This window comes from Anas platyrhynchos, chromosome 2, assembly GCF_047663525.1.
Source record: "Anas platyrhynchos isolate ZD024472 breed Pekin duck chromosome 2, IASCAAS_PekinDuck_T2T, whole genome shotgun sequence".
Lineage (NCBI taxonomy): Eukaryota > Metazoa > Chordata > Aves > Anseriformes > Anatidae > Anas > Anas platyrhynchos.
The window spans coordinates 9,817,877-9,889,965 of record NC_092588.1 but is presented as its reverse complement, the minus strand read 5'-3'; the positions used below and the strand labels follow the sequence as shown (position 1 = coordinate 9,889,965).

The 72,089-nt window shown below is 37.8% G+C and overlaps 2 long non-coding RNA genes across 2 annotated transcripts in view; both read right to left on the bottom strand.

Annotated features, from left to right (window-relative positions):
* Positions 1 to 24,700: 24,700 nt before the first annotated feature.
* Positions 24,701 to 50,923, bottom strand: LOC140001810 (uncharacterized). Its single transcript, XR_011807338.1, has 3 exons — positions 50,693 to 50,923; positions 33,044 to 33,207; positions 24,701 to 24,877 (listed from the first exon to the last, which is right to left on the bottom strand). It is a non-coding gene; the product is annotated as an uncharacterized lncRNA (long non-coding RNA).
* A 20,509-nt stretch (positions 50,924 to 71,432) lies between these two features.
* LOC106019000 (uncharacterized) overlaps positions 71,433 to 72,089 on the bottom strand; it is a 236,403-nt gene continuing 235,746 nt past the window's right edge. Inside the window, exon 9 of the long non-coding RNA XR_002404884.4 lies at positions 71,433 to 72,089. This exon is cut by the window's right edge and continues 1,414 nt beyond it. This is a non-coding gene — a long non-coding RNA (uncharacterized lncRNA).

Here is a 72,089-nt window from a genome sequence, read left to right as displayed (position 1 = left end):
ATGGAAACCATTTTCATGGTCCCCATCATAGCACATCTTGGTCTTACCTTTTCTGCATAGGCCAGAGCTGTGAGTTTCACTCACAATACAAAATTTTAACTCTTTTGAGCTCAGTTTGCAAATTTTCATATATGAGTGCCCTGGCAATATTTATGGGTTTCTGAGTTTGTAGCTGAACTCCCATGCAGCTCTATTTTAAATGTCCTAAGAAACAGACCGTGACTACAGAAATATTTTTTGTGTTTTGCCTCTAAGCCTCTTAAAACAAGATAAACATTTGATTGTGTAAGTGGGCACATAAGAATTTAAATTAAAAGATGATGCTTATACAAGAAAAATCTCTTGGTAAGACTGACAGAGAGTGTAAGATAAGTTCCTGGGAGAAAAATAAATAAATAAATAAATAAATAGTCCTGGTCCTTTGCTGACATTATCATACATTTGGCATTAATAGATGTATGCCTGGCCATGGCAGAAGTAGTGAGGGCATCGTTGCAGTACTGACTTGTCTCTGGTGCTGTCAGTGACTCTGTAGACTCTACACCTGAATGTGATAATTTGAACAGGGAAACACCACTGCAAATTCTCTTTTTCTTGATAACTTGATCTCTTTGTTATCAGGTGATTGGGCAAGGCACTGTGAGTGGATAGAAAGATTCAAAACTGGTTGAGAAGAATAAAATTGAAGTCTGTGATATATTGACCATGTCTAGAATTTATGGCTTTAATTACCCAAAATCGTGGCCATGTCACAGAAGAGGAGATGAAGGCATGAAATACAACTTCGGATGTAACCCTATCAGCTGGTCCCAGTTACATTCAGAAGGTTTCGTGGCCCCTTTTCATGATCACTCCAACTCAAACTGCTCTGCTTTTCCTAGCACAGTGGGAGCCAGAAAAGTCTATAAGTAAACGTGGCCATAACTGGAGGTGATTCAGAGTCCTTTAACATATCACTAGTTACTCTTGAAACTTCTAGTGCACATCACCTTTTTTTTTTCTTCTGCAAGGCGCCTGAAGCATATACACATAACTTAGCTGCTTCTGTGTTCCCCAGAAATGCCCTTCACATCAGGACTCATTGCCCAGCCAAAAAAAAAAAAAAAAAAAGAAAAGAAAAAATAGTTCATAGGTCTTCAAACATAACAACCCTCTTCCACATCCTTTTTTTTCACTGGAGGAATTTCAAGGAAAAGGAAATTTTACCAATGTTCCAACAGCTTCAGTGAGTGCTGCTTCTCCTCCAGAAGGGTTAAGGATGCATAGCCCTGACCACTTGTCAGATTTGGCATGCTACAGCCAACAGCTGGTGGAGGCAGTTAATTAGTCCTGCACCCTGCTCAAAGTTCAGCCTTTATTGGCAGGGAAAAGCAGGCTACACCAGCCCACTTCCCTCTTTCAATTAACAAAGGCCTGTGCCATCAGATTACCTTGGCAACATGCCACGGATCCATGTCATTTGCCTGCCTGAGCTTTGCCATGGTAACAGGAAAGCTAACCTTGCCAAAGCAGCATCTGGTCTATGGGTGGCAGATTACCTGCCAAACAGATTTACTAGCTGCGAAGTGCTGCCGACTATCCCAAGAAAAGAGAGGAGGAGGGAGAATCTTCTGACAAAAATATGGTTATCCATTTTAATATTTCTTTCTAAGCAAAGATTTCCAGATGTCCAGCTGCTGATGTGTGGATAGAGCTTGTCTTTATTCTTTCTGGGCATGAAAGTCATTAAACAAATTAGGCTTTATCTTAGTCTTGAGGTCCTCTGGGCATTACAGAAGTCTCTGTTGAGGACTAATTTTTATTACACAGTAAGCAGGCTGGTCTTGACAGAACACTGCTGTTTTTTCATTTCATCCTATCACATCCATTCTGTTGTGTTGACACTAGAGATATGTGTGATCCAAAACTCGTGGATCCAAGTGCTCATAAACTTCAGGGAAAATCAGATCTGAATGTCAACATCACATCTAGTTCTAATGGCCTATAAAACCCATAGACATATGGTAGCAGATTCATAAGCACTGTGAGACTTTTCCAGTGGACTGTTGGTGTTCAATAGACACTGAGGTTCTTGATTCAACAGAGGGCAGAAAAGTAGGCTTGTACCTGTACATCACATGATCATTGAAAGCAAACCATGTTGCAGAAAAAGACCATGAAACATCACCCAGTTGTTCTTTTTTCTCTTCTCTGAGAGACAGCTCCTTTCTGATTCCAACTTGTCAGTCTTTTAAACACTGAGCTGGCATGACAAAGACATACTAATCAGACTCTCAGGAAGTATTTCAATGCAAATGCAATATGATTACCAGTATGCAGCAAGGAGTGAAAGAACAAGGTTCCTTTTCAGCCACTCCTGGGTAGTTAGTACACTCCTGAAACATGAGATTTCTCTGAAGCAACAAATGTGAACAAAGAAAAAAAAAAAAGAGAGAGAAAAAAAAATCAAGTCTCATTTCAGCTCGTCTTACAAATGTAAGCATCTTCTCATAAACTTTAATTTCACGCTCCAGGATACCTCAATCCCTGGCTCTGTGGTCTTTCCACACTGAAGGATGTAGTGCAGTGAGTTGTAGTAGTACAGATGGAGAAAGCAGAGAATTAAGTTGTTGCAGCAAAAGCAAAGTTGGCTTCCTGTTGGAAAGCAAGGTTTGTCTCCAATGCTGGGCACTTATAGACTCAGCAAAAAGTGCCAGAAAATATTTTAAGGAATTCTTTGGTCTAGATGCTTGTCTTCACTGAGGCTTAGGTTCCTAAGGGGCGAAGTATATTTGGAAGCATGTGTATGCATATATCTCTCAGTGACATGCATAAATACACTATGCTGTGTGAGAAAAATCAATAGCTAAATGCAGACAAAATAAAGTGGTTAGCTAGCACATTCTTGAAAGACTTTTGGCAAGAGGCTGGCCACACAGATCAGAATATAAATAAATTGAGAGTTCACCTTTTTTTTTTATCTACATCAACAATGAATGTAACAAAAAAAAAAAAAATAAAAAAATAAAAAAAATTAAAGCAGTCTTGGTAGCTGAACATGGTAGAAGGCTTTACCACATGATGTTTCTACCCAGACCTTTCATGTTTTTGTAGTCTTGTAGCCTGGTGCAGAACATCACCTCCAGCACTCACACAGTTGCTACTGAATAACACTTCACACCATTTGGCATCTTTCCTTAATGTTGATGGCAGTATCACCACAAAAGGCGGCATCCTGTTTCACAGGGTAAGTGAAGGTACAGAGAAAAAAGTGACCTCCCCATATTCACAAAGAAGCTTTGCCATAGGGCATGCTGGCCCACATATTCCATCTCAGCATCCTAACTATTAATTCATATCCTATTTTATCCCTTCTGTTACTATATGTTCTCCTGGTAATGAACAAATAATATTGCAGTAGAAATTGGAGAACCAGAGGTCAAATCCTGCAGCCTCATTGTAGCTGACACAGATATTCCATATTGGCTTGCTGCCACACTTGCTGAGGTAAATGCTATAGTAGACAAGAGAGATGGGCCAAGGTTGGGGGAAGCAGAAGAAAGAAAAGGGTTTTGAATGTACCCGTGAGGAAACACAGCCACAGACTCCAAGGGACAGACTGTGCCCTGTGCAGGTAGGAAAGTACAGCTGCAACCATAGAGAACTTGGTCTGTCAGCCCAGAAGCTTCCAGGAGGAACCAGGCTAGTGCCTGAAAACTTCCAGAAGGAACTACCCTGGTGCCTGGAAGTTCCCAGGACGAACTGGCTTTGTGGCCTAGGGGCCATAGGGGAAGGCTATAAGCGGGCCAAGTGCTGCTGTGGGGTCTGTTTCACAGCATGCACTGAGGAGCTGCTGTGGGATAAGGATCCTCTACAAGGATCCTGACCTCCAGGGACCCTGTGGCATGGTCAGCTGAGTACCCAGCATGGCTACAAGTATGATTACGTTTCTGAGTGAGTGCTTTTGCCTAAATCCTGCACATTTTTTCCCTTCAATTTGTTCAGCTATTCTCAATACAAAGTAAACGGACTGTGGCTTGTATATGACCAGTTGCTCCAGTGGGTAATGAGCCTGATGGAAGTTTTGGCCTGTATCTGCTAAGGCAGTCACCACACAGACATATTACTCAACCAAACATCTTGTGATTTCCTTGCCCTCCCAGGATGAGGAAAGAAAAAAGTACCTCCAAAGAAAGAGTCCTGTCATTTTGTATCATTTGTGGTCAAAAGTCAGAGATCAGCCACACTAATGAAAAACCTTCTGTTTTCAGCCTCTGGTATGTTCACAACTCCTTTCCAGATCCCAGACAGTTGGGCTTTTTGTATGCAAAAATTATCTGAAGTTGGCTGAACATATCTGTTTTGTTTGTTTGTTTTCTTTTTTTTTATTTTCTTTTCTTTTTCTTTTTTTCCTATGTTTTCAGTACTGGAGAAAAATATAAATAAATAAACGAACAAACAAATAAATAAATAAACAGAGAGAAATTCAGTAAAGTCAAAAAAATTGGAAGAGTTTCTACCAGTCTTGGAAAGTTACCAAAATGTCTTGAAGATATCAGAGTGGTCTCACTGAGTTCTCCAGATTTTGTTTAAAGACACATTGATCCTGGGAGCTATGGGTGTTCCTTGCAAAGTGTGATGCCTGGGAGGCATGGTGGAAGGTACCAATACACACACATAACTCACTGGTTCTTATTTTGGAAAGAAGACACAAATGTTAGTGCCTAAATCAAAACTGAGTTGTTTCTGGATCAGCTACCTTCTGAGTCTAGACCAAAACAAAGGTTGTACTCAATAGGAAGAAAGTCCTACCGAATTCTGTAGCCCTTTGTTTGTGCCCTAATAGTCAGGTTCCATCTCTTACACATATATTTTTGTAAAATAATAATTAGTAGTTTATCATTTGAACACTTTCAGTTCAATGTCGGGTGTAAAATATAGCAGATCCATCTGTGTCATCTAGGTAAGTATATTGTTTTCCTGTATAATGGAAAACTTGTCAGTTTATCTTGAAGTGGTAGCTCTACTGCAAGGGAGAAAGAGAATTAGCAACCAGAATCTGCATTGCTATATTTTGTTTGCCTCTTTTTGTGGCCTAGCTCTACCCATAGCAATTGTGTGACAAAATGAGAAGGAAGCACACAGAATTCTGGTTTAGTCACCCATATATGATCAGAAGTATGTGCATTGCATATGGGTTTCAGAGGAATGGAATTGATCGGAAACTCTGTCACCTGAAATATACTGCTGGGCCATCCTAGGAAATCCTAATAAATCCTTCTGACTTAATTGTTAAGCTCTCCAGGTCATGGAGACATGGACAATAGCAGAATGCTAAATGGCTTTCTGGGTGTCAGAAAGCTAAAACCAAGTGCTCATTATCACTGAAGCATTTTTTTTTTGTTGGAGGATTGGATGCGTTATGCTTTATATGAAAGGCTTTATTAGGACACAGCAGTTGTTTCATTACTTACTGGCAGGGAGATTCACCACACTGGAGTTTATATGGAGTCACACAGGAAAATATCCAGCAGCCTGAGGAGTGTTTGTGTATGTGGGACTAAATCTTTTTACACTTTTGGAGAACACTATTTTACTTCAAACAATAATACTGTTTCTTTTATATTCATCAATCTGGAGCAATTTTGTTGAACCTGTTATTTCTGAATGCTGAGAACTATGCAACCCAATGCATTATCTCATTTTAGGATCTCAGATTAACAGTCCCACTCTATAACGCAGGCTATTGTTTGCTGCCAAGAATGTGTCCTGGACACCTTCCACTACTGTCAAAGTTTTAATCCAGAAGTAGGTCAAATCTAGCTGGTGTGTCATTAAACATTAATGTATTTTAATTATCAGACTATTTTTAGGAGGTTGAGCATTTTATAGTGCCAGGAAATGAAGTAGAGCAGAAAATAAAATCCAAGTGAGACACTTCACTCTTCTTGAGATAGGAATATGGGTAGTGCATCTTTAATGCAATTAATAAACAAATCATATCAGTTCTAGGTTTAAAAGCTGAATGTCAACACAAAGAGTCTACTTCAGCAACCAGCAGTTCTTGTATTTTTTTTATTTTTATTTTTTTACTAAAGTCATGTTTACTGAATTCCAACGTTATTGTCAAGTAAGAGAAGTCTTCACAGAATCATAGAATAGGTTGGAAGGGACTGTAAAAGTCATCTAATTCCAACCCCCCTGCCATGGGCAAAGACACCTCCCACTAGACCACATTGGTCAAAGCCCTATCCAACCTGGCCTTGAACAGGAATGGGGCACCCACAATTTCCTCTGAGCAACCTATTCTAGTGCCTCACCGCCCTCCAAGAATTTCTTCCTAATGGCTAATCTAAATCACTTCTCTTTTAGCTTAAAGCCATTACTGCTTGTCCTGTCACTACATTCCCTCACAATGAGTCCCTTCCCAGCTTTTCTGTAGGCCCCCTTTAGGTACTGGAAGACCACTATAAGGTCTCACCAAAACCTTAGAATCATAGAATCATTACAGTTGGAAAAGAAATTCAGGATCATCTAGCCCAAACATCACCCTATAAATGTCACCCACTAAACCATGTCCCTAAGCACCAGATCCAACCTTTCTTTAAACACCCCCAGGGACAGTGACTTTACCACTTCATTGAGCAACCTTTTCCAATGCCTGAATGCTCTTTCTGAGAAGAAATGTCTCCTAACTTCTATCCTAAACCTCCCCAGACACAACTTGAGACCATTCCCTCTAGTCTATCTAGTTGTATGTGAAGGGAGGCTGACCCCCAGATCCCACAACTTTCTTCTCCCTTCCCTTCTCCGGACTGAACAACCCCAACTCTACAAGTCTGTCTTCACAGAAGAGGTGCTCCATCCCCTTGACCATCTTTGTGACCCTCCTCTGGACTCTTTCCAATATGTCCATATCCTTCTTGTGCTGGGGACCACAGAGCTGAACTCAGTACTACAGGTGGGGTTTCACGAGAGCAGAGCAGAGAGGGAGAATCACTTCCCCCTTCCTGGCCAGCTGGCCACTCTTGAAATTCTGATGGTACATAGTTACACCAAAGCAGCAAGCATTAAACTATATTTGTATTGTAGTTGGCAACTGATAAATTATTCTGATAAGAATCAAGTTTGTGTTTGTGAATCCATGTGGTGGTTTTACTCAGGTGGGCAGCCAAGCTCTTCTTTTGATGCATCCCAGGATACAGTTGGCTTTCTGGGCTGCAAGAGCACATTGACAGCTCATGTTGAGCTTCTCATCAACCAACACCCCCAAGTCCTTCTCCTCAGAGCTGCTCTCAATGCTCTCTCCACTGAGCCTGTATTTGTGCTTGGGATTTCCCTAGTCCAGATGCAGGACCTTGCACTTGGTTTTCAATTAGTCCTTTAATGCTATTGGTTTTATATCCTCCTTCCTTCCATTAGTAGGACATTGAAAATAATTATTATCTTAATCTTCAGGAAGTTCTTAAGAATGTTTTCTTTGTGACTGAGCTTGTTTGAGTAGAATGTCATGAATGTTCCAGGACTATTATTCACTAGTAATACTTTTGGTGATAATGAACATCAACTCCTTCAGCCTCTACCTCAAACTATTACTCCATGTTACAAGGTCTAAGCAGAATGATCTAGAGTCTGACATTAGGCAGTAATTAATTTTGTGGTTGATGCCAAAATATTCAGTACATCAATATGTAGATATTTTTGAAAGTCTGGATCTATGGGCCTAGATTTACTGGTTATCAACTGCAACTACTAATTGCGGTTCATTTCTATCTCAGATATGTAGATCAGGCTCTACACAGGCTAGGTTCTAGGCTCTGTCATATATTTGTATATGAACTTTGGCAAGTTAACTGCATTCCCTATCCACCATGTGTAGCATAAGAAAAACAAAACCTTATATCCCTCTTCTGATATTTTTATGTGAAGTGTCTGGCTATAAAGTTTTATTACTTTCACACCTCTCAATGTAATTACCAAGAATACAGATTTTTCTCCCCTGAAAAGAAAAAACAAAACAAAACAAAACAAAACAAAAAAAAACCACCAACATGTAATATATAGAAATAGATAAATTAATAAAAAAGAATTCCATTTCTTCTTCTCAGCGTGCTTCCTGTGAAGCTAGACAAAGCACACTCATTGTTGATTTTTTTTCCATGTAAGTGGCAACCTCAGTTCAAATGATTTCTTTATTCTTTTTTTATTATCAAGTGAGAAGTGTAGTGGGGGTTAACATAAATTGAATACAATGCAAACAGAAGAACAGACTGTAATGAATAATCCAGCCATCCCAGGTATTCTGTCCTCTGTTTCCATCTAGACCCTGGCATAATTGCAAAGGTTTGCATAGGCTGGAAAAATGCTCATGTTGCAGTTGCAAGCCCATCGTGTTGGATTTCAGTTTTATTTTTAGTCAAGTGGATTTGCTGTCTCTTGTCAGCTTATTGTGTATTGTTAGCAGAGATATTTGAACAGAACAGAGTTTTGTAGGAGCATCAGAGGGCTCTTGCATATAAAATAAAAGTTCCCTTGCTTACTTCATGTTCTCATTCATTCATTCAGTGTCTCAGAGCCTGCCAAGTCTGTGGGCATGCAGCCAGTTTTGCATTTACTACTGGGTTTTGTGCTGTCTGCCAGTCACAACGGATGGTGATAAATGGATTCAGCAGCACCTATTAGGATTAACTGAAGGCTTAAATTCATTTTGAACCCTCTTACTGCCAAAATTAATTATGTTTAAATTAATTATGCTATGTTATCCATTGAAGAACAGGCCAAGGTGAAGAAAATGCTCACCGTAATGTTTACTGCAGCCTGGAGTTGAAGAATCCAATGGAATCTATAGAACACAGCACTTATCACACCTACTAGACTCATAAGTATAAATACTAGTTCTTTGTACTGCTTGTTTTCATCTATTTTTTGTTTGTTTGTTTGTTTGTTTGTTTGTTTGTTTGCAGAGACCTTGTCCTACATGCTGGCTTCAATGACTTGGGCCAATCAGGACAGCAACTGCATGGTCATCTGCAAAGTAGCTTAGAGAATAGGAGTATCCTTGCATTTTAGCAAAGATATTGGCTCAGACGGAATCTTATATATTGTATTTCACACAATGGCATTTGGAAGAAAAATGTCAAAAGAAAGTTCAATGATGTGATTGCTTGCTTTGCAAACCAAAAAGGTCTGCTCAGCTGACCTATTGATTGCAATAATTCAGTTCAGCTTTGTGTTGAAGAACAGCTGCTGAAGAACAATATAATACCATTTGGTACTACTATCAAAATAGCAGATTGTCAGTCATCTGATACAATAAAACTCACAATGGTGACAAGAAGTGATGAATAACCTCAGTTAAGTTCTGCTTAGTCAATGCAGTTATACCTCAAACTTAAGAGCAACACTATAAAATTGAAATCTTTTTTGAAATCAGGCACCAATGTGAGTAACATTGACAGAATCTGATCAAGACTAGACTATAAGCTGTAGGTGTAATGCTGATATAATAGCAATAAAACCATGAGAGGCACAGTGTCCCTGTAAATGACCTGACTCCTTCCTTTTGTGCGCTCTTCTGTATTCTGACAAGATGTGAGGCCCATCTTTGACTTATAGACAATCAAATTGCATTGAACAAGAAGAACGGTAACTGAAAGGAAGAGCATCATTCAAAAGATGGAGGAAAAAGAGGAATAAAAGCATAATGAAAAAAGTTTTCAACAGACATTTCTTAAAAATGAATGGCATATCATTTCTCCCTGCTGCTCCTCAATCCATTCCAGGGAAGGTAAACGTATTCTGACTACTTTAGGGTAGGACCTGAGCCATTTATCCTTTCCAAAGGCTCCTCTACAGTACATACTATCATCAAAAATCAACCACCAAGATTCTACTGTAAAATTCAGGAGTTGCATTTCTGGACTATCTCACTTTCTCAATTAATTTCAGATAAAAGGAAAATCTCTTCATTCTTCTTCGAGTTCCGGACAATTATTTTCTGTTTTCTTGCTGTTATTCGCTCTTAGCTAACAGAAGAAATTATTGCTTGTCTCACCTTCAGAAAAACATAGTGATCCATAGAAAATTAGAATTATTATCCATTGAAAAATGAAATTATAATGTTTTGTCTACTAGCTGTGCCTTGGTCATAAAGTTACTACAGAGCATACCTTTGCTGAGAAATTAATTAAAATTAATTTTATCGATGATCTGGATGATGGGATCGAGTGCACCCTCAGTAAGTTTACAAACAACACCAAGTTAGGTGCGTGTCGATCTGCTCGAGGGTAGGGAAAGCTCTGCAGGAGGATCTGGATAGGCTGCACTGATGGGCTGAGTCCAACTGTATGAAGTTCAACAAGGACAAGTGCCGGGTCCTGCACCTGGGGCAAAACAACCCCAAGCAGAACTACAGGCTGGGAGCTGAGTGGTTGGAAAGCTGCCTGGCAGAGAAGGACCTGGAAGTATTGATTGATATTTGGCTGAATATGAGCCAGCAGTGTGCTCAGGTGGCCAAGAAGGCCAACAGAATCCCAACAGAAGCAGAAGAAACTGTGTGGCCAGCAGGACTAGGGAAGTGATTGACCCCCTGTACTTGGCTCTGGTGAGGCTGCACCTCAAGTACTGTGTTCAGTTTTGGGCCCCTCGCTACAAGACGGACATCAAGGTGCTCAAGAGAGTCCAAAGAAGGGCAATGAAGCTGGTGAGGGGTCTGGAGAAAAAGTCTTACGAGGAGCAGCTGAGGGAGCTGGGCTTGTTCAGCCTGGAGAAGAGGAGGCTCAGGGGCGACCTTATTGCACTCTATAAATACCTTAAAGGAGGCTGTAGGGTTGTGGGGGTTGGTCTATTCTCCCACGTGCCTGGTGACAGGACAAGGGGGAATGGGCTAAAGTTGCACCAGGGGAGGTTTAGGTTGGATATTAGGAAGAACTTCTTTACTGAAAGGGTTGTTAGGCATTGGAATGGGCTGCCCAGGGAGGTGGTGGAGTCACCATCCCTGGAAGTCTTTAAAAGACGTTTAGATGTAGGGGTTAGTGATATGGTTTAGTGGAGGACTTATTAGTGTTAAGTCAGAGTTTGGACTAGATGATCTTGGAGGTCTCTTCCAACCTAGATGATTTTGTGATTCTGTAAAAAATTGATTTATTTTTTTTTTTCCCCCGAAGGTAACTTTTGAATTACCCTTAAAATATTTTTTTTTCTTCTTTCCAGTAATTAGATAATTACGTGTTTTACTAACAGATAAAACATTCCAGTTGAGCCTTGAAGGTCCAAGAACCAAATTCAAGCCAGTTACTATATCAGATACATTAAGTGTAGAACTCTGTTAACCATAGGTTCCCTGTGTGAACAAAGTGACATACATACCTTGAGAATCATTCAGTCAGTTCAGTCTATATAGAAAAGTGTAGGATGGACTAAGTTCTTAGTTTAAGGTACCTGGGTTAGAATACTAAAGTTCAACTGAGTGAAACCAAGCCAGAAAGGAGAGACAGAAAGGAGTGTGTTATCCAATGTATGGTCTTAAATACAAAATAGCCTCTCACTTGTCTTTTGCGCAGACAGTTCCATGATGTGGCTTTGACAAGTTCTTATTTTCCTAGCGTATCAAAAGACATCTTAGTTCTATGTTTTTTCTTCCTCCAGATCATCCTTCAGAACTGTACAGGACATCATCTGGTAACTTCATGATAGTGCAGCATAATGATTTGTCTTTGCACTTTACCCTATCTGTAGTGTTCCAGGGTTTCAGCACATTTCTGCTTCTTTTGAAGCCTGATGGTAAAATATTGGTTTCATTCCTCTTTTGTTTGTTTGTTTGTTTTGTTTTGTTGTTTGTTTGTTTATTTGTTTTTAGTTCCCCTTGGAAGGCAACACGTTTAAGACATTCCATTGGCAAAGTCTTTATTGTAAAACATAGCTCTCATGACAAGAGCAAATCCCTGCTGAATATGAGCTCTACTTTAGGACAAGATTCAAATGCAGAAAATAACCATTCTTGTCTCTTCCCTCTGTATCTTAGCTGCAGTGCAAAGAAAACCTGGGCAAGTGGAGCACATGGAAACTGCAACATCATTCATCGCTTACTCTTGTCTGGACTGTCAGATGTTGACTCTTTCTAGATTATCATCAGAATGGCTGTAAATTCGTCCAGAAAAAAATGAATCTCTTTTGAAAAATAAAGGCTACTGGGTTCTTCTTGTACTTACCATGCTCAGATCTATAGAATATTCTCCTGCATGTCATCTATAGTCTCCTAACACCACAGCTTCTGCACACAAAGCATTCTTGACATCTTCCTAAAACACTGAAATTCTGCATGTTCTACAACATAAAGAAAACTGATTCTTTCAGCATTTCATATAGTATGTGCATAGTTAAAAGGATTTTCCCAGTGCACCTACCATTATGAGCTGGTGATTTCTTTCAGCTATCATACATGAGTACCACATGGCACTATGAAGTTTCATTCTCAGAATCCCATAGTCTTGAATAAAGCTATAAGGTCACTAGAAGGAGCTGGTGTGTCTGCTTTTGAGTCAAACCTTTCTGAAAGTAGTGACAAAGAGAAACTAAAAACATTGGTACTCTGCAGTTTGGAGAGTGGAAGCCTGATGGGGAATTTAATTGAAGTTTACAAAATCCTAAAGGTGGTGAATAGAATTGAATGAGAATTCTTGTTCGTTAAATCCTAAAATGTTAAAACTATAGGATATTCACTGATACTATTTGTAGATTGCTTAAAATTTCAGTATTTAAACAATGGGCTGCAAACATTTAGAATTTGTTGCCACATGAGGTTTTGTAGATGACACTTTCTAAAAGAGAGTTAACAAATTAATGAACAACAGATCCGAAATAGATGCTAAATGCAATCACCATGGATGTACCCTCTAAAATCCTTAATCCTCCATAGAGTCACTCCAGAATGAGTTTATAATTCTCAGAGGCTTGGAAGAAATGCTTATACTCAGGTATGTCCATGTACACAACATGTAGACATGAATAGCATAGAACTGCTTCCTGTTCTTTGGCTTCTCATCCTTTTTCACGACACCAGCAAACAGCTATTTCCTCTTGCAACTGTGCATCTGCTGTGTGTATTTATGCAGCACTTAGAATATGGCTCTGGATAGACCATTGATCTGGCTTCTTAGCACTTGTTCTAATGAGCTGTTAGCATATCTTTAAATTCTTTTGATGTTTTTATTCCTTCATCCACCTACAACTTGTCTGAAGTTCATTCAGAGCTTTCAGTTAGCAACCAAACGTGGTTTGGCAAGATGGTTTGAACATGAAATTGTACCATATTGGGGCAACTTCACAGAATCACAGAATCACAGAATTTCTAGGTTGGAAGAGACCTCAAGATCATCGAGTCCAACTTAATTCCAAGTCACAGGTTAATGATGGCAGCTTTTGAAAAACAAAGAGGGAATTTGTTATCTGACACTTCCAAAAAGTGCTGAAAAGATGGCCACCCAACACTTCCGTATGTAGGAGTAGGACTATGTTTCCAAGAAGATGGACTTTTTTTTTTTTTTCATGTGGAAAGGGGTGCAATTCTCAGATGTCTTTTCTACAAAACCCCAACTTTCAAGCAAGGCAGAAGGGGTCAATCCATAAATCCTCCAAGCTGACAGTTCAGAACAAAGAAACACTCTATAATACTCAGCATGGTATAATGAAACCTTTTGTTTGAAAACAATGCAATTAGCAATGTAACAACCAATTATGTCTGATGTTCTGTTAACAACAAAAGATAAATATATAACATAAAATATGACCACAACATGTTCAATCAAAACCTCAGAGAGAGTTACCATTTGCTCTTACATCTTCCTCTATGCAAATAGTGCATTGTTAGCAAAGTTTTATCCATGTGTTTTCTACTACTATTTAATTGAATGGGAGTCAGTTAAGCAGATCAAAGAGGTCTATTAACAGCAGATAACCACAGAGCAAATATGATTAAAAGTAATTACAGCAAGGAAGTAATCTTCTAACTGCTAATTCTTAGTGGTTCTGAAGACTCAGATAGGAGTTCTCAAAGTGATTGTCATCATTGGAAAGCTGGGTATTATGTCAGTGAGCTGATATGGAATTTTAGGTTGCAGAATATGAATTTACAAGCTATGAATTACCTTTACTAAGGAATGGTGAGGTAACTTCTATATTGTTCAATGTTTATCTGAGAACTGTTCATTTCCTTCTTTAAAAACAAAGATTTTGAACCATCAGAAGCTGTGAAAATCTGTAAAAGTTAATCATATAATCATAGAATGGTTTGGGTTGGAATGGACCTTAAAAATCATCTAATTCCAATTTGGACATCTTGGACATCAAATTAGATGATCCAAGATCTTCTATGAAGATCCAAAATTAGATGGTCCAAGATCATCTAATTTCCCCTGTCACGGGCAGGGACTCCTCCCATCAGACCAGGTTGTTCACAGCCCCATCCAACCTGGTCTTCAACACCTCCAGGTATAGGGCATCTACAGCTTCTCTGAGCAACCTATTCCAAGGCTGCTATAGGATTTCCACAGAGCCTTCTCTTCTTCAGGAGGAACAACCCCAATTCCCTCAGTCTCCCTTCATAAGAGAGGTGCTTCAGCTCTCTGATCATCTTTGTGGCCTTCTTCTGGACTCCTTCCACTCTTCTCCATCTCACTCCACTGTAATTCTTCGTCCCCTTCTTTACAGCCCCTTTTCACTTCAGATGTCCATCCCACACTCTCCTTTTCTATTCTTCTTGACCCAGTGTCCATCCTCAAACTTCTTCTATCTTGTCCTTATCTTGATGCCTCACCTGAGGGCTTCGCTGGATAACCGCTCAGTTAATTCAAAATTAAAAGGACATATGTATATGTTTATCTGTAATATGAGAATGTTTATCTGTAATATAAAACCTTATAGAACAAGAAGACATTCCAAATGGACATTCCAAATATCCATCTTCTGTTCGACTCTTCTTTTTCCCCTCCCCAGACTTACTCCTCCTTCTGTTCCCTGTCTTCATTGACACTGAAATACATATTGCCCTTGTGTCTTCAAGCATTTAAACATGAATGTTTTTACATGTATACTGTTGCTTGACATTGCACAACTTTTAATGACAGGATACACAGCTTCTGCTAGTGTCTGAAGCTTCCCTGCATCACATTGCTGGTGACACTAAGAATCAAAATTAGAATCAATGAACCTCCTGTGGTCTGAAACCTACACATATTTCCCAGCTACAATTGGCATACTTGTTCAAAACTCATGCTTTATCTTCAGAGACACACAGTATGCACACTGAAACTAGCATTTTTATTACATTTCTCTAACACTTACTATCCAACCTCTTTTGCTTTTCCATCTTTATTTTTTAGATGCCACTCAAAATTTTAATTTCCAACTATTCTTAAATCACCAAAGTAGTTGAGTTCAATGCCTGAGATTTTGTCTCTACTAAAGCCAATAGAATAGTATTATTCTAGTACTAATCTTTTTATCAAACCTATTTTCATGGAAGGCTAAAAATAACCAAGAAAGAGGCCAGATTCCCGTATCTGTATTATGACTAAGTATTTTTTCAAAATTGCTTACATAACCAACAAGACTAGCTTCATATACTCAACTGGTGCCTCTGGAAAAAAAAAAAAAAAAAAGATCTACCCAGAAATTAATGATTAGGAATCTGCTGCTTTTTTGAAAAGATAAGATGAAATCAAAATAATATATGTCATGCTTCTGAGAGAAGCCTTCTGCCACTCTTAAGTAACATTAAGAGTGTATTGTCTTCTACACAGATGGAAAACAAGGTGAAATATATTTACTTCTCATAGTCACAAACAAACATAAAATATTCCTGAGGCAATACAATCTTCTAATGCACAACCTAGTTCTGTGTGTAACTAGACATTCTTTTCTGAGTGTTTGTGTGTTTTTGTTTTTGTTTTTTTACTTCTACTACTCCTATCACACCTTCTTAGAAAGCTAAGATTGCAGGATTGAATTTCTAAAGTGATGTGGGGATTAATGGTTTCCTAATCATGACAATTACCAGAATCCTCCCTAATTAATTATCTGATGTTTAATTTTGTCACATTCTCTTTGTGTCTTCAGAGCTCTTGATCTGTAGAGTTTTCTGGGAGAAAGTTTCCCTTTTACTACAGTGACACGTTTTGGTTTTTGTTGACTGGGCTGTGAGCATTCCAAACAGGGCAAGATGTTCTTTGCAATGGTAGGTGAAGAGTTTGGTTAGGAGCTAATGCACCTGTGCAAATAAAGTTGTCTATGTGGTTGAGTGAGAGAAAGTTGTTTATTGGTCATTTGGGGAACTTTTACCAGGTTATTTCTGGGTCTGAATTAAGCCTTTAACTTACCTGTGTCTAAGAGCACCTACAGTGAAAGCCTAAGTCCTCATATAAACAAATGGAAGGAAGATGCTTCCAGATGGCGAGTTTGAAGACTCAGTATTGTTGCCAATAGTGTGAACCTCCCTCTACTGAATATACTGATTTTGTAAAGTTTTGTGAGAGTCTCTGTAGACCCTGCCAAAGATGCATAAGAAGTTCAGCCATCTGGTAAGGGGCAAGACCACAGATACATGCCCAAGCTTCCTACATGCAATGTGCATGGCATTTAGGTGGTTCCCATCACCAGAAAGTATGAGGATTACTGTAATTACAGAATCACAAAGTCTTTGAAATTGGAAGAGATCTCTTGAGATCATCTACCTGCTCAAGAATTGACAGTCTATGTTTGCTTTCATTTACTGTACGATAACTAAGTTACCAATAGTGTCCTTTGACTAAATCTAGTAACGCTAAAAATGCTATTTGCAATATGAGGTTCTTAAAAACTCTGCTGTGGTCCAGGCAGTAGTCTTTTTTAGGAAAGGAAATGAAAGTTTGGAGAGAGAAAAAAAAAAAAAAAAAAAAAAAAAGGAGGTGACACTGCAAAATCTGAAAATATATTTAATTTCTCTTCCAATGAAACTAACAAAGAGGCAAGCTTTTGAACTAAAATTACGTTTGATATTTCCTCACTGTTTAACTTCATTCATCCACTGAAAGGCTTACGTTTATTTCCAGGATGCTTTTAAGGTAGTTTCTCTTTTAAGTTTACAAGAGACAGATTGCTAGAGCTGTGGAAGTGAGTTTGTGGCTTTCTTTTCAGCATTTTCTTCACAAGAATGAATATTATTGGCTTCATTTATATTTTTAATAATTTTTCAGAATGCAAGTCAGGCAGCTTGAGTAAGGAAAATGGAGAACTCCATTTCCATTCCTTCATAAAATGTGTTTAGCTTGTTTTAGAGTGAGAAGCTGCAAAACATAAGTGGTGAGAAAAGAAACTTTTTAACAGAGATTTTATTATTATTATTATAAAATAAAAGCATTTATTCTTGCTTTGTTTGAGATAAGTAGAAGCTAAGAAATCAGTCCATCCTAAGTTATTATAATGTTAAATAAAATACACAAAGCTTGAAGTTATTAACTATTTTTGTAAGACACATCACAACTCAAATAAATAATGGATCCCTTCAGTCAATTTCCTATGTCTTACTTGAGGCATGTGAATAAGATTCTTGACTGAAAAATGTTTAATCTCGAAAAAAAAAAAATAATTAATGTGATTGGGATCTGATTAGTGTTCAGCATATAGAATAAACAGAAGATTTATACAGATACCTAAAAGTGTAATCCTCTAAAGATTCATGGATATAAAATCAGTTTTAAGGCTTTTATGTACATTCTAGAGTCCAGTTTTCAATTTTTTGTTTTCAGCATGTTGGCTCTCTATTTTTCACCAACTGATGTAATTTTCCTTTGCCACAAGTTTGCAATATTTAATGCATACAAGATAGTTTGTGATAAATAACTACAATTTTATTAACATAAAAGTTGGAAGGACATGATTGATAAGTAAAATAAATCACTGCAAATCACATAAATCACTGCAAAAATGACCTACCCTGAAAGCCAATCACAGCAAAACCTTAAATCTCCTTGTCTTCTATAGATTTATTCATAAATCGATACACAAATCAGAGCTGGAAAGTTGAATTCAAGAGCAATTAAATTTAGATCAAGATGTCTTGATACACTGTACAGTGTTAAATAGACAGCTTTATGAACATAATTAACTTTATATTGTTTCTTATTCTACCACAATAAGGACTAGTCTGAAAATAAGTCTGTTCATTTAAAAACCACACATTTTGCTGTCATTTATATTAGAGTGATGAAATAACTCAGCAATCCAGTGTAACTGAATAATGATCATAGATATGTCAATGTATTTCTAAAATGTTAAAGGGCAATATGATCTGCTGTTTTACTGGTAATCTTTCCCTTGCTTCTATATGCATGCTTTTCTGAATGTTACTAACAAAGCAGAAAAGCCTGGTAGAGAGATAATTATTTTTCAGGCTATTCTTTTACCTGTGGTTGATCTTTTTCCTTCAAAACCCCACTTTTAAAAATATCTAGCAGAATGCTTAAACTATGCATTTGAAAGATATTTCATGTGCCCTGCAAAGTGGTGCTGTTAGTTTGTTTAATTATTCATTTATGTATTTATTTATTTTGGAAGTGGTATATAAAGGGGGAAATGGAAAATTGTTATGTGACTACTTCCAGATCTCTTAGTGGCAAAGTAAAATGGGTTAAATCAAACAACATTAAGTATTAATATCCTGAAAGTCAAGAAGGTAATGTTGTCAGAAAACAGAAAAGAAGACTGAGAGCTAACTTTCCAGATGTTGTTACTACCTAGAATACCAAAAGAAGTAAAACTGTTGATTAAAATATCTAAAAGTCACCCCATTTTGTGCCCTTCCAAATATCATATAGAAAGACCTGATCTCCTGAATGCTGTGCCTCTGTTTATCCTCTGGAATTAGCTTTTACTGCAGCTGTTAATCTGTGCTGTCTGACTTTGAGATGAAACATCTTAATTCTAATTTCTACCCAATCCAAGATTTTAAATAAAGACTAGATATTTCCTTTACAAAGATCTTGACCTCCTTAGGAAGGAAATGCACAAACAGTTGTATGCTTATAGTATTTGTAGGAGCAAGTCAGTCCATTCTGAGTATACTTCAGCCTTTTCTGTTGTAAAGGAAATACACAGAAAATACACAGTTGTGGTTTAGCCTGGCAGACAGAAAAGCACCACACAGCTATTTGTTCATTCTTCCCTCCCTTCTCTCCTCTCTAAGTGGGATGGGGAAGAGAATCTGGGGAAATAAATAAATAAATAAATAAACAAAATAGTTAAAAACTCATGGGATGAGATACAGACAGTTTAATAGGACAGAAAAAAAAAAAAAAAAAGAACCCTACCTGGAGAAATTATTCATATTTGAACTCAAGGCAGATAACATGTTTTTCCACTAATCACATAGTTTCTTCTCTAAGGATCATAGGTTCTGTTTAGAGGCACATTTAAGGAAATTTAGCAATTTAGGGTATGTCCCAAAAGATAAACATTTGTTCCCACACTAAGACTTAGAAGAATAGTACTGCTTAGAGAAGCTTGCTAGAGTGTACATATGGATCTGGTATAGGCATTATGGGTGGAAAATTTGTAATTCAGTTTATCATTAACAAATTTCTATCACTTAAATGAAAGAAGTGGGTGGAATGTTTGCTTAACAGCAGTCCTATGGAATCTGTTCTTGCTATGTTGTCCTCTCTCGTACTTTCTGGATATTTACCACATTAACAGATTACAGGCTCTCCGGATAAATTCTTATGAACAATGGGAGTTCCGGGGAGGACAGATAGGCTTCAAAGAGCATGAACCTGTATAAATGCTCATTGTTATTCTGTAGTAGCATTTCATTTTCCAATGAAATAAATTCTTTAAAAAGATTCACAAACTGTGACTCATAAAGGAGTTTTTCCCTGTTAAATCATCCCACTACTTGGATATAAACATTCACATCCTCAGGGAGGCAGTAAGTACATTTTATGCTTTGGAAAAATAGCAATGAATATTCTAAGTCAAAACTAGAGACCTGCTTTGCTTGTGCTGGAGAAAAGAGAGTAAGATTCCAGTGGTTTCCAACGCTAAATTTAATGTAAGTGAAGGACATGTCTTAGAGTTGATACAGTGATAGAATAAAATGCAAGATAAAAATTGGACAGTGGCATTACAGAAAATATGGAGGAGAAAATAGTAAAAAATGCTTTAGTATTCAGTACAGAAACCACAGTCAGAGCACAGCAATTTGAGGTTAATGCACACCTTCCTCATAAACCAACTTCTGAATAAAGTGGCCTGTTGAATAGAATGTCCTGAAGATTTTCTGCCAAAACATGCTAATAATTACATTGATAGAATTGGGCTCATGGAACTGAGTTCACATCCTGGTAAAATAGGGCTGACATCACTGGAGTGAGAGATGAAAATATATTTGCCATATATTTTTCCATGTCTGAGAATGTAGCATATTTTTGTGTCAATTTTATCCAATCTTTACCTACAATATTACAAATGGTGATCTGGAGATACATGAAACCTAATGAGTATTAGTCTCTCTGAATGCTCTTCAATAATTTTTGTTACATTCAATGATATTACAGCATAGTAAACATACCCTCTGGCTTTGTATGACAAACCTCAGCCTACTGGAGAAATCTGAAATACTTACCAAATTTCCTATTTTCAAAAGTACCCAATAGCATTGATATCTTCATTGCTAAAGGAAGACACATAGAATCATAGAACCATAGAATGGCTTGGGTTGAAAGGGATCTTAAATATCACCTACTTCCAACCATCCCTGACATAGACAGGGATGCCACGCACTAGATCAGATTGTCTAGGGCCTGGTCCAACCTTGTCTTCAACACCTCCAGGAATGGGGCATCCACAGTTTCTCTGGGCAGCCTGTTCCAGTGCCTCACTAACCTAACAGTGCAGAATTTCTTTCTAATGTCTAATCTAAATCTATCCTCTTTTAGTATAAGGCCATTCCCCCTTGTTCTATCATTATCTATCTGAGTAAAGAGTCTTTCTCCATTCTTTTTATATGACCGCAAGTAGGTGTGGCTCTGAGAAATGAAGGCACTCAGTCCAATAAATCACTCCTGAAGGGTGAATGTATTGTATTTTTTGTCATCACTGTACTTATTCCATTTCTTATGTTGCTGCACCTATTTCTTATAACTCTTGATACCAATTTCTGTCAGATATAAAAATAATCTTAGTAAATTATTGGTCAATTCAAATTCCTGACATAGTCATCACCTGGCCACAGTATCTGCAACAGACAATTAAATGGAGAATGCTAGAAGTACGGATCTTTGCACCCCCTGGGGCAAAATAAATAAATAAATAATAAATTCTGTAAATGAGAAGTAACCTAATTTAATGATCACTGTTACAGAAATCATAGCATTAATTAGATTTCCCCAGATGTGGATGACTTATTTTCCCCTTTAAACCTCAGTTTTGTTACAGTTGAACAATGGATAATAATACTACATGTATTGCATGTACATGCAATTTTTGTTTAAACACTCTCTGGGAACACTGAAAGACATAAATATCTGTTAATAAATTGAAGAACACTTTAAAAACAAACAAACAAACAAACAAACAAAAAAACACAAAACATAGACTGCTGAAGAAATGTGTTGGCTGTTCCCAGAAATTTAAATAGTGATTTGTCTCTCTTCATACTCTGCGGGAATGTACATCTAAGAAATCTCAATCTCTACCACAAGAAATATACACAGTCACTACGCTTACAATCACCCAATCATTATTTAGAGATAATGTTCTTACTGAAACTAACAAACTTTTTTATTTCTTTTTTCTTTTTTTTTTTCTTTTCCGGTTTATATTATCACATATGTAAATGAGCTGGGTGAATAATAAATTATTTAGTTCACCAGTTGTATCAACAATTATTTTAGACCCTGGCTAACAATTTTCTTTGTATAAAGAAAGAATTCTCAAAACTTTTGTTGTTCATTTCTTCTTACACCAAGTTTTGGTCATTTAGAGTGAAAATATTAATTTCACAAGATTTAGTTCTGAGATTAAATAACATTTTGGAATTTTGTATATTCTGTTCTAATTCATTGAGTGTGATTAATAGTTCTTTATTCTTTTTGCAAAACAGCAGGCCCGCTCCAAAATCTGCTTAAAAATAAAAGGCTGAAATGAAATCACATGCTTAATATTCAGATTGCTTACTTCTCTACCCAGACTACACAAGTCATCTGCACAATGAACTTGACATTACCCAAAATTACACAACAAATTTTAGATGAATTTGCTACTATTTTGGTTTGCTTTCAAAACGTGTTTTTCAGCAACTTGAAAAAAATCGTTGTGTTGTCTATTACATTAATGTAATAAGATCTGAAATGCAGCCTGGGTGAAACAATGCATTTCCTTTTACCTTGTCCCCTTCCCTGATAAGTCTTGCTCTTGGGCATCCCAAGAATGTTGCTGCAGGACAACTTTAGCCTTTTGCCATCAAAATGATAATTGTTTCCTATCTCTCTGAGCCTTGAGTTCCATGCATCCCTCCACCCCACCATGTCCTGAATTGAAGCTCTGAACTTCCTGTGAGGTCTTTGCAATAACCCCAAGGGCCTCTTCTGCCACCATATGTATGTAATCACAAACTGAAAACTTCTCTGCTTAAAACACAAGGCTGCCATGTGAGACAACTATCTACAAATATCAGCCTAGCACTGAAAAATGTTCAGATGTATCCTTCTCATGTTTTTATCATCTTTCTATGCTTTTTTTTTATTTTTATTTTTTTATTATTTTTTTTTTTTTTCCCCAACATATTCTAGAATTACTTTGGCACCAATGTAGTGAAGGGTCAATATTAAGTAAATCAAGCAATTGTAATACATGTAATACACTTCAGGAACTTAACAGTATGACAGATCTTTTCCATTTCAGGAAACTTGCCCCATTACTTAACCAAAATCAGCTTGACTAACTGTTGAACTATAAACAAGGCAAAGCCACCTACACTAAGCTGGTATAGGCAGGATCTAAATTATTTTGTCTATTTATTCACAATCCTAAAATTTTATGAACATATCTGCAATACAAGAACCTAACAGCTGAATCATAAGCAGCATCTTCTTAACTTGGACCAACTCAAGTATGCACAGTTATCTTCAAGGGCCTTCTAGAGCTTTACATCTGATTACAAGGATGATTTTGTTGCTCACGAAGAAGCTGCAGATATGTCATGTTCTCATGTTGGAAAGTGGCCAGAAAAAATGTTAAACTGGTAATAATTTAAGCTAAAAAAAAAATAATAATAATCTGAAAGAAAAACTGTGGTCATTCATTTGCTACTAGAAAAGCTGAAACATGTTGCAGTGAGGGTGGAGCAGACAGGAGTATATTCCCCAGCATGGGGTAGGATCCACATTGATCGGGTACCTCTATGTGCAAGTTATGCCAAAACCAACACTGCTTTTATGGGAAACAGAAGCAATTCTGTTTTCACACAGTAGTTAAAATCAACTGTCCCAAATGAACTGAGAGAATGAAACAAATTTAGAGTCTGGCCCAATAAATGCACATTTTTAACTTACAAAAGGAGCTGGTTTTCATTCTACCATTTCTTTTCTCAGCGGTCTGACATCTTGGTATTATTATTATTGTTATTATTATTAATAATAAGTATTAACACCAGAAAGATTTTATTTTTCTTTGAATGAAGTAACAATAATATATTTTCTTTTTTTTTTTTTTTTTAATTTAAGTCAATGCAATACATCCAGTCTAGGTAAATCTGTGACATGTTCATTCCAAGAAACTTAGAATAAATTACATAAAACAAAAAGCCTAATCTACAAAATATGAACTCATTTAAACCAAAGCTAAAAGTGTACCGTTAAATATCCACCAAGTCTAAGAACTTTTGAGTTTTTTTTTTTTGTGGAAAAAAAAAAATAAAAAATATTTATTTACATCGTGCCCAGAAGAAGGATGTAGTTTAATGTAGTTTAAACTCTGATCCAGTATACTGCCTTTATAAGACACCTGCAGTAAGTCGAGTCAGACTTCAAATTATTTCAGCTTCCATTTCTTCTTTATTCAAATTCTTTTAATCCAAGCAAGAGGGTGGTTTGTTGTTGATGTTGTTTGCTTGCTTTTACTTTTTTGTTTGGTTTTAGTTTATTTATCCCAAATAATGTGTGATTCTCAGTTAAGATCTTTTATACAGCTCACATTTTAGGGCATGCTCAACACATGGGCATGAGTTCTGTTGTAACTCATTCGAGAAGAAATTTCACTGGGCAAAACAATGGCTTCACCATCAACTACAGTGTAATTTGTGTTGCCAATTTGTGTTTGCACTTTTGTCCTTTTCATGACATAATTTCATCAAGCATTTGGGTGTTTCTTTTTATTGTTTGAAGTGCTAGGCATGGAATTTTTGTGGTTTAACCCCCTCCCTTCTGCTCCCCAACCCAAGGGAAAAGCAATTTTGTGTGTTTTTCTTCTTCTTTATATTTATGTCAACATTTTCCTTTAACAGATTTAAAAATATGCTGGTTTTGGAGTTATTTCTGTGAGTACTACTGAGTGATGAAATGATTCATGAATGTTGATAACTAATCGGATTCATGTGTATAGATGGTTTTCTATTGATAATAGTCATTCAGTTATGGAATTATGCATTAAAGCCAAATCAGATCCAAAGACAAATTTTGAATATTCAAATATATTCAATTTTGAATAGTCTGATTTATTTATAATCCAGATGACAAGTTTCTACTTTAACTGACTACTTGTTTGGTATACAAATAGGATACGAAACTTCCCTTTCTTCAGCAGAGTTTATTTAATCAGTGGATATTGCTTCCAGCTGTGTGACAGTGACTTTCCATGGGTCTAGGTTTCCCTGTGAAACAGAAAAACAGTGAAGAGAAAGAGAGAGAGAGAGAGAGAGAAAGAAAAAGAAAGAGATTGGTCAAGCTACATAGAGCCTTCAATTTCTTCTATGATATACCAAATGAAAGAACTTGATTACTCTGTTCTGGGTATGCAACATTGACTTAAAAATATTAGTAGTGCTGGTAATGGTACTGCTAATTTGAAGTGTGGACAATAAGTAACTCCCGTATAATGATGATGATGATGATGATGATGATAATAATAATAATAATAATAATAATAATAATAATAATAATAATAATAATAATAATAAACCCTCCCCAATAAAAAGGACATTAACTAATATGAACTGCCAATTTTGGAAAAGGAATTTGGTTTTCGTATAATCTGATTCAGTCTTCTGAAGGAGAAGTCACTGAGGGAAGAACATTAGCTTGAAAAACATTAGCTCCAAATTTGTTGTCACTTAACTAATCTTTCCTTATCTTCTATTTAACAGAAGAAATTCCTCTCCCAGTTGGAAATGTGAATTTTTTTCTTAAAAATCCTCCTTACAGAGGAGATTCTGAAAGCTTAAATTCCACTGAGTGTTTTGTCTTGCTAATGACTTCAGAGAACAATTGGATGCCCAACTGTGCATCTTTGTACTTCAGCTGTTTTGGGACTGATTTGTCCACAGGGAGAAAGTAGACAGCTACAATTATGTCTGAGGGAATCTACCCCTCAAAGCATGGCAGGGACATGAGCAGTGCTGCTCTAACAAACTGTGTTTTATCTGCAAAAGGCAATAGCTGAAGAATGGAGTTAACAATGAGATGAAAGGTTTTCTCTGAAGTCATTAAAATGTAAGGAAATGGTGATGGTCATGAATTGTTATATAAAATGGGCATGGGGTGGGAGGCAGAAGTATTAATGGGTTGCTGGCACCCAAGTTATAATGTAGTTGAGCTCGTGGACTGATAGGGATTTTATTCATTTTCAGAGTACATTTATATTTTGATGATCAGGTGATGTCTCTCAGTGTTTTCAAGTACTTCATACCACCTTAACCAACCATACAGCTGTAACTGTACATACCTGTTAGGCCTTTGAAAACATAAACCAGCTTAATCAAACTATGTGTGTTCAGTGTTCACATATGTATCTGTAAATATATGTTTCTATTGATTTCTTCAGTAAAAAAAAAGAAAAAAAAAAAAAAGGAAAAAATAAAGGACATTGCTGGTAGCTAATCTTTGTGAAGATGTAAAGGTACACAGAACAAATAGGGAAGGTGGTTAGGTTCGCACAAACACTGGGTACCCATGTCTTACTTGGAACCTATCCCCCTGAGACTTCTTGTATTGATGTGTTATCTTAAATGGTGAGTGTAAGAGACAGGACCCTGCACTGGATGGATTACTGGGGGGCAGGGGCAACAGGAAATTAAGACTAGTAGGACTGCTTTGTTTTCCTCAGATTCAGGGAAAATGCTGGAGCAGTGTCCTTAAGGCCCTGAGCGCATTGATGTACTAACAGGATTAATTCCATTCATCCATTTTGCAGTCCACCATTTTAAATCTGATCTCCAAACACATGGACTATCTATGGTAATTTTTAAACTTCCTTGATGCATTGACAACCAGAAGCAAAATCCCCAGGCTGTATATTCTTTCCAACAGAGCAGATGCAGAAATGGCTAAATTTTGATAGCAGCAGTTGAGATACATCACAGCCATTGGTGATTTTACTATTACTTGCTAATTTTCTACTATCAAAGTATGGAATACATTCATTTTCCTTAAGACTCTACTTAGCTGCAGGCTAACAAAGTTGTTGAATACAGAGAACATTTACTATTGTGACTTGAAATAAGATTAGTGATGCAGGACATTTATTTTAATTTCTTCCAGGTGGCATAAAGTCTCAGCTATTCTTTTTTCCTCTCTAATTTAAGAGGAGTTTGCAGTTAAGGATTTAAAGGCCTAATTAAGCTGCATGTCAAAAACAACAAAATACCAACACAAGTGATTCCTCCTGACAAAACAGCCTTTCAGTCTGGGCTTCACAGCCTCATCTAAGCATCAAATGGCAGGTCTTTTGAGGAGCAGTTTGTCTTAAAAACAGTGGGTCACTGACAACTCTAGCCCTTCAACATAGCACCAATCTGCTGCTGCACACACAGTTTCAGTGATAGTATGTATAACTAATAAAAATCTAATAAAATACTGTGAAACTTTTCATTGGTAGGTATGCTGTCACACACTCTGTATGAGAGATACAATCAAGGGTTTTGAAAATAGTGTGTGGAATGCCTGGATAATAGCTGTGGCAACTGCTTGAACTGAACCATTAAGAAGTTCTATGCATTTTTTTTTTTTTTCTTAATCTGTCTTCAGAAACTTGTTATTTGGAGATGGGGAGAAAATGATGTTTTTCTAACTCTGGAGGGCTTTTCATGTTGGTGACCTTCCCAAGTGACCAGAGAATATGTTATAAACTGTCTGGTAGATAATCTGGACAGACATGTGTTAAGTGTAAACAAAAGAGACAGGTGTGAGTAGTCATAACACTCAGGCTGAAGCATTGAAAATGTAATATTTTCCAAGAACATAAAATGCCTCACAAAACAATGACTGCATTGGAAACATATTGAAATGATTTATATATACATGGAATTTTAATAAGAGAGACATTTGAATATGAGATTAATAATATATGATTGGGCCTGGGAATGTGCTCTGTCAAGCTTGTGTATGATGGTATAGTGAACAAGGGAATGGAGGGAGTGTCATCCAGAGCATTTTCTCCAGGGACACATGGCTGGAGTTAGGTGACAGCTCTGTAGTTATGTTGAAGAAAGCACTGGGTATGAGATCTGATTCCACAACTTCACACAAGCTAAGCAGAGAATCACAGGCAGGCAAGTAGTGCAATAGTCTTAACCTAAAGCTTTTGCACCATAGTAATTTAATTCTTTCATTTGAACTGGGCCTTAAACACTACTATTCGGAATATACAAAACATTCTTTTCTCAGGGTGTGGAATAAGTAAAGTTTTTAATTGACGATTATCTTACACTTCTTGACACTCAGTGGGCTGCAGAGATATAGATAAATGAAAACCAAATGTTAGAATTCATGGGTTTTGAAACTTTTTTTTTCTTCCCCTCACAATTTCTATAAATTAATGTAACTGTCTGAAGAACGCTTTCAATATCTAATGAAATGAATACTGGAAAGTTTGTCTTGTCCTAAAGAAGCCTACCAACTCATGCAAACAAAAGGTTCTAGTCCTTGCTTAATTACAGATCATTGGTAAAACTAGCAGTTTCTTCAATATTTATGTATCTATATTCATATATTTTTTTTGTATCTTTTTATTTATTTTTTCTAAGGCATCAGTGTATATAGCAGACGTCTTTTTGTGTCTTCCTTAATGACACACATCAAGAGCCGTATTGCTCATTTCATTCAGAGCAATTAGCATTCATTATTTACCTTCTTAATGGAATGCTCTGGTAACTGCTGTGAAAAATAAAGATGTTATTCATCATTTACAAAGGCACAAGCCCAAATCCTATGTTTTGCTTAGCAACTTACTAGTTTACTTTCTGTGAAGAATAGGAGGGTGAAAAGGAAGTAAAAGATGGAGAATCACAAAATTAAAAAATCACAGAATGGTTGAGGTTGGAAGGGACTTCTGATGATCATCTAATCCAATCCCCCTGCCAAGCAGGATAACCTAGAGAACATTATGCAGGATGGCATCCAGGTGGGTTTTGAATATCTCCAGAGAAGGAGACTCCACAACCTTACTGGGCAACCTTTTCCAGTGCTCTGTCACCCTCACAGTAAAGAGTGCCCTCACATTCAGCCAGAACTTCCTGTGTTTCAGTTTTTAACCATTGACTCTTGTCTGTCCCTGGGCACAACCAAAAGGAATCTGGTTCCATCCTCTTGACACCCTCCCTTCAGATATTCATGAGATCTCCCCTTAGTATTTCCTTTTCCAGGATAAACAGGCCCAACTCTCTGTCTGTCCTAGTACACCAGGTGCTCCAGTCCTCTAATCATCCTCTGGACTCTCTCCAATAGTTCCATGTACCTCTTATCCCAAAGTGCAGGAAGATGTTGATACAAGCATTAAATAAAAACATGTGTAAAGTCAAAGAATATTATGAATATTGCTCTGAGTAAAATGAGTAAAATTCCAAAAGTTTGCTTTTATGGAATGCAGATTTTTGCTCTACAGAAGTCTCTCTCTCTCTCTCTCTCTCAAAAAAAAAAAAAAAAAAAAAAAAAAAAAAGTAAAAAGTGTCAATTTTATTTAGGAATATCCAGAATAATCCAGAATATCCACTAAGCTAGTATTTATACAAAAGAAAAATATATTGACAATCAGTGGTAATGAAATATGGCTGAATTCTTGTATTGGGTATGTAATATGTAGAAATGTCAAATTAGGTTTACAAAAGGTTTTCACAGGTTTCCAAAAAGTGCTGGAATATATTTTCTTACATAGTATAGTAAGGAACATAGAACTGAATAAATCTGGATAGGAATCACAAGTAATAGTCAAGCAGTAAATGGGTTACTATCAAGCTCCACAGCTGCAAAGTTATTAGGTGTCTGAGGCTGAAGCACATCACAGAAGTAATTGTATCTAATCAAATACCTTTGTGGGAACTTGTGTGCTAAACTATTCTATCAAAATAAAGCTTGTAGAAACAGTTTCTTGACACCTCAAGTAATTGTTAACTCTGGAAGACAAACTATGGTGTTCTTGATTTGACCCTTACTTGATAATACAAGAGTAAATTTAAATATAAATTTAAAATAATAATAATAATAAAGTACTAAACATTAAGGGAAACAGAATATGATAATTCAATACCTTTTAAGGAATGGTGATACCAAAATTAGGTAAAAGGTTCAACCTGCCTTTTTGCTTCTAAATTAGGGTCAATTGCATCATTTGAAATACAGAGCAGCACAAGAAGGATTTGTACTCCTATCCTTAGAACACTGAAGTACTAGGTGAGTACAGGGAGAATTGTGTTTACTTTTATATTCCATTTTATTCATAGAAGAAAATAACATTGGCTTTTTGTGCCTACTGGATATTTAATCCCAGTGACTCTTCTCACATGCTAGGATCAGTATATTTTTCTCGCCACATTGTTTTTCACATGTTGAATATTTCACTTATTAATCAAGAGGTGATAACTGCTAAAACCAGTATTTTTTTTTTTCCTTTTGTATCAGTTTCCTACTCTTCAACACTGACCTTCTCTGAGATTTTTGTATGAGTCATTAAGAAGAAACTGTAAGGCCTACTTTCCAGTGAAAAAAAGAAAACCATTTAGAATTAAACGCCTATGTCTTTCCTTCAGACATATCCCTCTATATTTCTTAATACAGGATTTTCAGAACTGGTAAATACCAGTCAAATCAGGGGCAGACATAGTTCATTACTACAAAAAACTTACTCACTTTTGTCCAGTGCTAGTTTTTAAATCATGTTTATGTTTTATTCTCCTCTGTCTTTCTTATTTATCTTAGTTTAATTTATATTAGCTTCTTCAGTTTCCTTTACTCTAAAGGACCAAGTTCTGGAAAATGCTGGATTGAGTTCAGGCCTGGGGATGCACTTCCTTTTGTGCATGTATTTGTTCTTATGACATTAGTTCCATGATCCAGAAATGCTTTGGCTGTCATAATTAATTTCTTCAAAAAGCAAGGCATGAGTTTTCCGCTCTCCTGTGATATCAGCAACTTAATTTTCTAAAAAAATGCAAATATCTTAAAACAAGCATTCTAGAGGGAAACTGAGGAGATGTCTTTCTTTGCTATAAACTCTTGGTGTCATCTTTGTTGTCTTCTCTCACTCCTTGTCTTACACAAATGGCTCCTTGCAGAGCTTCAGTTGACATCTTAGAAATTCAGAAATTATTTTGCACGGTTCTGTGGAATAAGGCTTACACATGAGCCATGTTATTTAAAATATGTTCTTATTATATTGCTTTGGCTGTTGTTCAAACATTTCTGTTCATGAGCACAAGAAGTGCTTTATCAAATTCTCTTCTGTTTGAAGCACTAACATGACTTAGACAGGTATGATAGCTCAGTGCATAATGCTGATAGGAAATCTACTCTGTTTTAGAATACCTTTGATTCTTATCAAGGTGTCAGCTATGACCATTCAAAAATAAGAGAACAGGAACTGAGCTGGTTATAAATAAAGAGTATATTCCTCATAGGTCCTTTAAATTTTGTCTTAGTTGCTCCATAAATGTATAGATATATACATTTATATATATATGTATATATATTTGTAGAAATACTATATGTGTATATATTCTATATATAATTTATTTTAGGCAAACAGAACATACTGAACTGTAGATGACAGGCTAACTTTTGACTGGGGAGAAAGTGTTACAGATTTAATGCCATGAGTGAGAACCTAAAATTGCTGGATTTTGTTTTGTAATTATACTGAATAATCCTTTTTTGTGATCTAGGCCAAGACAAAGATAGGTACTTACAGCCATAGTTGATTACATAACAGAGTATAACCTGTATTATGACTATGGCACTAATGATACAGATCCTACCTAGGCTTTTAAAAATCAGTAGGAAAAATGAGTTTGTGATACACTAATAGATGAACAGGAAACTTCTAAATCAGTGCCTTCCACCACTGAGAGGACTTTTTTACAAAGAGGTCAAATGTTCATGTGGACTTTTCAATCAGTTTGTAACAAGCATCTGATGAGATGGAAAGTATTGGTTGATAGTCAGCTGAATATGAGCCAGCAGTGTGCTCAGGTGGCCAAGAAGGCCAACAGAATCCCAACAGAAGCAGAAGAAACTGTGTGGCCAGCAGGACTAGGGAAGTGATTGACCCCCTGTACTTGGCTCTGGTGAGGCTGCACCTCAAGTACTGTGTTCAGTTTTGGGCCCCTCGCTACAAGACGGACATCAAGGTGCTCAAGAGAGTCCAAAGAAGGGCAATGAAGCTGGTGAGGGGTCTGGAGAAAAAGTCTTACGAGGAGCAGCTGAGGGAGCTGGGCTTGTTCAGCCTGGAGAAGAGGAGGCTCAGGGGCGACCTTATTGCACTCTATAAATACCTTAAAGGAGGCTGTAGGGTTGTGGGGGTTGGTCTATTCTCCCACGTGCCTGGTGACAGGACAAGGGGGAATGGGCTAAAGTTGCACCAGGGGAGGTTTAGGTTGGATATTAGGAAGAATTTATTTACCAAAAGTGTTGTTAGGCGTTGGAATGGGCTACCCAGGGAAGTGGTTGAGTCACCATCCCTGGAAGTCTTTAAAAGACGTTTAGATGTAGGGGTTAGTGATATGGTTTAGTGGAGGACTTATTAGTGTTAAGTCAGAGTTTGGACTAGATGATCTTGGAGGTCTCTTCCAACCTAGATGATTCTGTGATTCTGTGTGAAAGAAACAAGTAGTAACTACTTGTGAAAGAGGGAGTTTTCTGGGTTTTTACAGACTTTATCTGGAGTGCAGCTCCATCCAATTTGATAGTTATGTCTAGGTAGGCTTACCTGCTTTTATACTAGATTTCTTGTATTTCAAAATTTGGACATTGTTATCAGCACCACAGTGGTTTGCACAAGAATCTAAGGAATGATGGGATGATTGCTGAAAATGTGAGAAAGCCCACATTTATGGCCCTGTCTCCCAGAAAGCTTGTTCAAAAGTATACCCATAAGATTATTTATTCTTCAGTGCTTGCCACTATGAAAAAAAAAATAAAATAAGATATATATATAAGTCAATACTGTGTATGTGAACTCCAAAACTTCTGACAAGTATAGTCAAAATGAGATAAAGTCAAAATTTAATGTTATTGGATTTGACCATCACTTCAGCTTTGTTGTGGAAATTTCAGGGTCCTGGATTCTGTCCAAAAATCAGGGAAGGAACAAAAACACCCATTTGTAGCATTATCCCTTGTCTTTCTCCTCACTGAGTGTTCTGGGAGTGATGCAGGCCTGAAAGGACAGTCATTTTCTGAGGCTTCATTTTTTTTGGAAAGTCATACTGTTTTCTCTGCAAAGTGACACAAATCAAGTCAGTGTGCAAATTCCACGCTATACTGTGAAGCTATGTAATAACAATTTATCACATAATAAACATTCTATAAATAGCACTTTTAATGGATTACACCTGTGGGGAAGATGTTACAGAAGTCACAGGAGTTGCCATGGAGTTCTTGCATGTGTCCTCTTTTCTGAAGATTTCCTTCATATCCTTGTATCTGAAAACTTTGCTAACTTCATAGAAGTTGGTCTTGCAGTTGCTGATCTTCATTCACAGCACAGAAAGTCTCCCTGGGGAACAGGTAGAGATTTCAAACAGCAACATAGCTCACATTCTCAAACACTAAGACTGAGACTTTGATCAGCTTTTTAAGAGCTTTCAGAAGCATTTTTTCCTCATTACCACCTCAGTTTTATGAATTACATAGTTGTATTTCAGAAAAATATTCAAGTACATGAAGAATCTATTGCTGTTATTCAAAATATAAGTGATTGTTTTATGTGACTCTCTTTCTTTTATTATTTTTATTATTATTTTTATTTTTATTAGCAAAACTTCATTGGTTAGGTATTCATGGGAAATAAGGTCCAGGAGGGAGTGAACCAAATTCCAAGCTAATTTCTTCAATTGGTGTCACACATTCTTGCCCAAGCTTGATGTATACGTATGTTCTCCCATCGTGGAAGGAAATAATATGTTTAATATATGTGCTGGTGTTACTCATTTTGATTCATCTCACAGTGCAGGAAGTCTTCTCCGGGAAGAGGTAGATATTTCAAATTACGATGAGAGCTCGCATATTCTCAACCACAATCTGATCATCTGGAGGTGAGAACAGTCAGTATCTCACTGAGAAAGAACATCTCTCAGATTATCTCATACATGATTTCATGAAGGGAGAGGGGAGGGTTGAGCTGATAAGAGTCTTACAGCTTTTGCAAAACTTCATCTGAAATGCCTTGCCATCAGTCTGTCTAGAAACAATTTCTGAAGAATCAGTAATCCTGAAGAAAGTTGAAAACTGACCTTCTCTTTAGGCTACACTAGAAACAAGTGTCTCAAAAAGAAAACAGGTTTTCAAATGCCAAGAAAACAGGGAACTGTGAACTATATGAGACATGATAGTTTAAGAGATTAAACTTCTTAAAGGCTAAAAGTTTTGAGAACTAGATGAAAGATAAAGAAATCCTACTTCTTTAGGAGAGAGGAGTGAAAGTTGGTTTGAAATTAGAGATCATATTCCAAGCTATATTTTATTTAATCTAACTGAAATTCAAGCCTCAAGCTGTTTCAGTTATAATTCAGATAATTTTATGGAGAAGTTATTCATGGTCATCGGGGTTTTTTCTCTAGACTCCACTCATCTCTAGACCCATTCACACATTCACTCACCATTTCCTGTTAGTTCTCCATATATAGAGGTTATTGACATATACAACATACAGGGAAGTCCATTTTATCACATATGGCCATAAGAAGGACTGCCATAGCAGAGGGCTGCTTCTATGCATCAACTCATGACAGCTAACCAATTAGGGAAAAAAACACTGTTTTTACATTCAGGAATTATTTCTTGTAGGAAAAATCCTCATATTGATGAACAAGTAGACAAAACCTTTACCAAACAAACAAACGTACATACATAAGGAATCAGAAACAGCTTGCAAAAAGGAAATGCTAGCTTAGCAAATAAATTGCAGGCCTGAAGCTTAGAGGAACAGGACTTGCCAATGGTGAAACATCTGCTGACTTTCATAATCAGCACAGAGTGTGGTAGCTAAGGAAGTCAGAATACTGAGATATGTGAGCTTGTCACCAAATGAATGTTCTACTATAAACATGCTCTAATGTTAGCAAGCTTATTCACATTCTTTTGTCTCATGTACAGTCCAAGATCATAGAGTCATAGAATGGCTTGAGTTAGAAGGGACCTTAAAGGTAATACACTTCCACTCCCCCTGCCATGGGCAAGGACGCCACCCACTAGATCAGGTTGGCCAAGGCCCCATCCAGCTGGGGGCTACACCTACAGGGATGCGGCATACACAACTTCTCTGGGCAGCCTGTGCCAGTGCCTCACCACCCCCTGAGTGAAGAATTTCCTCCTAACGTCTAATCTAAATCTTCGTTCTTTTATTTTAAAACCATTCCCTCTTGTTCTATCATTGGCTGCCCAAGCAAAAAATTGTTCTCCATCTTTTTTATGAGCCCCTTTTAAGTACTGAATAGCTGCAATGAGGTCCCCCCAGAGTCTTCTCTTCTGTAGGCTGAACATCCCCAGCTCTCTCAGCCTGTCTCCATAGGAAAGGTGCTCCAGCCCTCTCATCTGGACCCACTCTAACAGCCCCACATCCTTCTTGTGCTGGGGACCCTAGACCTGGACACAGTACTCCAAATGGTGCCTCACAAGGGCAGAGCAGAGGGGGACAATAACCTCCCTCAACCATCTGGAGCCCTGTTTTGATACAGCCCAGGATGAAGCTGGCCTTCTGGGCTGCAAGCACACACTGCTGACCCATGTCAAGCTTTTTGTCCACCAGAACCCCCAAGTCTTTCTCTGCTGGGCTGCCCTCAGTGAGTTCTTCTCACAGTCTGTAGTCATGTCTGGGATTACCCCAACTCAGGTGCAGCACCTTGCACCCGGACATCTTGAATCTTGTTAGGTTCACTTGGGTCCACTTCTCAAGCTTGTCCAGATCCCTTTGGATGGCATCCCTTCCTTCTGTTGCATCAAATATACCACTCAGTTTAGTGTCATCAGCAAACTTGCTGAAGGTGCACACAATCCCACTGCCTATGTCATTGATAAAGATATTAAACAGTAGCAAAGACACTTTATTACTTTCTCATAAATTCTAATGGGTTAAAAAAAAAAAATAAAATCTTATATTATTTCATGTTTACTCATTCACTTTTAAGATCTTTCAATGAGGACAGTAATATGGAAAAGATAGCAGAAAGACCTGTAAACACTTTAGCATGTGATCTTTTTAAGAGACATAATCCTCAATGCTTTACATCCCTGTAATAGTAAAAGTAAAGATCTTCTGGAGTGTGAAATTTTAGGAAGATAACTGGGAGATCTCCAGATTTAACCTGCTCATGTAGCCCAATTTCTGCTAGATCTCCAGTTTAAAGCCCTGCTCTCATCTCCTTGCTTTTCCCCAGAGGATTTCTGTTACTCTCCAGAGGATGCAACTTGATGGCATTTTCCCTCACTCTGTAAGTAGTGAAGAGTATTTTTATTGCCTTAGGAATTCCTTTATGTCTTCTTTCAGTACTGGGTGCAGAATTTTTGTGCAGCATTCAAAGTAACCTCTATCATAGAATCATAACATGGTTTGTATTGGAAGGGACCCTTAAGGACCATCTGCATCCAAACCCCTTGCCTATCTCCCATTACACCAGATATGAGACATTAATAGGAAAAGACAGCTTCTTTGTGTTGGACAGGGTTGGATGCTTAATGCTGTGATCTGCGCCATAAAACAGAAGAGGTAGTCCCTCCACTAAGATGTACTAAGACCCTTGACTAAGGTCAGATGTTGTTTTCTTCAGGACTCACAAGTGGCCATTTCTGGGAATATTGAAAAAGCTTTTCTGTGAATTCACACAGGTGATGAAGTATCTGTCCCTAGTTCATTTTAAAATCCTCTTCACAGGTAACAGAGTACTGTTAGGTAATTTTGACTTTCTTGGTGTTATTTGAAACAGCGTCTGTGATCTCAAAGGATCTCAAAGTGTTCTGTAGTCATGGACAGATAAGTCTATTTGCTTTTGAAGAACTACATTGATGCAGCCAGCAGACTAAAAGACAATGACTAAAGCCTTATTCTTTCATCCTCCAGCTGCTAGGAAATTTTGCTTACTTTGATAAGTGATCATAGATTTTTCTGACTGGGTCCATGGAGATATAATTTGAAATTACAACAAAGTGCATTGACAATTAAAGGACATTGATCTCTTTTGGAGTCAGGTGCTGTTTCCTTAATTGAATACTTCTGCTTCATTTTAAATGGACACATTTTGTATATTTAATATTCCGAAGTCCTGGGTCTATATTTACTTTCAAGTGTCCCTTTAAGCTAAAATGAAGATAAAAATTATAGAGGTGTTTACATGGAAAAAAAATATATTTGTGGTTGAGTTTTGGTTCTGTTTTTGTTTTGAGGAAATTGGGAAACAAAATAACATTTTTTAATGTGAATCAAGACTTTTCTTTCTTCTTTATATTTTTAGCTTGTTTAATCAAATATCTTTTTACTGAATTTTAATTTTGTGTTTTTTAGTGGTTGAAGTATGGAAAAAGTTTTGAAAACTAGAAAATATGAAAAAATAATCCTTAGTTGAAACAAAATCTAGTAAACAAACAAAAAGAAAAACAAGTAAAACAGAACATAAATATATATATATATATATATTTTTTTTTTCCAGCTAGCTAAAAATAACACGTTTTTTGGCAGAGTTGATTGGCTACTGCAGTACCAGCACTTTGAATTTGCATTTCTTCTTTAAAATTCTTGCTACATTTTTCTATTGTGAGAGATCCAACACACATACTTCTGTAGCTCCAACTTCTTGTGGCTCCAACACAACTTACATTTTTACTGTTCATAATCAGCGCCTTTTACAAGTAACATCTACTGAGTCATTACCATAGGTCTGTTTTAGAAAATGTATTATTTTACATGTCTCACAGAAAGAAAACAGGCCAAAATACATAACTGTGAACTGTTATGGCCAGAATTTGGTCATCATTAGAATGAATCATTTCCTTTTCAGTTTTTCTTATTCATCTACCATTCTGACAGTCTGAGACCTTGTACCTGGTCTGCAATATGAACCTCTGCCTTTCTGATTCATTCCAAAATTGGTATTTCACAGTCATCTGCAGGCAGTTTCCAGAGCCAAGCCTCTTTCACACATGTTCACACTACCTTATTCATTTCACACATCCTCTGAGCCACAACTTCAGTTTATCAGGCTTAATGCTTTTGACCTCACTTTCATTATCTTGAAAGCTGAAGACCTCACCCACATCTCAGGCCCAGTCTCATTTTGCTTTCTTCATTGTACATTCATAATAACTTGCCTTTGACTCTTCTCAGTGTTGGCTGAATAAAACAGTAATACCACAATGATATAAAAGTACAGCCAATCATAATGGTCTATTACTTGGTAAAGAGCTATGTGGGCATTTTGCAGTAGCTCAGGCTGATATAAAAACTTCTAGAAGGAACCATATCTTATATGGTAAGAGAATTATGAGATAGCTGTGTTTCATCTCAGTGCCCAGCACTGTTGTTCTCCAAGTAAACATTTTACTTTTCCTTGCTTCCAGTCCACAACCAAAATAGGAGAGACTTGTCTAAAATTAACTAAAGAGGCTCTTTCATCTTAAGAACATTTAGATTTGGTATTTCAAGTAAATGCTTTTAAAAGAGTCATTTTGTTTTACAGCAGCAGTCTCTTGGAATTTCTGGGCTGTATGCCCTTGGCCAGATCCACATGAGGTCTTCATAAGTGGGAAATGATCTTTATCTCCATTTATCTCTTTTTTTCCCCCTCTAATTTTAAAATACATTGGCTAGAGAATTGCATTTTGGACTGTGTGACATATCTTCTTGAGGGTTTCTGTGTCTATTAATAGGTAGGACTTGAACATGTGCTCCCACATCATGCCTTGTTGTGGGGAAAAAAATGGATGGATATAAAGTAGAAAAATGAAAATTTTAGCATCAGTTCATTTCAGGTTTGAATGTGTACTTTTCAAAACCTCTTTCCAAATGACAACAAGTTCTGTTTCCTTAGAAAACCACAGTGTTTCTTGCCATGAAGAATTCAGAAAGACAGTCTCTGTAAATGCAACTGTACATGCTTTTTAAAATTAATTTCCTTGAGAAAGGAAAAACTGCAAGGCTTATTTAAGATACTTGATAGCCTGATTCTTGTACCAATAAAGGCAATAGTAAGCACTGTCTTGAACCCCATGGAAGAAGGATCAGGTTCCCAGATAGCTGCACAAATATTTATCAGGTTAGGAGGAGCCTGGTAACACCCTCCAAAATAAAGATTGTAATATAGCCTTCATTTATAACTTCCTGTTCTCACATGTTAATAACTTCCTCATGCATTAGTCTTTCTGGCAATTCTCCGTGTTTGGTTTCTGCCTGAAGGTGATGTGTGTATTTGGAACAAATTCATACCACACTTTTAACTAGGCAAACATCCAAAATGGCAGAGATTTGTGGCTTGGTCTAGAGGTAACTGTCCTTGAGGACTAGCACCTTCTCCTGTATGATGAAAAAATTAGAATTGCCAAAGTTCTGAAGTGATTCCAACGTCACCTTTGAGCCAGAGCTGAAGCTTTTTGGAAGTGATTTAATGATGTCACATCACAGTATTATTGCTTTTTTATGTCTGAAGAAAACAGTCTATTTAGAGTCTAGTTAAGTCTTCTTAGGGGTCAAGAAGTGGAAGTAGAATACACTCTTTTATGTGCCTACAGGAAGGAGAGAGGAAGAAGGTACAAATGGCTTCTAGAAAAGTTTCTTTCCTTTACTTACATGAAATAGTATACATTTCTTTTTGTATTTGGGAGAGTTAGCCATAGAGACTCTTTCTTCAAGTACTGAGTGGCGTTTAAAATACGCCACTCATAGACCAACCAATTAAAATCTGTTGAGCACTTTGAAAAGATATAAGGCTTTGTGTCCAGTTCTGAAAGGTTCTGAACTTCTTTAGCAGAAATAAATGAAGACAAAGGTTCTTGTTTCTCCTTTGTTTCTTACAGACACTAATGTGAAAGCTGTAAGTACACAGATATAAGGGGTAAGCAGAATATATTATTTCCCCCCTCATTATTTCTGTTTTTCCCACAGCAGGAGTCCTGACTTCAAAAAATTCCTCTCATATATTTTTTTTTGTCACTTCAGAAGTAAACTACCACATCTCTGTGTATGATAACAATTCTAAAATGGAATGCATGGCATTTCCTTGCTCCCATGCAGGAATCAGGGCAGGATATTGAATCAAACATTCTGAATCTGCAAAGCTCTCCCTTTTCCCTTATTCATGTGATCTGAGCTCTCCTACCCATGTAGTGTCCAGAATACAGCTAGACACTAAGAGACAAAGCACAAAAAGACTGTTTTTTTTGTTGTTGTTTTTGTTTGTTTTGTTTTGTTTTGTAAGTCTGTTGGTTGATTCTTTCCAGTTTTTAACCCTGTAAATAAAGGTACCAAATGGCACAAATAGAACAGTATTATTCAGGAAAAGTCATGTTTGCAGTTTGTAGCTATGGCAGATAATTCTGGATAACAGGAGGGCCTTATGCTTAGTAGGGGGTGCACAGGTGTGTCTGCACTGTACATAAGGACAGATATGAGCTCTTTCCAAAATGGCAGGATATCAGTCAGTCCTAATCCAAATGTTGTGTGACCCTGCTATCTGAATGTTATGTCAGAGTAAATACACCCTGCTGTTGTGTATAGCTTGTTAGCTTAGAATCATTAGTTTGCCAACACTGGTATGCAGCTTTTGGTTGCTTCAGAGGGCAGGCAGATATCAGCTTGTAACATATCCCACCAGCATACCCTGAATGTACCCAGTGAGATATTTACTGAGTTTATTTTCTTATTTCAGCACCAGAGAGGATTTCAACTGATAACTGAAGACTTCCATTATGATCTTTTATCTAGAGGGGTTGGGTGTTTGATAGAGGGCCTGACGTCATTTTTAACCCAGCCTCCTTTCCAGGGAAGCTAGAGCTGGATCTGCAGCATAAAGGATATGACTTGAGAAAACCACCTAAGCAGTATATTTCAGTTTCTTTGAACTTTAGATGACCAGATGGAATTTGGAGTGCAACAAGGTGTCTAATTATCTCCTTTGATGGCTGCCTAAGAAGGACTCCTTGCTGAATGGGATGAGTGATTTAGTAGATGAATGACCCATGTCTTGGTGTTTTATTTGGCTCAGTCTTCACAAACAAGGTTTCCCAGGCCTCTGCTTAGTGAGAAACTTCAAGGAGAAAAATAGATACCAACAAGTGGAGGAGAGAAGGTCAGGGATTACTTCTGAGAACTTGACCAGTACCAGCTCATGGGCTCAAACAAGTTGTATCCATGGTGATAAAAGAAACGTCCAATGACTTTGCAAAGCCTTGCTTACCATCTTTGAAAAGGTTGTGGAGCTCAGAGAGAACCTTTATAACTGGAGAAAGGATAATGTTGCACCCATTGTAAAATGAGGCAAAAGGTCAGCCTGGGGAATGACAGGACAGTCAGCCTCTCTTTGGACCCTGGAAAGATAATGGAATAAGTCCTTTTGAAACATGTTTTTGGCCTCATGAAGGAGGTGACTGTGAACAGTCAAGATAGATTTTCCAAGTGCGTTTTCCATTGCTAACCAACTTGATTGCCTTCCATGATAACGTGACTGGGTTTGCAGATAAGGGAAGAGGAGCAGTTGAATGTCATTTACCTCTTAGCAAGGCTATAGACATTGTGTCCCAAAATTTTTCTGTCTAAGTTAGGATGTTACAGACCACACTGGTAGACAGTCAGAAGTAGTTACATGATCAAACTCCAAGGGTAGTGACTCACGGGTCCAGCCCTATACATCAAACTCAAATATATGTATTTATAATATTGCACATAAAACAGAGCAGAATGTTCTTCTAAATGTTTGCTTGCATTGTTCTTGGTAGGACAGGGTCCAGTTCTCTTATGGGGCCTGAAAGAATTTCTCTGAAATAATTTTATGCAGTTGATTTCTTGAATCATGCAAATACAAAGTCAGTATTATACTGCTAGTTGAGAAGTGACATGTGGGGCCACCGTGGAAATGGTTAAAAACTGCTATCTCTTACTTCTTCCTGAAATTAAGCTTTCTTTAATGAATTTTGGAATATGTCTGCAGGGTTTCATCATTCTGACCTATAATAGATGAATAATACTTTATAGTAGTCCATCTGTTTTATTCATCTCTGTAATACACACTACAAGCTTTCCTGAACTAATTCTTCTCTGGGTTAAAGCATCTGTTTCTGTAACACTACATGTGATTCTCAAACTCAATTCCTACTTCACCTAAGATCACTAAGCTTGTCTTCACTTCATGTGGTTTTTTGTTGAAGACGCACCTCCACAAAGTTGAAAATTAGCTTGAACATTAGGTGAATCATACACTTGAAAGTGCATTCTCTCTTCTGAGTATATAAGAAGCAAAACAATCAGATAAGATTAAAAGTCTCCAATGTAGATATCCATATTTGATCAAATTATCACCTCTAGTCAAATTAAGGCACATTGAAGGGAGCAGAGAAACATATGGCTCATATCAACAAAAGCAGTGCAAACTTGCAGAAGAAATACAAAGTCTAAACTTATTTTACAATTTACATTTAACTGTTCAAAGAACTCTTCACTATACTTACTATACTTAGCTTTTTGACAAAAGAGCAATTACTGAAGCTTCATTCCCAAATAGGTACTAAAAGACTATAATCAAGTCATCACTCAACATTTTTTTTTATTAAAACAAATAAATTCAGTTCCTGAATATTTCTGTGAAGTTTTTTATTATTATTATTATTATTATAATCCTTTAATCATTTCAGTGGCACTTCTCTGAATCCTGTCCAATTTAGCAACCTGGAGCCAGAACATTATGCATGATCTTTTTGATTTGTTCTTCTTCTTCTTCTTTTTTTTTTTATATTTTTTTTTCATCACAAAACCTCTTGGATCTGTTCCCACCAAATGCTGATATCAATCTGTGTGTTTGTAGCATGCTCTTCTTATGCCTGGGTGGAAGAGTGTTAACATGAGCTCAGTGTTTGGCTGCCTGCCTGGGCTGACATGAACTTTCCCCTGCAATCACCACTTGCAGTGTCAGGGTTTGAGGCAGACATAGTCTGAATGGAGGAGGTTGAAGAAGACGCAACTGCAGCTGTGTCTGTCACACCAGCTAGAGATAAAGTAGTGTTTCTGTCTCACTCATAAAATGGTAAAAGAATGGTAATGAGGGAGCTGTCTGCAGTCCTCCTTCTATACAGACAAACCTGAACAACATACTGATGCATTAATAGTGTAAAGATTCTTAATCTATATCAGTTATGGTCAGAACACATTATTAAGTCACCTAGACTATCCTCCTTCCAGTCACAGGCTCTTACTTTTCATCTGCTTATTCTCATAATTATCCCAAAGTGGCAAAATGCATTTAGAAAAGCACTCCAGCCTGGATCTAATTGCTACTTAAGTTAGGAGCCCAGTCCCTGTAGGTTTCATCTGTATTCAATGGAAAAGTCTGAACTTTCTCTAATGTGTGACCCTCCAAAGGGAAGAAGTGAATCACCCTCAGGAGAGACTTAGCATGATAGACTCCAAATTTGGCCATCTCAGATAAATCCTTACAATAAGGCAAGGTCATTCTGGGCTTTCATCCTGATCTGGAGATACAAGGAGTTTTTTCCTTTGAATCCTTACCCAATGGCTGACATTTTGTTTTCTTTCTAAAGCATCCCATCTTGGGTTTTCAGTCTTGAATTCCCATTGCATCTTTCTTCAGTAGATCAGAGAATCCTTCATAACTAGCATTTTATTCCTATGAAAGAAGCAGATTCACTACAGGATGGAGAAGACCAGATTTAAGGAGGATGCAGCCTTCTATTATTAAGTGCTAGTCTGCCAAGTACAATCTCATACAGGTGACTAGGAACTCTGCAAACTCTGGCATTTACTGTCTTGAAATTATTAGGTACTATAAAAGTGTACCACTGCCATCCACAAATAACTTCTGAATGTTACTTCGGAAACTGGAGAGAATACATCCTGTGACCAGAAACTGATGAAAACAAGAGAGTGTGGTCACTACTGCCTGTTGTGGTGCTTAGGGGACATGTGAACTTAGCAGTGAACTTAGTAGTGTGAACTTAGTAGTGGTGAATTTAGGCTGATGGTTGGACTTGATGAGCTTAATGGTCTTTTCAACCTAAATGATTCTATGATTCTACCCCTTTTGAGGTTAAGAAGTCTCTACTTTCATGCTACATGCCTAAGTGTTCAAACCAACATACTGCTCTTGGCCTCCCTTTTCTGTCCCTCTCTTTGTATCACATTGCCCCAAGCTGAAAAGTTAGCTTCCCAAACTTTGGGAAGATCTGATAAGTTCCTACTATTTTTATTGTTGTTAAGAAATAAAACCAACCTCAAGGTAACTTTCAGTTCGTAGCAGAGTCAGGCTGAGCCAAGATGAATAAAGATGTCTCTTGAGATTAGACCTGACCATCAATTTAAATTAACTCTATGGTGTTTCCTCAGGGGCTCACAAGAAATGGTAACAGAGTCAAAACATTACTTCTTACTTTCCACAGTATTTCTTAAGCTTTTGGTCCATCCTGCCTCAACTCCAGAGACAACTAGCATGTCTCTGGAGTTGCAACTATAATTAACAAAAATTTTCTTGATTCTCAAGTGCCATCCTATAATGCTTGAAATGTCTGATGTTCTGTTTGCAAGTCCCCACAGCCACTGAAAACCAAGAGCAGTGTCTCACAAACTCTGGTCTCCAGTAGCTCAGGCAAGTATGCACTAGGGACATCTGAGAAGCCATTTTATGCATATTCCTAATGACCTCCTGCCTGAGTGCACAGTCATTAACATGACTCTGTCACTCACCAGCTGCTACTTTGAGCAGCCCCTGAATGAAAGGGTCAGCTGCACATGATCAAGTCAGCTGAGTCAGTGATCCTTAATCTACCGTTCTATTGAAATGTAACTCTGATGCACATCCACTGACCAGAAGAGCCCACCCTGAACAGGTGCTGGGTGGCTCAGCCAGACAAACCCCTCTTGGAATGAGCACAGAGATGTGCCTGTGAATACAGATACTTGGAACTCTTCAGAATAAATAGAAGTTTTTGTGAGATCAGGGGTGTGCAACATACGCCAGTTCTCCATAGACTAGAAACAATGCAAAGGAAGATGGAAAATAGACATCCAGTTCAAAAGACATCCAGTGTAGCTTAATTTTGGTCCATACTCCAACAGACAGTTTTGGCATTTCATCCTTAACAATACACAAAACCAAAAAGATGAAGATTTCAATAGAGGAAAAGAGTATATTAATAGTGCCCTCAGCTGTAGACAGTATTTTTACTCTAATGTCTACCTCAAGCCCTCAGGAGTCTGCATCATGTCCACCTCTGTAATACAGAAAATGAATTTCTTTTGAGTGAAGTATATCCATATCTATCTTTTCCCAGGATGGTATCCTTTTCTCTAAACTAGAGGGACATGGATTTGATGGATGGACCACTCAGTGGGTAAGGAATTGCCTGGATGGTCGCACTCAAAGAGCTGCAGTCAACTGCTCAGTGTCCAAGTGGAGATCAGTAATGAGTGGTGTTCTGTAGGGGCTGGTATTGGGACCACTAGAAGTAGGCATTTAAAGGTACACTTCCAAACCGTAGTTCCAAAATGGTAACACTCTTTCACTATAAATGGACCTCAGAGGTTTTTCTGAGAAATATCCATGCAGTGGTGAATGATCTGATTAGAAGGGAATGATAGTTGGAGTAGTCTATTGATAAGCAGAGAACTTGTAGATTAATTATGTACCATCTTCCAAGAGAGTGATAAATTCAGAAGAAAAGTGATACTTGTTCAGGCTGGTTAATTCTGAAATTGTTTTAGTGCTTGTTCAAATGCTAGCATCTATTACATAACTGGGGAAAACAAACAAACAAAACAAAAACAGGAAGAAAAAAAAAAAAAAGCTCTTCAGTAATCTTGTTTTCTATAGTCAGAAAACACTAATCTATATGTCTGACTATATTCTGTCAGCTAAGATCTCCGATAAATCCAGTGGATTTGTTTGCCATTCCTTCATCTTCATAAACAATAAAACATAAGAAAGATTTTTATTTATTTATTTTTTATTTATTTTTTCAGTCTTCCCACCATAGATATGTACAAAATCTTCAGGCCCCTACAGGGATGAGTTTTATTCAACAAATCATTTTAGGACACAAGCAATATTTAAACATCATTAAGTGTACAGATTCTGAGATGAGCCTTTTGACAGAAATGGTTAGCCTAGGGATGCAACTAGTCTTTGGATGGCTTGTGCTTTGCTATACAAACACAGAGCTGTACCTCCCTACATATCCTGTAATATTGTCATCTTCCCACACAAGTTTTCACCTTCCACTCTTTTACCTGTTAATTCTTTTGGCAACTGGAAATCATGCATATCTTATTTAAGGTAACATCTTGTTGTATTTTTAAATGGAGGAAGAGTGTACCTCCTTCACCATCACTGTCTGTCAGTATGTTTCCACAGATGTGAAGCATTTCAGGGTGTTTTTTCTGAACCTATCAGGAAGACAGAGAGATGCCATGGTGGCTTTAAGCCATTGTTGTTCTAGGACCATCTGGAGGCAGTTACAATTTGCTGCCCTTTCTACAAACAGTCCAACCAAGCATCAATATAGTACTAAAATGGGCCCATCGCTTCCCTATCCTGCCCCCTTACTGAGATTTTCAAAGATGTCCTACTTAAGGCAGTTTCATATTTATTTTCTGTAGGATACATGCTGAGACAATCTTCACCATAGCTGATAAAGACATTGGGAATTGCTTTATGCCACTTTCACATAGCATAAATAAGATGGAACATGTTAGACTAAGAAGTAAGAGTCCTTATCCTTTGTCTTTTGCCCTTCACCAGTCAACACTGGAGTTTCTGATCTATCAGTATGATATAGCTCACCAGAAATATGCATCCAGGCTGACTGCCAGTTGAAAAAAAAAAAAAAAGAAAAAAAGTTTAAAAATGCAGTGCATACAAAATTTAGTTTGATATAGTATCTAGAGATGAGTCAGTTTTATGCATGGTTTTATGCATGTGTGAAGTAAGTAAGAATACTGGTTTCTCAGAAGAAAGACGATCAAGAGGGAAGCAAACAAAAATTTTGAAAAGGTGGCACAAGGCTGAAAAAGAAAGGCATGGAAAAAAGTTGTGTCAGAAGTAGTAAAGAGCTAAAAGGGAATAAAGGAATGTAAGAAAGAAAGTGAGAGTCATGTGGGGCGACAAATGAAAGATTTAGGGTAAGTTAAGTACACTGACTCTGGCCCAATTTCTTTGCTTTGGGGAAGGCACAAACAGGGCTCCAAAGTCTGGTGAATTTGCCTTTCTTTATCCCCTCAGTATTCCCCTCTGCATTCCCCCAAATCTATTGATGTGTACAATTTGCTACTGTGATGCAACATAAAAGCAATATATACGGTAGGAAGTGTTTGCAAGATTAGGCCTTTTAATGGTAATGCCTTCAGAGCACAGATTAGTTTCTCAACTGGTATAAACTGAGAGAATTCCATTGAATCCCTATGGTCTTTAGACTAGAATTAAGTATCAAGCACATTAGCGACTGAATAATGACAGAAGAATCTCCTTTTTAACTTCTGGAGGCCCTACCTGGGTCTTTGAACACAACCTTTTTGTCTCTTTAGAAATTTAAACCCTGTTTTTTCCATTCTTATATCCACTGGAATTTGCAAGATATCTACTTTGTAGTTTGGACAAAGCTTGAAGATTTCACCAAAATCAGTGTGAATCAAACCACACAGGAATATTTGTAAAGAACATCTTGGACCCTTTGAAAACATATTCAATTCTCAGAAGCGCTAATGCATTCCACATTTGGTCATTAAACACTAATTGGTAACATGCTGTGGATGTGTTCACTCTCTGACCAGTCAGTATTTCCTAGGTCACAGCATTGCAAGACCTCAGTGCCCTCACATGACCCGCCCTTTTGAACTTTTAATCCTTCAACTCGTCAGAGAGCATTAGTAGCTCAAGCCATTTTGGAAACTACAGGCATATTTTTCCCCGTCTCTTTCAAAGTTTGCTTGGTTTGCCCTCTATCTTTCACTCCCACTCCCCTCCTCACTGGTGATGTCAGGATGTCTTTTGGGAGACTAATTGAAGACTTCAAAGTGCATAGTAGATTATTATGAAACTATTGTCCTTGGTAAATGTCACAGGACTCATGTTTTATTATATTTTTAAATTTTTTTCCATTATACTGCCATTTCCCTGAGAAATTATGACCTTGTCTCTATCAGTTTAACCAAGTTGATTTTATATATGGCAAATGTGTGTGTGTGCAAAAAAGAAAGGACAAAGGGAAGCCACCAAATAGCTTTCTATTAAAACAGTGCTAGTACTGGTCCCTCCTAGAGTCTGTTAAGGAGTTTAATGGCTGTGATAAAGGAAGAAATGAGGAAACATATTATGCCAACATTGAAGTCTCAAGTGGTGTCTCTGACTCCAGTGGACACAGGGCAATAGATCATGATTGCTGTCAGGTATCTTATTTAAAATAAATTTAATTTGACGGTTCTCATCAATAACATGTTTAGGATTTTCCTCTCCACCAGTGTGTTTCCTCCCCCTCATTCTCTCTGAATTTCTCCGCCTTAACTTTGGACAAATTTAAGCCACTTTGCCATTAAGACACTCATGGATTAAGCATCAGTATAGAATACTTATAAAATATATCTTAGCCTTCACAGTAGCTCAGAGGATGAGGATGGGTCACAGAATGTTTTTCAAACAATAGTTCCTACAACATTTTTAAGGAGTCCACCAGAAATAGTTTAAAAACATCCAGACCTTTACCAGCAGACATACATATGGGATACCAAAGTATGCACCAAACTTGGAGAATGTGGGAGCTTGTGGAACAGACAGTGGCTAGTACTTTCATTGAAGTAGGGACCCAGAGCCTTTTTCTCTATGGGTAAATGAACCAGTACCAGGAAATTTTCCCAGGCATAAGACTGTCTACACATTGACATAGTTAGACCAGTACTGGGCACATTTAATTTACTGGTACGGATTTAGCCAGAATACTTGAGCTCTGTATGTGTGATCTTAACAAGCAGGCTGATTTCTTATTTAAGAAAAGAACATACTTAACAGTCATCAGTCTTTCTTTCCCGATGAAGTATTTTAGTGGTTGTGTTTTGTTTTGTTTTGTTTTGTTTTACAATCTGACCAGTGGTATTTATGAGCTGAGATCAATGATACTGATCTTTATGATTTTATTTTTAACTACTGCTCCTGCATTAGCACCCATGTATACCATATGTATTTGTTATCTTTTCCTCCTGATCAGGAAGGGCAGTGTCTATCCTTTCCTCCAAGGATTTCTCCTCTTGCCTTTGCCACTCCCACGTGTCACTGGCAGTATGTTAAGCCATTAGAGTCATGTTCTTGGCAACATCCCCACTTTTCAAAGCTTCATTCCCAATTCCCACGTAAGGGCTGACAGAGTTTGGTGACCTTTTGCATCAACACTTGTTTACTAAAATTAGATTTTAGTTTCCTGGCATACAACCAGACAGATTATACTCCTTAACCTGTCATCCATGTAAGGCAGGCAGCCCCATAAATTGATGATGATGCAGGGAAAGAAACTTCATGAAAAGTAAAAAGACCTCAAGAGGGAAAAAAAAAAAAAAAAGATGTCCTAGCAGTTTATACACATCTATCTACAATGTGTATACAGATGCACATATGATACTAAGTGATGGTGTCAGCCACAAAAGGTTGGTAGGTTAGATGCGGGTCAGATAAGCATCTAGCTATTTAGATGTGTATTGAAAGTTCATTTGAATTTAGTATTCATGTAAGTCACTAGTAAAACTCACATAAAATTAAACATTCCATGGCTACTCCAAATCTTTAAACTGGAGACAATGTTCCAAGTACCCAAATTTCCTTAGAAAGACCATGACTTCTTGTAGAAAGTGAATAAAATAAAATAAAATAAAATAAAATAAAATAAAATAAAATAAAATAAAATAAAATAAAATAAAATAAAATAAAATAAAATAAATAAAAAGAGGATTAGGAGAAGAAAGGAAAACCTTCAGTATGATATTCTGAGGAATAAGACTGCTCCAAAGAGAAAAGCTGCTTAATATTTCCCTGTTAATGAGCCCAGAGAAATGACCTGAAAAGAGTGCATTCTTCTTAAACTGAGAATTTTATTACACCCGGATTTATCTTATGGTAAGAATTATGTTTCCATGATGCTTACCAGTGTATTAGAACATGGGAGGCAATCATTCTTCTACAAACTTTATGGTCTGGCTCACTCTGAGATCCAACAAGCTGATATATAGCTAGCAGAAAACAATCAGAAGATTGACAGGAAGTTTTGGTAATTTGGGACTAGCTATATGCAGTGAGGTGTTTTTTTTTTCTTTACCTATGAAACATTTAGTTAAGAGAACCTAGGTTACCAATCTTTTTTGAATCAAGATGTCGTTCAGCTTCCTTTGGAGCTCATGGTCTATATAAACTAGTGGGTCTCTAAGATCTCTCTTTTCTCAGTGCTCACATCTGACATTAAACTTGATGCTGCGCATTGCTGCCCTTAATGAGGGATTTGTTTGTCAGTGCTTCAGCATCTCTACTGCTACCATCTCTGGAAAAGCCAGGCACCGCTCTATTGGCTTCTACACATCACTCTTCCTTTAGGTCAGCATTTCTGAGAGTTGATTGAAAATGTGTGTTAACTATATTCCTCCTTGCTGGACTACGTATAGAACACTTCCATGAAATGATATTTAAGACCACCTTGGATATCTGAAAGGAAACAACTAGACTATGTTTTAGCTGGCTGTAAACCAGCAGAAATGACGGGATAGTAATACTATCTCTCTTACTTGACAGTCTAGGTCATGCATTTACCTGAGAGACGGTGTTAGGAAGTACATGCAGAGGGGAGGTGGGGACCATGATGTCCTTCCAGCAGGGTAGTGTGTCTGATTCAGCCATGACGTACGAGCAGCACAGTTCCACTGTCTTCTCCAACACACAATACCTCAGAGCAGAACATTGCTTGTGTGACTGCTTCACTTGGCCAAACGGCCCACATTCTTTCCTATGTGATGGTGGGGAAAGCAGAGTGTAGACCTTCAAAGTCTGAAGCTTTCATTCTTTTCATGTGGTTATACTTACAATTGTGACACTGCAAGTGACGCAAAGGGAGAAAAAAAAAAAAAGGCTTCTTTTTTAGCAAGGTGCAGACACAGAGATATTATCCACCCACTGATTTTAATCTTCCTTCACAAATAGTCATGAATAACTAGATCCAAGCCACTGATGTCATCCCTCCTCCTTTACCTCTGCTATCAAGTTTCTTAGCCCTTCTCAGCAATGGACTGGGAAGATCAGTGCTCTTATTCAGCTGGGAAAAGGAACATTTTATGTTCCTTAGACTGCATTTTCTGCAGAATGTTCACAGTCCTTGGAGACACCATTATGGAGCCTTGCAATCCAGCTGGCAGTTTACACCACTTTAAAAGGCAGAAGTGAACACTGGAAACCCTAACTAGGGAAGAATACTGATCTTCTTCTGCCAAAGTGAAAGGAAAAACAATGTCAGGAGTAGGCTGGCTTGACATTCTTGCACTGGAAAAAAATGCTAAATCAGGTTGTTTTTTGTTTTTTTTTTTAATCCCCTTAAATTGTATTTTTGTTGGAAATGCTGGGCTTCCTAAATTATAAATAATAAGGCCAATGACACAAAAATATTTCAGTCAGAAAAAAGACTGAAACATTTCTTTTGGGTTGGTTGGCTGGCTGATGCTTTTCATGTTTCATCACCTCCTTGTTCTTTTATATGTGCTTCTCAGGCATGTTATGTGTCCCATGATGGACCTTCTTGCATACTGAGTCACAAACACTGTCTCCATTGCATCCTTTCCACTCCTTAACAAGAAGAGCATGGTTCATTAGAGGAAAGGCCATCAGCCAAAATGGTTAATGTATAAAGGGAAAGATTCCAGCTCTCACAAGAAACAATAGCTTTCTCAGTCAGAATACATCAGTTCTTACTTCTTTGCTAAAAATGTGAGTTCTCCTGAGAAAATACTAGTGTTTCATTTTCTTTGAAACTACTTCCTGCTTATGCTGCTACCTCCTCCCTTTCTGCAGGCAGGAGCCTGACTATTCTCTGTATCTCTGCATGGTGTTGTTATTTTATTTTTTGAGTTTTCACTGAAAATTTCCAGAGAGTGACAGCACAGGGACAACAGTTATGATTTGTTTTCTGATCATCTCTAGTCAACAGTGTTGTGTCTTTGACTTGTATTTTCCATTCAGATTTTCCCAGAGGATCTCTTACCTGTCTCAATGGAAAACATTAGTTTTATGCAAATTCAGTTTTAACACTGTTGTATACACATGATCAACAAAATGAGGTTCAACAAGTCTAAGTGCAAGGTGCTGCACCTGGGTAAAGGCAGTGAGTACAGGCTGGGAAAATAACTCATGGAGAGTAGACCTGCAGAGAAAGACTTGGGAGTTCTGGTAAATGGAAAGCTTGACATGAGCCAGCAGTGCATGCTTGCAGCCCAGAAGGCCGACTGCATCCTGGGCTGCATCAAAAGAGACTCTAGAAGGTTGAAGGCTCTCCTCTGCTCTGCTCTTGTGAGGCCCCATTTGTAGTACTGTGTCCAGGTCTGGGGTCCCCAGCACAGGAAGAATGTGGATCTGTTAGAACAGGTTCAGAGGAGAGACATTAAGATGATCAGAGGGCTGGAGCACCTTTCCTATATGGAGGAAGGCTCTGAGGGGACCTAATTGCAGCATTTCAGTGTTTAGAAGGGACATGAAAAATGATGGAGAGCAACTATTGCTCAATGAGATCATGACAGGACAAGAGGAATTGGTTTTAAACTAAAGAGGGAAGATTTAAATTAGATGTTAGGAAGAAATTCTTCACGCAGAGAGTGGTGAGGCACTGGTTGCCCAGAGAAGTTGCGGATGCCCCATTGTGGTGGTTTTAATCGGGTGGGCAGCCAAGCTCCAACACAACCACTCTCTCACTCAAAATACAACACAAAGAGCTTGAGGTTTGAGATGAGAACTGTTTAATTAAAGGGAAAGGGAATGGGGAGAAAAAAGAAACAAAAGAAACAATAAGGCCACGCGGAAACACAGAGAGAAGGAAAAAAAAATTATTCTCTACTTCCCATCAACAAGCAATGTTTGGCCAGATCCTGGGAAGCAGGGCCTCAAAACGCATAACAGTTGTTCAGGAGGAACAGCCCCCTCTCCCACGAGAGCCCCCCTTTTTATTGCTGAGTGTGACATCAGGTATTATGGAATATCCCTTTGGTTGGTTTAGGTCAGCTGCCCTGGCGATGTCCCCTCCCCATCACTTGCCCACCCCCAGCCTGCTGGCTCTTGGGGGCTTGGAAGGAGTCCTGATGCTGTGCCAGCACTATGCAGCAATAGACACTGGAGTGATATCAGTGCTGTTACAGCTACAAGTGCAGAGCACAGCACTGCGTGGGCTGCTGCAGGGAAAGGTGACTCCATCCCAGACAGACCCAACACACCCATCCCTGGAGGTGCTGAAGACCAGGTTGGACCAAACCCTGGGCAACCTGACCTAGTGGATAGCACCCCTGCCTGTGGCAGGTGGGGTTGGAACTAGGTGATCTAGGTGAACTATATCCCTTCCAACCCAGCTTGTTCTATGATTCTGTGAAAATCAACTGGATCTTCTCCATTGGATTCAGTAGGCTTTTGGGAGCACTCTATATAAAACTGGTCTTTGTAATTTAAAGAAGTCATGAGTAAAAGTTCCTTCTTCTCATTCTACCAAATCAGAAATTCCTACAGTCAGTTGAGTATTCCCCTTTTCCTGCATCAAAATGTAAATGCAAGCAACTCATAACTTGCTGTCTCTACTGGTACCTGTTCCTTTTCCTCAACTGTTCTACAGTTCTACTTTGACAGCTTCTGCTCTAGTCATGGACTACTGTCAGTTCTAACACAAGGGTGGTCTTTTCCATAGAAATATGTATATAAATATGCACTGATCTCAGATTAACTTTCAGAAAAGCAAACTTGCTATGCATTTGCTATGCTTCACCTTCTTTTTTGAAAACAAGTAATGAATATTGGTTACCCTTTAATAACATTCTTCATACAGATTTGTCCATGCTTTCCATCTAAACATGATTCTTCAAGTTAACAATGTGCTTTTAAAAATCTTAATATGTCACATATAAAATTTATTTGTGGAATTATTCTCACTTCTTTCTTGCTCACCTATGAAGGCAAACACTGACTGCGTAAGTTGCCTATAATGGTTCTAAATTGAAGGAATGGGAACTGTAACTGGTCTAGACCCCACAATGAATAGTCACCATTTTGTCATCTGCCTCTAGAAAGCCTTGGCACTGCTTGGTCCATGCAGTCTTTCAGTAACAAAACAAAATTACAGTAAAGGCCAAAAGTTCTAAATTTCCTGAACTGAACTTTTTTCATCTGTGTAACCTGTAAGGTTAGGAAGAAAGAGGCCACTTTGGTTGTTATTCAGTTTAGTCATTGGCTGAGAAGGAAAGAAATCCTCAGAAATGTAACCAGAAGAATGTAATTCTTAGTGCTTGAGGTGTTTTTCAAGCATATGGTTAATTAATTTTTCATCTTTTGGCTGCCCATACCAACCAATAATATGGTTTACATTCACTTCTTCAGATAGGATGGTTACTAGATAGCGACTTGCAAGACCTTAGTTCAAGGGTGGTTTCACCACAAGTTTCCTGTGAGATTTTGCACAACATGGTTATGCCCAGCATTTTGTGATATTTTATTTTCTGTTTCCCACTGAAATAAGAAGCCCTGAACACAGAAAAACTTTGCCTTGTTTTTCCTGCTTAGAAAATAAGTGTATTTTTTCCTCATCTCAAAAAAAAAATAAAAAATAAAAATAAAAAATAAAAAATATATATATATATATATAAAGGAATTAAGGATCAGCTGTTTAAACTGACAGAAAAATATCCATTCTTACATGACTTGCTATCAGTTCAAGTGCTGCTCATTTTCACTGCATGTGCCCATAATGACCAGATCTATTACCTCCTACTTTCACTACTTTCACTGTGGATACCTCCTACTTTCACTACTTTCACTGGGGAGGAGTACTTCAGTGTCCAGTGAAGGCAGGTGAATAATGGTTTCACAGAGTGGAGGAACTCTTTCTATAGAGCAAAGAAGGAAATGTGTGTGTTACCTGAGTAAACCAAGGTAGTGAAAACTTACAGGGTTAAGTGACAGTGCCTTGAAGATATTTCCCTCTGAACTTAGACGCATTTTGAGTACAAAATTATCTTGTAATCTTCTGAAGGCCTCAGAATTATTTTATTTTATTTTATTTCTCTAAATCTCTGTATTTGCAAGATTAAAAAAAAAAAAATCTATTTTCTTTGTTTGTTTCAATGTCCTTTTTAAAAGACAATATTTTAATCTTGCAGTGACTTTTATTGCTTTCAAAAGTAACAGTTAACTAAAATTGTCAGTGATAGATGTTTGAGTAGAAAAAATGTTTTCAGGAAAAAAATGTGTTTTGGGATAAAAAAAAAAAAGTCAAAATATATACTTGCACATTTTTTTTTAATTTATTTGATCTGTTTGTTTGTTTCCACTATAGCCTTCAATTCTGTTCATAAAACGTAAGCCCATATGGTCTTGTGTACACATACGAATAAGCATATCAGCAGCTTGAGCTTTGGTATATCCATTTTTCCTACTATGACATTTCAACATATGACCTATGTAGTAGCCAGCACCGAGGAAGACATGATCTCCTTCCCAAACAGATAGTTGTCTTAAAACACAAAACATAACACTGGAGATGTGTAAAAAGGGTCACAAATCAAGATCAAAGTGAAGTCTGCATGGAGAACCCATCCTAGGTATCATATGAGAACAAGTAATCATAAAGCACCCTTCAGGCTGAAAGTAGCATTTCCTTAGAATAGGTAAACAGGATTGCAAACGAAGTTCTGTCTGTGGCCTTTTATGTAATATTGAACAAAAGCATAATTTCCTAGGTTCTATTTTCCCTTACTGCAGGTGAGAAATGATGCATTTTCTTCCTCTTGATGATGCATTTTGAGATGGATGTACAGCCTCTTATTGTCAGGGAAAAGAGACAAGCATCCCTGACAGTGCTCTGTGATCTGTGATCATCAGTGGATAAGTGTCCCTCCTAGTCAAAAGATCAGGATCAGAATTGTGCATCCCCCTGTATTTTCTCTGTGTATAGTAGAATTTGAGCTAAGCATGAGGAGCTACGGTGATTACAAAACACTTTCCTTGAATATGTCTTTTGATCTCTGGCCTCCAAATTATATCAACCTCTTCCCTTCCGAGAAGTTGCTCATTTCTTAGAAACAACCACCATTCGGTGAGCTGCTTGTGAACTTTTGCTCTAATGGAAGAACTAGTAATGCTCTAGTTAAAGGTCAGAAGTTTTCTGGGTTTTTGTTTTACGTGTGGGAGATCAGTATTGGTGATTTTTATTTTCTTCACTCTGCCCCATTTTTGTCTAGTCAGCATGAGGAACAGATGTGGGCTTTCATCCAACAGTGTGTAACATGATAAATATGCAGTCTGAGTTTTAATGTCTGGCGTTGTGTCCGCTGGAAATAGTTTTGAACACTGACAGCTATACTTGGCATTTGGTGGAATCAGCTGGGCTATCTAGGGATCACAAGGTCTGAATAGAAGAACTGCAAGACCAAAAAAGTTGTCATGTCTTTTTTTTTTCTTTTTTTTTTTTTTTTCTCAGCACAAAGTTTTGCTGACATATCTGAAATCCTTTGTCAGGAATCCTTCTGTCTATTTCATACATTTATTAGACAAAAACTGGGAATGAGAAGGAGAGCTTGCATATTAAGTACTCTTAACCATTTTTCTTGGATGCAGGACATTTCTGGGTGCCAAATGCAAATTTATATCTTGGAGCCTTGCAGAATGAGAGAGAAGGGGTGGGGGGAGGGGGTGGGGCGGGGGCGTGGAACAGAGAGAAAGAGAGAGAGAGAGAGAGAATGCTTTTCTTTTAACTGCATTTGCAAAAAGTCATACATTTGGCATTCAGACCACTCGGAAATGAGCTTGACAGATGCTGGCTGTGATAATGGTGCTGAACTAGGGGAAGTGATCTGGCGATACACCTAAGAGGTGAATCATGCTGCATCGTAGACTTATTTTTAATACAGAGAAACTCAAGCTTTTATGTATCACTCCAAACTCTCATGTGGAGTGTTTGGACTAACTTCCTCCACCCACAAGTAGCTGACTGTGACATAACATAGGATGTAGCACCTGGCGATGCTATTATTTGTTGGATGCATTTCATGCTTATCTGGAAAAAATGCAAATGACTCACTATTTCTACTTTTCCTTTAAGAAATTATACATAATAAAAGTTCTCAGGAGGGAACCTTTATAGTATCCTTATCCTGTGTTGACATACAGACTCCCTTGTGCTTTATATGTAATTTCAGCGACTAGTAACTTAGGAAATTTGGCACTTTCATCTCTAACTCATTGCTTCCTAAACCACATTAATTTATACTTTAGCATATGTACAGAAGCAGCCCAGGTACCTAACTGCTACTTAAGCACCGTTGAAATCCAAATAGGAAGTGGCATACCACCAAGGCATTTGAGTGACCATGGTGTAGTTGGCTGAAACCCATCTTTGTCTTGGCAACATCCTGCTGGGTACATGCGGCAGCAGAACTTTAGCCATCTGGAGAAACATACAGCTAAAATAGGAGGCTTCCTCAGAGTTTAGACCCACCATCTAAGCAGCACTTTTCAGGCTCTTAATTTCAGACCTATTCTTACTTAACTTCCATTTATGTCCAACCCAGAGCATGCAGATCTTCCTTTTAGTTTGCATCCTTAGACGTACTGATAAGCATTCTTTAATAGATATGAATTTTTAATGTGATGTAAATGCCAGCTATCTTTGACAGAAAAAGTTACTGTGGTTTCCAAAGGTGTTAGTCATCAAATATGAAAGCTCATCACTGCTGAAAGTCAAGACTTGTTTACTGACAATATGACTTGTGGGCTGGGGGAGGATTTTCAGAGGTTCAAGATGCTTTAATCAAAGGCAGTTACCTGCCACTAGTATTTCTAAAGTTCCCTATCTCCTTCTATTAGAAATACATATATTATATTATATTAATACATATCATTAACCCTTAATTTTCCATCTAAGTAATATGTTTCAAATCTGATACACTTTCTGGAAGCAATATCAAATTCAGACTGTCAATAGAATAACTGCTGGTAAATCATTATAGGTTTGCTTTCTTTTCCACTAGAAACTTATTATAGTCTTTCTTATCTGCTAGTGATCATCATTAGAGGATAGGAAGGAACAGGAAGGATAGGAAGATTTCTTGCCTGATCCAGTCTGTCCATCCATACATTCCCATTCCTAGCACTATATAGTAGTGCTGGCATCTGCTATATCTGCTATCTGTTATATTGCATCTGGAAATCTGGAATATGCAATATAACAGTTTCAGAGCATATGAAGATTTAATTATTCTAAAAAAAAAAAAAAAAAAGTGGAAGATTGTCATGGATTATTTTAAGATGGAAATATCTGAAAAAAAAAGCATAAGTATTGAGAACTTATCCATAAGAAACATGCTTAGGACTTGAAGAACTAGATTACAACTTGCTATTAATATAGAACAAATTTATTTGCCAGATGTTACATGAGCTCTGAGACCAAAGAATGCTGTCTCAGTGGAGTACTACAGAATTTTACCTACTGAAACAATTTAAGGTGATGAGTATTGTTGACTGCACATTTAAAAAGAAAAAAAAAATAGTTACCTGGGTTATGTACTTTTCATCCAGGAAAAGAAAACTAGTTTAATTGACACTAGAAAATTAATATTTTACATAAGACTAAATGACTGATGTATGCTTGTAATTTTAAAAAATACAGATATTAGAATGGTATAGCAATAATGTCAACATTTCAATCCATAATTTATATTTTATTTTATCATTTAAAGGCTATTATATTTATATACCTGTATATGTCTATTGCATATTTATGTATCTTTATATACTATAATTGCATATCTATGCAAGTGAAAATAATTGTTTCTTAAATTTAAAAACAAAATATTTGTGTGTTTTCAGGAACATAAACTATTTAAGCTTATTACGAGTACATAACAAGTCCTCCCCCCAAAGCGTTTTAGTCACTTATCAGTGAACTAAAGTTCCTGATAGCTGGATGATCTTGATCTTTCCAAGTTAAGATCAAAATTCACTGGATATGATATATCAAAGTGAAGTTTCTCAATATGCTCAGAGAAAATGTGCTTTTGATAAATGCCCTGACAACTCTGTGCTACCTAATGCATTACTGAATGTCAGAACATTTTCAGGTCACAATTGTGTTCTGTGGGGACACAACTGATTCCTTTCATTACACCTGTCTTGTTTCCTTTGAGTGCTATCCCATGTTACTGCTTGGACATACTGAAGTGCTGGGAATGTAAATAATCATGAATATGTCCCTTTCACACAATCAATAGGTTTCACCTCTGTATTACATATTTTTGTAGATGCTAAATAAACATCATAACTGACCCTGTGAGCTGTCATTATAATGCCTGTTTTGTAGACCAGATGAGAGAGAACTGAAATGAACTGGTCTTGCATATGATCAGCTGGAAGAGAGAGGAACACTTCCTTGCAACAAAAGCTCCTATATGTTTCTTAAAGTAACTACAAGAGCATGAAATAAGGAAAATATAAAATACACGAATATACTTTATAAATATATTTATAAAAATAAAATATTTTTAAATTTATAAATAATAATAAAAAAATTTCAGCGTATTTTATTTTATCTGCTTTGGTAAACAGTCCTTTAGCTTGCCTATCCAGGCAAGCTATTTTGATAGAAAGTTATTGTTTTGACTTATGGTTGGTTGAATTTCTGTTACCTTAAACTACTGGTATAATGCTCATTATTAAATAATATCTAGACTTTTTAACAGGTTAACATTATTCAGCTGAGTTTTATCACTGCTGATATTGAATTAGAATAGCCATCACTTAATGAATGTTTGCCGGAAGTCAAATGCTATTTCAGCAATAGATAAAGACATAATTTTCCTTCCTTCCTTCCTTCCTTCCTTCCTTCCTTCCTTCCTTCCTTCCTTCCTTCCTACTCTGACTCATATATACCTGTGCAAAATGTATATGAACTAGTGCAAAATGTTTACAATATGCTTGTACCAAATGAAATGGAATAAGAATCTGTACTTAGTTTTCCTTGAAAAACCCTCTTTTTCTTGAGAAATACATTCTTCAGCAATCTTGTAAACAGAGATGGAGATTCACATGGTTTGCATTATCAAGTAGGAGTACTAGCTTCATCTTTCACAATGAAGTACTCACTTAATATTTTATGTGGTTAACTTAATGTGATGGAGAAATAAGAATAAAATCTTTAAACTTTTGTGCTTATGATTACAATAAATTGAGACTGATCAGTGAGAGCTTTAGGAATTCCAGTTATATTTCAAATCTCCCATGGAAGGTGACAGGAAAAAAATGAGCTGACTATAGTCATCAAGAATTTCAAAAAATCTTGAGGACAAAGGAAGAATGATCTTGTGGTTAAGACACTTGATTTAGGTCTTGTCTCAATTTCTTCCTTGGTTTGAATGATCTTACAGTTTAGTTGAATTTAATCTCTCTCTGATTCAGTTTCCCATCAGTAAAATAGTCAGTGATTAAAATCCTTCCTCTACCACTCTCAGTATGTTATATTTTTTTTTCTGAGCAGGACCTAACTCAGAATGTGTGTGCACAAAAGAAGCTCATAACACTTAACTGCATTTTTGAAAATTGGTAATATTTCTGTAGAAACATGGAGAGTGCTCAAAACAGGTGTGTTTCTCTCTAATCAAACTCTTTCACTTGGAGACGATAGGGTAAATTCACAAAAAATGCGGGTGCCAAAATCCCAAACTACAATAGTAATGCTCTTCTCCAGGGGTTGCTTGAAGAGGTACCTAAAGCCTGCAAGTAGGTGAGTTTTTAGCAGTCTGGTTAGAAAAAGGAAATAGAATCTAATAAGAGATGGAAATGATCCTATGGTATTTAACCTCCTCTCTAATAAATCTAAGTCTATAAAGCATCAGGCCATGCTTAATGCTTTACTCTGGCAGAGTTCTGCAGCTTCTCCTTGAATATGTTGGGTGTTTTGAATGTGCTATACAGAAGTACTTGTTATCCCAGATTCTGCTGCAAAATCTCAGCACCAAAGATAGATGTTGCAGTATCTAATCATATTGCAATATGATTTGACACAACTTTCATATGAAATGGGAATAATTTTTTTTTAGTAACATCAAACTGGTCAAGACCTGAAAGTTGTTAATGACTTTGTTACTTGAAGAATAATGAAACCAAAGCATGCCATCGTCCAGACTACTGCTTCATGCTGAAGATGATTAAAATATATAAAATCAAATCTAAAATTCCGTAGCTAATATGCTTGAATTATTAATAAATCTCTGTTTGTTATAGTGGGATATCATCCTATACATTGCAAAATCTCCATCCCTGAAGAATGTCTAAAATCACCACTGGAAAAGGCTTTTTAACAAGACTTTCCATCTAGCAGAAGAAAGCTAATGGGGCTAAGTGTGTGTGAGAGGGAATAATAATAATAATTTCTAACCTGTTGTGCAGGTGCATTTGGAGGGATGGATTTTTAATGTTCAGGTTGAGACAATTTGGATGGAGATATGCATATGGGTTACATGTACATTGGTCAATCCCCTTTTCTCCTGCAGAATGTCTGTGAAGTTCTCACTTTTCCTTTATAAATCTTCGCCGACATTTGTAGAACAAAGTTCTAATGGCAAGTAAATTCTTACCTTCCAAGAGATGTAGAAATTATTTTGTCTTTAAAGATATCTAATGTCTATAACACTGGTGATGATGTTTTTACACCATGTGGTAGCTGTCCTGTTATGTCATAATGATTAATGACAGGATCAGTCAGATGATCCAGTGACATATTAAATGACCTGGATTTCCTGTAATGGCAAGTTATGTGCTTGTACTAGGACCCTGCAATTAACAGAGCTCCAGTCTTGGCTCTCCCTGGGTCTGAGTTTAAGTATTGTAAAATGAATGCAATGTTGACTACCAAATTTGTGAGGTTGTGGGTCAGGCATTCTGTGAATTTTGGTAGTTCCCTTAGACTATGGAAATATGCTTCTCCATCTGTAAAACTGACATTGTAATTAGCTGTTCACAAGCTTGCTCCATGATTCTATGATTCTTGCCTGATCACTTTGGTCAAAATTACAGTCTTGGACATATACTGTTTGGGATATGGCTTTGCATTTATCAAACTTCTGAGACTCTTTGAACCCAAGACCTTCAAATGACACACTGTTTTGGTCTCTCTTTCTCTGTTTCTAATAATAACAGTGTATTATCAATCAATCATTTCATTATATTTCAATACTTCTTTTCCACTCTGGTTACTGGACAGTTCAGTCAGCAACTGTGAGGAAAAAGACCCTGTTGCTACTGGTATTGGGTTTTACCAAAAATGTGGTAACATCACTTTTGTTTGGCTTTCATTCTTTTTGTTTAGCAAAAAATGAATGCTCCGAGGGTTATGAAAAGAGTGCTTAGAGGCTGTCGTGTTTGGGTTCTCAGCCTAATATTTTCTGATTTTCTTGAATGGATCACACCTCTGACTGATTTATGAATCTTGCAACATATGATTGTCTAATTACTTCACACTGGTGAGAGGAGCTCATCCAAAGCTCTCCTACACAATTAATATTCTATTTTCAAAGGATCCCTGGAGGTGAGAAAAAATGCATTTCTACAGACATTTATGTTAGATTATCCAGAGAGCACAGACATGAATACTTCACACTGTATAAACTGACCAACATAGATATTTGCATTCTTCCTTTTTCACTCACTGTTTCCACAATCAAACTGAAGGTGAGATGAACGCAGAAGTTTCAGGTAACTTATAGAATTGAAAAAGGTCGTTCTCAAAGATCGTGTTCCAATGATGATGCATTGGATGATGCATGGACAACAACAGGTACCACTAGATCAGGTGATGGAAGAAAGTGGAGATAAACACAGGCCATTGGCTGGCTTCATTTCATTTCTTGCTGCTCGTACAAAGCCACTGATCTCTACTTGCTCACTGCAGTGTTATTGTACATCATTTGAAGTGGCTGTTGATGGCTACTCTTATGGGTAGGAGAGTATATAAAGCAGATCACAGCTATGATTTTATAATGACAGTTCTGGTGGTGTTTTTGTAACAAGAAAAATTGTAACATCCTATGAAACTTCTTCTGTTTTTTTGTTTTGTTTTGTTTTGTCTCTGAACTTTTTTATGTGACCATTCAAAGATAGTCTCAGCTGAATTTTCTTTATTAGACTAACCTAGATTTCTGTTTTGTTTTGTTAGTGAACTCTAAACTGGTTTCACAGACTTTGCAGAGGATAGGCATTCCTTTCTATTTCTAATTCATCCCATGTAGCTATTGAATGATGACGGCAGTATTAATTTAATGCTTGGACATTGGAACCCAAAATAATAAGTCGAAAGAGAAGAGACTGTCAAGCCACAAAACTAAAACCTTTGGGCTATGATTTAACTTACTACCTATTTTTCTCATTTTGATGCTATCAATACTTTAGTTCTACCCTTGATGTGATGTGCTATGCCAGGTATGATTTGAGGCATTTTGCTCTTTAATGTGATATGTGGAGTATTTCTTATTTGTTTGCATTATAACCCATGTTTTTTTTGTTGTTCATGTTGTTTTGTTGTTGTTGTTGTTCTCATTCAGATGTGTGTTATTAATTGTCTTAATGTGAGCTATAAACATCTCTCAGATATGCACCTGTACTTCCTATTTAACTCACACAAAAATCAGATCTCAGTAAATAGAACATATACATTTCTGGGGAAATCTGATAGCCAGGCAGTCTTCTGCCTCTGCATTAAACAGGCTTAGGACACCAGATTGTTAGCATTGGCTAATAATCATTGATACCATTGAAGGTGATCACTTTTCCTTGTAGTTTTGGCTTGGGCTAACCAACAGTGTGCAGATGGTGTATGGGGCCAGTGTGTGGGACAGAGCAGGATGGGAAAATGTCTCATGTTTCTACAATGGACCTAAGCATACTGTTCAACTTTTCTGAAGGAGAGAGAATCATAGAATCATAGCATCACTTAAGTTGGAAAATACCTTCAAGATCAGCAAGCCCAACACTACCAAGTCCACCACTAAGCCATGTCCCTAAATGTCATGTTTCTATGTGTCTTATTTACCTCCAGGGATGGCAACTCTAACACTTCCCTGGATAGCCTGTTCCAATGCTTGACCACACACTCCATGAAATTCTTCCTTATATCCAATCCAAAAATTCCCCCGATCCAAGTTGGAGTGGCAATCCACATGAATGAAAGTCTCTAAATTTGCCAAGTATTACAGTAAAAAAGTTACAGATTTATTTGTTTGTTTATTAGTATCAAGAGTAACAAATTAAAACAGGAGGAATAGTGTCATTCCTCGTGTCTGTAGGAAGAAAATTCGTGTGGCTAAAGCACACCTAGAGTTGAAGCTGGCTGTGTCTGTGAGAGAAAATAAAAAGGGTTTTTTTAGATATGTGAATGGAAAAAGGAGAACTAAAGAATATATAGGGCCGCTCCTTGACAGGGAAGGTCTTCTCACAGACGATGACATAGGCAAAGCAGAGACGCTTAACGCCTTCTTTGCCTCTGTCTTCAATGCCGATGATGGGCTTCGGGACCCAGAGTGCCCCGAGCTGGAGGACCGGGACGGTGGGGATGACAAACTCCCAACTGACCCTGAACGTGTGCGGGATCTGCTACTCCACCTGGATCCCTACAAGTCCATGGGTCCGGATGGGATTCATCCCCGGGTGCTGAAGGAGCTGGCGGACGTCATCGCGGAACCTCTCTCAATTATTTTTCAACGATCCTGGGAGTCTGGAGAGGTCCCGGTAGACTGGAAGCTGGCAAATGTTGTGCCGATTTTCAAGAAGGGTCAGAAAGAAGACCCTAGCAATTACAGGCCTGTCAGTCTCACATCAGTGCCTGGTAAAATCATGGAAAAGATGGTTCTCGAACGTATTGAGGCGCACCTGGGGGACAAAGCAGTCATTGGTCCCAGCCAGCATGGGTTTGTGAAGGGTAGGTCCTGCCTAACTAACCTGATTTCCTTTTATGATAAGATCACCCGTATGGTAGACCAAGGGAAACCAGCTGATGTGATTTTTTTGGACTTCAGCAAGGCTTTTGACACGGTTTCCCATAGGATCCTACTGGACAAAATGTCCAGCATACAGCTAAATAAAAACATCATACGATGGGTGAGCAATTGGCTAACGGGCAGGGCCCAAAGGGTTATGGTGAATGGGGCTGCGTCATGCTGGCGGGCGGTCACCAGTGGGGTCCCTCAAGGCTCCATTTTAGGGCCGGTACTTTTCAATATTTTTATAAACGATCTGGATGTAGGAATAGAAGGCATTTTGAGCAAGTTTGCTGATGACACCAAACTTGGAGGAGTTGTGGACTCGAATGAGGGTGGAAAGGCCTTGCAGAGGGATCTGGATAGGTTGGAGAGCTGGGCGATCGCCAACCGCATGAAGTTCAATAAGAGCAAGTGCCGGGTCCTGCACCTGGGACGGGGAAACCCTGGCTGCACGTACAGACTGGGCGATGAGACGCTGGAGAGCAGCCTAGAAGAGAGGGATCTGGGGGTCATGGTAGACAGCAAGTTGAATATGAGCCGGCAGTGTGCCCTGGCAGCCAGGAGGGCCAACCGTGTCCTGGGGTGCATCAAGCACGGCATCGCTAGTAGGTCAAGGGAGGTGATTGTCCCACTCTACTCTGCGCTGGTGCGGCCTCACCTCGAGTACTGTGTGCAGTTCTGGGCACCACAGTATAAAAAGGACATGAAACTGTTGGAGAGTGTCCAGAGGAGGGCTACGAAGATGGTGAAAGGCCTGGAGGGGAAGACGTACGAGGAACGGCTGAGGGCACTGGGCCTGTTCAGCCTGGAGAAGAGGAGGCTGAGGGGAGACCTCATCGCAGTCTACAACTTCCTCGTAAGGGGGTGTCGAGAGGCAGGAGACCTTTTCTCCATTAACACCTGCGACAGGACCCGCGGGAATGGAGTTAAGCTGAGGCAGGGGAAGTTTAGGCTGGACATCAGGAAGGGGTTCTTCACAGAGAGAGTGGTTGCACACTGGAACAGGCTCCCCAGGGAAGTGGTCACTGCACCGAGCCTGACTGAATTTAAGAAGAGATTGGACTGTGCACTTAGTCACATGGTCTGAACTTGGGTAGACCTGTGCGCTGTCAAGAGTTGGACTTGATGATCCTTAAGGGTCCCTTCCAACTCAGGATATTCTATGATTCTATGATTCTATGATTCTATGAATAGGTGCAAGACAGAGAGATGAGATTAAATCTGAGAAATAATTCCTCACCTACTTTTAAGAACTTTGATGGTGGAGGAAAATTTGAAGGGAATTACCTGCTTTCATGACCTGTTATCCTCAAGGGTACTTAAGTTATCAAGGTTTATATAGGATGCTCAAGAGTTGGAAAGTATTTCCAAGAGATGTTATTTCTATTCCTGATTCTGCTACCATTCCAAAATAAGACCCTAGAAACTTGTTTCTTTTGGTAGGGAACATAGTGTCAATATTTTCACGTATTATTTCTTGCCTTTTGTCTTCCACATAGGTTGTCCTTTTGAAGTACAGACAGAGCTTACTGGCAGTGGAGTCTACAGTAGTGACTGCTCTGTGTAATACCAGTTATGGTTTATACTTATGATTTCGTAGAATTATGATATGAAAAGTTCCCTGTTATTTGAAATATTTCTCAAGTGCTAAGTACCTCAAAGGGTGAATGTGAGACAAAACCATTATCAAACATGCATAAAAGGATGCTACTGCCTGAGGATTTGCTTTCTTGGCTTTCCATAGCATAATTTCTTTTCACTACTGCAAAGTCAAAAATGCTGTAGCTGCATAATAAAGGTGCTACAAACTCATTCTGCTGGTTCAGGTCTATTCAAAACGTTCTCTCTGCACAAAATTTAATGTTTTGTTGGAAGAGGCATCGTGTGTTCCCTGCAACAGGCATAAAACCATAAAATCAGTATAAATTCTTCACTTTTTCCTTCACTGAGTTCAACAATCATAAACCTGCTCCAAGCAAGATGAGAACTGCTGTTTGTGATATTCACAATGGGGAACCATGGCATGAGTGGCAACTGAGCTTGTCAAATAAATAATTGCTTTCAAACAATAGTTAGGATTTCCATTTCTCCAATAGGGATTCAGTAGAACTCATGACAATCACAAATGTTAAATATCAACTTGAAGAGTCTGACTAGAAAACAAGCATTTTGCCCATCTCCATTTCTGAATGTTCATACTCAAATACAAGGAGCATTGCTTTTCAGGGGGTTGATGTTCAGTCTACAGATCACAGTTCTAAGATGTCTCAAGCTGAATCCTCCACATCACAGAGTAAAACAACTCTGTTTTGTCTCATAAATGGCAAACAGTACATATATATGAACTCAAGAAATAAAGGAAGTTTTACTCGTTGGACAGGTTATTCCAAGGATACAATTTTGTTTGTAACTAAAATGTCTTTATGGCCTTGACTTACTGCTCTTACATATAAAGCTAAACTCTGATCTCTGTTATACCAGGTTCAATCAAAATCACTCCAAGTTCTGTACCTTTGTCAATCAATGTATTATCAACGTGTTAAAGTCAAGTACAAACAAAATCTGAATGAGTTCTTTGAATTTGAGATAGACAAAAACAAACAAAAACATATACACACACAAAAAAAAAAAAAGAAAAAAGAAAAATAAAAAGAAAAAAAAAAAACAGGTGTATAGTTTAAAAAGTAAAGTGTTGATGTATGAGATGACTTTTTCAAAAAGGTGTTTGGATGTTTCAGGAGGAAAAACTTCCAAAGATAATGATGGATACAGACGGGAAACACAGAAGGTTCTGGATAACTTAATTGCCTCTTTTTTTGGCCAACTAACTCTGTCAGGTTTGCATAGACCTGGCAATCTGAAAAAACTCTAGTCCCCTACAAAAATCTCCTCACATAAAGGTGTGAGGAGAAAAGATCACAATCACAGAATCACAGAATGTCTGAGGTTGGAAGGAACCTCTGGAAGACAATCTGTCCAACTTCCCTGCTCAAGTGGGGCCACCTATAGCAGGTTGCCTAGGACCATGTCCAGATGAGTTTTGAAGATCTTCAAAGAGGGAGACTCCTTGTGGGCAACCTGTGCCCATGCTCCATCACCATGCACAGTAAAGACGTGCTTTCAGACAGAGCCTCTTGCATTCCAGTTTTTGCCCATTGCCTCTTCTCCTGGCACTGGGTGCCACTGAAAGGAGTCTGACTCCATCCTCTGCACTCTCCATTCAGGTAGTTATATACATTGATAAGATCCTCTCTGAGACTCCTCTAGGCTGAAGTCCCAGATCTCTTGGCCTTTCCTTATGACAGAGGTGTTCCAACCCCTTAAACATTTTTGTGGTACTTGATGAGATGAGGTGTGCTAATCTGAGGATTAGCAGTCTGAACACATTATCAATGTAGATCAAAACTAGGCTTGCCCCTTAATCCCACATTTCCTGTCTTTCAAAGTGGAAACCTGAACCCTGTGCTTCAGTGTTTGTTTTTTTTTTTGGTGCAAGCTGTCAGTATGTCCTGGTGGTCCAGGATTGCTCAACGGTGTTGCCAAAAGGCAAGCTCTTTCTCGTGTCTGATAGAGCCAGGCTTGAGCAGGACTAAATGTGCTACACTTTGCTCTATTCAGTAGATACCCTGAGCAGAGCTTTTCCCAAGCAGAGGGGAGGTTCTCTCAGCCTGAATTACAGCCAAGAATGTGGCCAAAAATATAGGTCAGAGGGGTTTGTGTGCTTAACTCAGCTTTCAGGTCCCTTTTTCCCCTTGCAACAGAGATCAGTATGGCATGAGCTCTCCTCTTTTGTTAGTGTCAGGCCATAAAGACAGGGGTAAATTGACCTGTCATAGGCATGGTTAAGAAAGGTCACAGGTTCAGGTAGGACATCCTCTGACCTTAGTTCCAGGTAGGCCCAGTCTGAGCCATGCTCTTGATCGCTAACACAAATGTTTAGCCATTTATTACTTTCATTGCAAAGTGGAGGAAATCGCACATCAGAAGGCAGTGAGAATTTCCCACAGAAAACTTGGATTCAGTTTTTGTTGCTGCTTGTCACTTCCTGACTGCATTGAAAGCACCATTTATTGTTATCTTGCCTGGGTGTCCATGAAAATGATTTGATTCAGGGCCAGCAGTAACCCAGCTCTTTCCCATCTAGCTTTACTTGCCAGAGTCTTAAACTCTAAAGGGCCCAACTGCAGAAATAATCTTGTTAACTCTGAGCTTTCATAAATTACAAATCAGGGTCCTTAAAATTGTGAGACATGCCTAAAAATAAATAAATAAATAGGTAGATAAATAAATTATGTCTTATGATAGTAATATTGATCTATTTTGTGTCTTCTCTTTTGTAAGACTGAGGAATGCACTTGTTTGATATTTTAAAGCTTTTCTCTGCAGCTATGCAAATTGGAAAGAAAGAACATTAAGAGTCTTTTTATACACACATTCCAGCATTTGGAAGATCATATTAAAAATAAATAAATAAATAAACAAATAAACCTTAATAAGAATATCTTGTATAATATAAATTAAAGGACATTTTTCAGTTCCCCTATCTTCTGTAAGGAATTATGTTGCAAATACTCCTTAAAATCACATAATTTAAAAACTAATTAATTTTGTTAAATGAAATTATGCTGAAAAATCTTACTTGCAAGGAGTATCATCGAGACTAATGTTTCCATAAGATAGAGAGAAAACAGTGAGCTGGATAACAATGTTGCTGCTGAAACAATCTGAAGAAAACCTACAAGCCAGTTACTAACCACTAGAGGTTTAGAAAGCATGTCTCTATGAGCAGATTGTTCTCCATTAGTTGTCAGAGATTTCTTTCATTAGTTTGGGCAAGATAGAGAACTAGTTTTGTAGCGATGCCAGAACCCACCATAGCAACCGTAAATGCCCCAAACAAAAAGTTATATATCAGGAAGATATGGGTTGAAACACTGGATCCAAATCATTCGTGGATTAAGAAAAAAGTTAGATACACTTGTTCACTTCCAGCTGCTTGCAACCTCTGTTATCTGCCAGAGCAGTGTCCAAATGCAACCATCAATGACCCTGAAGAAATTCAACAGCTAAGCCTGACTTTTCCTTAAAGCCCCAGGACCATTTTTCTTAGGTGTGTCTCAAACAACCAATCATTTTAATCAAAGAACATGACCACCCTTGGTTGATTTACAGCAGAATATTCTTCAATCACACACTAGTGAAAAAAACTCACACAAAAAATTCCTAAACATCAAAACCAGTGAAATTGCCCTTTCTTCATACTTTTTCCTTCACCTCTGTCTTTGTTGTAAAATGTTTTTCATAGAAGGAAGCTGTGTGTATTTATAGTTTCCTGTACAAAGAGAAATCTGACTCATACCTAAAGTAATGGCTCCTTCTTCAATGTAGTATGTTGTTGTGGTTATTGGGTTGGCTTCAGAAAGGCAGACTGAGAAAAAGCCACCAAAGATGAAGACAAATGAACTGACTAGCTAATTCAGTGTCACGGTCAGCTTTTCGGTCTCTTGGTCTCATTACAGCTGGTTGTTTAAAAGTCCATCAAGACAGAAATAGAAAACACTCAACTCTTTTTAAAGGTATATCCTTGCTGCTGTAACCCCATAAATGCAGTATTGAGCACGTCTGAGAGTTGTAACTGGAGATGTAAGTTGCTTAATCAGAGGCAAAGAGGTCCTGATACTCTGTCCAATATAAAGAACTTTTTTTTTTTTTTTTTAAGCTCAGTTGTTCAGATGGAGTGATTAATTTATCTGCAGAGATCCAAAATTTGATGGCCCATTTTTAACAGGGAGAATGGAAAATACTTTCTATTCTCCATATATATCGTAGATAGGGAGAATGTTTTAAAAATATTGCGAAGGGGTATGTATGCATGTTTAAATGTGAGTTGCATGTGCCAGTTGTGTGTGTGTGTGTGTATGTGTGTCAGCTACTGCCCTCTGCTGCACAGAATTGGATCTTCCAAGCAGCTCAAAAAACCGAAACCTTAGATGAAGAACAATGCACTCAAGCTTTTGAATCTGGAGAAATTATTTCCCTCCTGACAGTGAGATGTTCAGAGAGTCACCATACTTTGCTCTAAGCCTGTCATGAAACTTGTAGAAGGTCTCAGTTTTCTTGCAATGAATCCTGGAAATTGCAGCAGTTCATGCTGCAGCAATGTCTTTGGAAAGTCAGGACAAATCTATTAAGCTTACTAGGTTCCTCATTCTCTACCCCAAGTTGAGAAGGAGAAGTAGGTTCTACCAGCCCTTGTGCTCAGCCATTGCCTGAGTATGGGCTTGGTCACTTCTCCATGCAGCAAGGAAGAGCAAGATATGAACATCACTTCTCTTGAGAGAAGGCAGTAGGAAATATTTGTCATCTTCAAAAAGTAACTTGAATGGCTCAGCATATGCATGTCTGAGGAAATTAAATAATCTGGGAAATCTGCAAGTCTTAATGTGCATATTAAGACTTGGAAAATACATATCTTGTATTAAATTTGTGTGATTGTCAGTAGCTGAGGATAAGAAGCATTGTTTAGACTGTTCAGAGAACTGTGGTAAAGGGGAAAAAATACTGGAAGTATTTTTAAACTGACCTGACCCTTTTCTGATTCAGATTTAGGGGCTCCACCTACTGCTAAGGTGAAAGTGTGGATGGCTTCAGTACAGGGAAGTTTCAGCTTTGTCTGAAAAGAGCCGAACACTCCCCAGCCAGCAGACTACTCTCCAGACTCCAAGCAAGCAGAAGACCTCACAGTCTGCTCTCCGCTGCTCCTTCATATGTTTGCAAGAGATTACAGCCCTCACAGGTCATTGTGGTTTAACCCGGCAGGCAGCTAAACACCACACAGCCATTCACTCACTCATCTCACCCCACCCCCAGTAGGATGGGGAAAAATCAGGGAAAGAAAAAAACAAAAACAAAAACAAAAACAAAAAGTTAAACTCTTGAGTTGAAAGATA